General features: G+C 45.3%; 1 protein-coding gene across 2 annotated transcripts; it reads left to right on the top strand.

Moving 5' to 3' along the window:
• The first annotated feature begins 14224 nt into the window (after positions 1-14224).
• LOC311124362 (cytochrome P450 3A27-like) lies at positions 14225-40800 on the top strand. Of its 2 annotated transcripts, none has more exons than XM_084198525.1 (13): positions 14225-14499; positions 14697-14790; positions 21635-21687; positions 23724-23823; positions 24133-24246; positions 25021-25109; positions 26583-26731; positions 26871-26998; positions 32893-32971; positions 33270-33430; positions 33781-34007; positions 34497-34659; positions 39590-40800. In XM_084198525.1, exons 1-13 carry the CDS (start codon positions 14429-14431, stop codon positions 39713-39715), a joined length of 1554 nt encoding a protein of 517 aa, XP_084054651.1. In that variant the 5' UTR covers positions 14225-14428; the 3' UTR covers positions 39716-40800. The 2 variants fall into 2 exon arrangements, with proteins under 2 accessions (XP_084054651.1, XP_084054652.1); XM_084198526.1 differs by lacking the exon at positions 39590-40800 and adding an exon at positions 37159-37227 and having other exon boundaries at positions 14246-14499.
• The last annotated feature ends 31289 nt before the right edge of the window (positions 40801-72089 follow it).

Here is a 72089-nt window from a genome sequence, read left to right as displayed (position 1 = left end):
AATATAATATGACAATAAGACTGCATTCATGATAAATGTAGCATATGTTGGCTCAACCGGAAATTACCTTTAAATGGTGCATAGCTCACAAAGAGCTGGGATTGAATCCTGGTCTCAGTTTGAGTAGGGCTCAGAAACACATTTTCACCAGATAAAAGAAAGATAGTAATACTATGGATGCATTAGGGGTACATGTCTTGTTAAAGTCAGACACCAGGGCAATCCATGGCAGATGTCATGTGTGGATCCTGCACACTACTGGCTGGAGGCTAGGATTCTCCTAGAATTTAGAACTCTAACTGGTGTTCTCTAGAACTCTACTCTCATTTTGTTCCTCTGGGTGTTCTGCTGTGCAGTCTTTCCAAAATAGAATCTTTACCGTCTGTTGAAATGATCGCTGCAGCTGCTTTGTTTTAAACTTTAATAATCACAAATCAATAAAAATCATTCCACTAAAGAACAAGGTCGTCTGTGTATTTATTAACCTTCATAAATCAAAACATAAGACACAAACACATAATCATGAGAACAATCAATATATATATTGGTTGATTGATGTTATTTATCAATAAATATGTCTAATTTCACTCAGCTAGGCCTAATTGTAGTGTTTTGACTTGGTCATCCACACATTTTCTTTTCCGAACCCAATACTGCCGCCGTGTGGCCGTTGGATGTAAATACACAGCCCTGGTAGCTCGCCTGGTTCCATTCCAAACTACATTTTACATACATTTTAAATTTTAGTCATTTAGCAGACGCTCTTATCCAGAGCGACTTACAGTTAGTGAGTGCATACATTTTCTTTTTTCATACTGGACCCCTCGGTCTCTCTCTCTCTCTCTCTCTCTCTCTCTCACACGGAGGTCTATCACTTAAAGACGAGAATAAAAAAAAACAGGACAAGGCTGAGATATGAGTCTGAAATGAGTTTACTTCGGAGGACACCTGTTTTGTGGAAGCCCCATGTCTGGGACGGGAGGGTTTTTGAGAGGTTTTGATAAGTGGTGTGAGGTAAGAGCCTAGCGCCTCCAGGCTGTCTGTTAATGCCTTACTGAGCGGCAGAAGGGGAGCAACAGAGGTCACAGTGTCACGATCGTCAAAAGGAGGAGACCAAAGCGCAGCGTGTTGAGCGAACATCGTAGACTTTATTATAAAGAAACCACGATCAAAACAACAAACCAAATATGACGAAAGTGAAGTTCAATACTGATAATGACTAACAGCATCAAGGAAACAAAAACCCACAAACCAAGGTGAAACCACACAGTATAAATATGGCTCCCAATCAGAGATAACGAGCCGACAGCTGACACTCGTTACCTCCGATTGGGAGTCATATGACTAATCAACATAAAACCCAAACATAGAAATGAAACAACTAGATCCCACATAGAAATACACCCAAAAGAAAATGACAACCCTGGCTCACAACTAAGAGTCCCGGAGCCAGAACGTCACAGTACCCCCCCCTAAAGGCGCGGACTGCGACCGCGCCTCACAACCCCACAATAGGGGAGGGCTGGGTGGGTGTTGCTCCCCGGAGGCGGTTCCGGCTCCGGGCTTGACCACCACCCCACTATAGTTACTACCCGCTTTCTTAACCTCCTCCCAATGACCACCCTCCACTTAAACCCACCTGGATTAATGGGCAGCACCGGACTAAGAGGCAGCACCAGGCTAAGGGACAGCACCGGACTAAGGGGCAGCACTGGACTAAGGGGCAGCACTGGACTAAGGGGCAGCACCTGACTAAATGGCGGATCCTGGCTGGCTGGCTCTGGCGGATCCTGGCTGGACGGCTCTGGCGGATCCTGGCTGGACGGCTCTGGCGGATACTGGCTGGACGGCTCATGGCTGGCTGACGGATCTGGCTGCTCATGGCTGGCTGACGGATCTGGCTGCTCATGGCTGGCTGACGGATCTGGCCACTCATGGCTGGCGGAAGGCTCTGGCTGATCCCGTCTGGCGGAAGGCTCTGGCTGCTCCTGTCTGGCGGAAGGCTCTGGCTGATCCGGTCTGACGGAAGGCTCTGGCTGCTCCTGTCTGGCGGAAGGCACTGGCTGATCCTGTCTGGCGGAAGGCTCTGGCTGATCCTGTCTGGCGGAAGGCTCTGGCTGATCCTGTCTGGCGGAAGGCTCTGGCTGATCCTGTCTGGCGGAAGGCTCTGGCTGATCCTGTCTGGCGGAAGGCTCTGGCTGATCCTGTCTGGCGGAGAGCTCTAGCGGCTCCGGTCTGGCGGACGGCTCTGAAGGCTCATGGCAGACGGGCGGCTTTGCAGGCTCAGTACAGACGGGCAGTTCAGACGGCGTTGGGCAGACGGACAGTTCAGACGGCGTTGGGCAGACGGGCAGTTCAGACGGCGTTGGGCAGACGGGCAGTTCAGGCGCCGTTGGGCAGACGGGCAGTTCAGACGGCGTTGGGCAGACGGGCAGTTCAGACGCCGTTGGGCAGACGGGCAGTTCAGGCGCCGTTGGGCAGACGGGCAGTTCAGACGGCGTTGGGCAGACGGGCAGTTCAGACGGCGTTGGGCAGACGGACAGTTCAGGCCCCGTTGGGCAGACGGCAGACTCTGGCCGTCTGAGGCGCACCGTAGGCCTGGTGCGTGGTGCCGGAACTGGAGGTACCGGGCTGAGGACACGCATCTCAGGGCTAGTGCGGGGAGAAGCAACAGGGCATGCTTGGCCCTGGGGACGCACCGTAGGCCTGATGCGTGGTGCCGGAACTGGAGGTACCGGGCTGAGGACACGCATCTCAGGGCTAGTGCGGGAAGTAGCAACAGGGCATGCTTGGCCCTGGGGACGCACATAAGGCCTAGTGCGGAGAGCAGCAACAGGGCATGCTGGACCCTGGGGACGCACATAAGGCCTAGTGCGGAGAGCAGGAACAGGCCGGGCTGGGTTGGCGACGCGCACCGTATCCCTGGTGCGAGAGGCCGGAACAGGCCGGGCCGGGCTGGCGAAGCGCACCGTATCCCTGGTGCGTGGAGTAGGAACAGGCCGGGCTGGGCTGGCGACGCGCACCGTATCCCTGGTGCGAGTGGCCGGAACAGGCCGGGCCGGGCTGGCGAAGCGCACCGTATCCCTGGTGCGTGGAGTAGGAACAGGCCGGGCTGAGCTGGCGACGCGCACCGTATCCCTGGTGCGAGTGGCCGGAACAGGCCGGGCCGGGCTGGCGAAGCGCACCCTATCCCTGGTGCGTGGAGCAGGAACAAGCCGGGCTGGGCTGGCGACGCGCACCGCATCCCTGGTGCGAGTGGCCGGAACAGGCCGGGTCGGGCTGGTGTAGCACACCGTGGACCTGGTGCTTGGAGTAGGAACAGGCCGGTCCGTACCGGGAACACACACCACTGGCCTCAACCGAGGATCAGGAACGGGCCGGACCGGACTGGCAACACACATCAGTCCTTCACGCCGTGCCACAAACACTTCCCTCCCTCTACTCGCCAATGGCTCCCGTACTCCGTTAGCCTTCTCTCCTTTTCTCCCTGTGGCAGCCTCCTGCTGCCCAGCCGCCCAAGCCATGTGCCCCCCCCAAAAAACTTTTTGGGGTTGCCTCCCGTCCTTCCGACGATGGCCCTGCCGATGCCGTTGCTCCTCTCCTGCCAGGTTCTCCCCCTTCATCGCCCTCCGGTACCGGACGGCCTCCTCCTGGGTAATATGTCCCCAGCCGAGGAGGACATCCACCAACGTTCTCTCCTGACCCGGCGCCTCCTCCCATGTCCAGACCCTTTGCTCCTGGACGCGCTGCTTGGTCCTTTTGTGGTGGGTTTTTCTGTCACGATCGTCAAAAGGAGGAGACCAAAGCGCAGCGTGTTGAGCGAACATCGTAGACTTTATTATAAAGAAACCACGATCAAAACAACAAACCAAATATGACGAAAGTGAAGTTCAATACTGATAAAGACTAACAGCATCAAGGAAACAAAAACCCACAAACCAAGGTGAAACCACACAGTATAAATATGGCTCCCAATCAGAGATAACGAGCCGACAGCTGACACTCGTTACCTCCGATTGGGAGTCATATGACTAATCAACATAAAACCCAAACATAGAAATGAAACAACTAGATCCCACATAGAAATACACCCAAAAGAAAATGACAACCCTGGCTCACAACTAAGAGTCCCGGAGCCAGAACGTCACACACAGGCTCTTCAAAGGCTGGGGTCGCCACCCCTCTCACGTTCCACGCATTCCAATGTACTGTGTTAAGGTTGGGCAGCAAGGGGGTTGTTCTCAAGAGGCCCCCAAACACACACACACATCGACCGCTCGGTGCGCTGCTTGGGGGGACAGAGGACAGATTTCCAGTGCAGGGATAAGGGACACACACACACACACAGGGAGCTCCAGACAATCCTAGTTATACTGCACCTGTCCACCTTTACCCCCTCCAACACTAGATTACATGAGGAGCAGGTGAGGCTGCAGTGAGGCCCCTCTCTCAAAGGACTCAATTGTACCCTTTAAAAGTAACTTGTCATACATGCAAGTCCTTGTCATAAAACATGAATAGCCGTGTGTGTGTGTACATGGTTTACTCTCTCTATTAAACTAACATCTGGATATCCAGGTGGCTTGCTTTTCTAAGCAGTTGCTATATTGCCTGCCTCGTACGAATTTTCAGATTTCCTTCAAATGGTTTTGGGATACTGGCACAATTTCTCTCCTCTCTGTCTTGTCTGACCCATTCGACAAGTGCCTCTCCTCACCTCTCGCCTCCAAACCCCCCGATTTCCCACCTGAATCCAGATGATTGGATAATGACAGGTGTCGAGTGTCTTGTTTTGTACGCTTTGTACAAAATAATAAAATGCAGGACGACAGGATATTTATAAACGTAGCTCTTTATTAACTAGCTATAACGTGCATGTCCATGTGTCTCTGGCCATGATCATCTTAGAATGACCTCTCCACCTGGGTGGTCTTAACCAATCATAGCACAGTATGATATGACAGTATAATGCATCCAATTACAATTCAATATGCTGACACATATGAATATTACATCCCCCTTCTTTTAAAAAAAAAGAAAAAATATGTAGAACAATAAAGCGTTTCTTTTGAATATATGCTCTGTAGTTTGAACTCGAGGTAAGTAACCATTTAAACTGCACCAACTGCATCAACATAACAGACAAACAATGATTCAGCATACTGTTACTTTTAGAACAAATATTTCTCAGCAACTCAGCTTTTCACTGTAGCAATGACATCTCAACATATCAAACAAATACCATACCAAAGCATTTCAAGTTAACTTTCAATAACAAGTTTACAGTCTGGAACTCTTTTAGGGCAGCGATCCGCCTACACCCTTTGACATTTCACAGGTCTAGGACAGCTCTAGGCTTGACCTCTCTTCCTGACCTTGTGTGATATGAAGCTGAGCATGCTTCTGTGTCAGTCAACAGTTCTTGTGGTGTTGCAGGTAAGTATGGTGTATGTTGTGTTGTGTCTGTGTTTAGTCCACCCCGTTCTCTTTCAGGGGAACAGTTCATCTCGTCAGTGTGTTGTTCTTTTGTGTTCAGTAGGTGACGACGATTGCGGCGGTACACCGCTCCTTCTGCGGTGCGAACGAGATATGAACGTTCAGTGTCAGCTGGTTGGATGACGACTGCTGGCTTCCAGTAGCCATGCTCCTGGATTCTAACTGACTCTCCGTCGTTCAGTGGTGGCAGTGGTCTGGCTGACCTGTCGTAGTATCGCTTTTGCTGTTGTTGTCTCTGTGCACGTTTTGCATGCACTTCCTTGTAGCTGACGACCTCAGGTTGCAGCTGCTGGTTGGTGCTGGGAAGGATTGAGCGAAGTCTGCGGCTCATCAACAGCTGGGCTGGTGATTTGAAGTTGTCAACTGGAGTGTTGCGGTATTCAAGGAGACTGAGGTAGGGGTCTCTCTTGTCTGCTTTTGCTTTGTCCATGAGTGATTTAGCGATCTGCACAGATTTTTCAGCAAGGCCATTACTTTGAGGGTAATGTGGGCTTGTGGTGACGTGTGTGAATTCCCATGCTTTTGTGAAGGATTCAAACTCATTTGATTTGTAACAGGGCCCATTGTCAGATATTAAAGTCTCTACAATGCCATGCCTGGCAAAGGCTGCTTTCAGCTTGTGTATCACAGCTGCAGATGTGGTGCTGTGAAGCTTGTCGAGTTCGAAGTATCTGCTGTAGTAGTCCACTGTTATAATGTAGTCCTCGTTGTTCCACGTGAACAGATCGGTTGCCACGACCTGCCAGGGTCGGTCTGGGATACGGTGAGGTAACATTGGCTCTTTGGTGTTCGAGGGGCGTCGTTCAAGACAGGTGGGGCATTTACCAACCATGTCCTCTATTTGTTTGCACATTCCGGGCCAAAACAAAATGTCCCGTGCTCTCTGTTTGCACTTTTCCATGCCCATGTGTCCAGCATGGATCTTTGTCAAAATCTCTTCTCTGAGACTGGTAGGAATGATGATTTTCTCTCCTTTGAAAATGATTCCGTTGATCTGTGATAGTTCGTCACGATGGTTCCAGAACTCTGAGACGCTCTGAGGGCATTTTCTCCTCTCCTCAGGCCATCCTGACTGTATGACTTTCCTCAGCTGTGTGAGTTGTGTGTCTTTTTCTGTTTCTGCTCGGATCTCCTTCAGTTTTGTGTCACTAACTGGTAAGTTGCTGTACACAGTGTGCACCTGCATGTCCATGCCTTCACTGAGGCTGCTGTCCTTGTAGGTAAGAAACTTCCTGGAGAGTGTGTCTGCGACAGGGATGTCTTTGCCTGGACGGTGAGTGATTGTGAAGTCGTATTTTTGTAGTTGAAGGATCATTCTCTGTAGCCTTGGCGGGGCTGCGGCTAACGGTTTCCTCATGATTGACTCGAGGGGCTTGTGGTCTGATTCCACAATGACTTGTCGTCCATAGACATACTGATGGAAACGCTTACATCCGAACAGAATGGCGTACAGCTCCTTTTCGATTTGAGCGTAGTTGATTTCACAGTCTGTGAGAGATTTGGAAGCGTAGCCGATGGGTTTTCCTTCTTGCAGTAGCACTGCCCCTAGTCCATACTTTGACGCGTCCACCTGGAGTCTGAGCTCTTTGTTGGGGTCGTAGTAGGCAAGGATTGGTCCTGGTTCTCTCGTGATCAAGTCTTTCACTTTCTGGAAAGCGATGTCGTGTTGGTTGTCCCAGAGGAACTCACTGGACTGCTTTAGCAGCTGACGCAGGGGTGCATTAGCATTGGAGAGGCTGGGTGCGAACTTGGCTAAGTAGTTGACCATGCCAAGCACTGTTTCCAGCTCTGCGCGGTTCTTTGGTGGCTCCATTTCCTTTATGGCTGAGATCTTCTGCGGATCTGGCTTGATTCCATTCGCTGTGAGAAGATGCCCGAAGTAGCTGACCTCTGTAGCGCCGACTGTGCTCTTCTCGGGGTTGAGCCGGACTCCTCTCTCGCGGGACCTTTGCAGCATCGCGTTGAGGTTTCTGTCGTGTTCCTCTTTGGTTCGACCATAGACAAGGATGTCGTCCACAATTGCCACGACTCCGTCGAGGCCTTCGTACACCTCGTCGATCTTTCGCTGAAACTCGTCTTGGGCTGAGATAATCCCAAAAGGCAGGCGACGGAACCTGTAGCGTCCAAACGGTGTGTTGAACGTTGTGAGCTTAGATGACTCTTCTGTGAGCTTGATAGCCCAGTAGCCTGATCTGGCGTCCATGACACTGAAGTAGCGTGCACCCGCTAGCTTGTGTGTGATGCCATCTAGCGTCGGTAAGGGGTAATGGGGGCGTTTGATAGCCTTGTTCAAGTCTCTTGGGTCGAGACATACTCTGAGCTTGCCTGTGCGTGGTTTCTCCACCACCACTAACGCGTTGACCCAATCCGTCGGTTCTGTAACCTTGTTGACGATGTCAGATTGCTCCATGCTCTCCAACTCTTTCTTCAGACGGGCGCGGAGAGCAAGTGGAATCTTTCTCGTGGGTAGACCACAGGGGTTGCGTCTGGGTCAAGGTGAATGGTACATTCTCCTGGGAATAGTCCTATTCCTGTAAAAACATCAGCAAACTCCTCCATGACATTCTCTATCTCTACTGGTGCTGTCACTGATAAAACTAGCTTGATAAGGTCCATGTCTAAACATGCTTTAAGACCTAGCACTGCAGGTGCTCGAGTGTCAACAACGTAAAAGTCCAACATCATGTCCCTTTCCTTGTATTTGCATTTGAGAGTGCATGTGCCTTTTACTGGGAGCTGTTCACCACCATAACCAGTCAGTCTGCGCGTGGTGGGCTGTAGCTCACACTCAGATGTCAAGCTTCTGTACTTACTCAGAGGAATAATGTTTACTTGTGCACCAGTGTCTAGTTTGAATTTCAGCTCTGTGCCTTGTCTTCCTATCTCAATGTCAGCAAAGGCTTGCTCTGTCTCTGATATCTGACTTTTCTGTGTCACTGAATCAATAAACAGTTCATCAGCATTTGACTCTTTGATTGACATTTCATCTTCACTCACTGTATGTACTGTTTTTCCACGGTAAACTCTGCACACTTTTGCAAAGTGATTCCATTTTCCACATTTAGTACACTGTTTGCCTTTAGCTGGGCAATTCCCCTGTTCGCCATGCACTTTGTATCCACAATATCCACATGTTTTGGGGCGTTTGGAGTCTGTGTCGCTCTGTTTTGGAGTTCTGTCTGTCTCCGCTCTGAAACATGCTCTCTGGGCACTGGAGGTGTGCTTTGATGTCTGCCTGACTGCGTGCACTGCTTGTTCACGTGATGCGCTCATGCTGCCGCCTGAAATGGTTTTCATCTGAACCTGTGCTAGCTCGTGAGATCTGGCTATGTCGATAGCTTTGTCCAGCGTTAACTCTGATCCAACATTCAAAAGTTTCTCTCTCACTCGCGGTGATTGTATTCCAAATACAATACGGTCCCTGACCATCTCATCCTTGTTTGCATAATCACAGTCTTTCACAAGCAGACGCAGCTCAGTGACAAACTGTTCAAACGATTCACTAGCGCCTTGTACTTTCTCATGGAATTTGTACCTAGCGAAAATTGTATTGGTCTTTGGCAAAACATATGCTTCAAAACGATCGTAGTATGTTTTCAGTACCTTTGATTCAGCCTCGGTAAGTGTCCATGTGTTGTAAATGTCTCTCCCTTTTTCACCGATCCAGAGGAGCAGGTAGCTGCACTTTTCCTCTTCTCCTCTTTCCTTCAGAGGACCCGTGAACATCAGCTCCACATGCTGTTTGAACTTACGCCATGCATCGGGTAGATTTGTAGACCCCCAATCCATTCGAGGTGAAGGAACTCCAGCAAAATCCATCTTTTAGTCCTTTTACTCTGACACCATGTCTTGTTTTGTACGCTTTGTACAAAATAATAAAATGCAGGACGACAGGATATTTATAAACGTAGCTCTTTATTAACTAGCTATAACGTGCATGTCCATGTGTCTCTGGCCATGATCATCTTAGAATGACCTCTCCACCTGGGTGGTCTTAACCAATCATAGCACAGTATGATATGACAGTATAATGCATCCAATTACAATTCAATATGCTGACACATATGAATATTACATCGAGTGTCTTAATGGCCTTTTAGAGCTGGTAGATCTGATAACCTGTGAAGAGGCCCTTCCTGTGATCCTCCTCCATTGTCTCTGTGTGGTTGTTTGAATCATCTTAACTGACTAATACATAGGCTGTTAGGGAGGTGAACAGTGGAACAGGGTCAGGAACTCAAATGTGTTGGGGACTACCTAAAAAAGCACACCACTTCGATACAGCTACGAACTGAAGTTAGTTTTTATCCTCTGATGTTTGTTGTGTAGCAAATATTGATTTATGTTTTTTTTTCCCTGTGAAGCGCGTTCCATTGCGTTCATGTCTGAAATGTGCTATATATATATAAAGCTTGGTTTGATTAGATTTAGCCAAAATGCTCTCCTAACCTGCTACGTAAATTAAAGTATAACAAAAACCCTTTTCCAAACCTTAACCTAATTCTCTTAACCTGCTACGTTAATTATCCTAAACTGCTGCATAAGTTCTCCTAACCTGCTACGAAAACGTAACTTCTGGTCATAGCTGTATAGAAGTGGTTTGTTTTTTAGGGAATCTCCAAGGTGTTGATGGAAGGGAAATGGACTGGCAATAAAAAAAAAATTGATTACTCAACCGCGACTGACACTAGGGCTTCAAAACACAAAGCTGGATTTGTAGAATGTGACCGTATATTTGTTTCACAGGTAATGTGCTGACGGATGTCTAAAAGAGATGTTCTAACAAGATAATAAAACAATGTACTTCCATGTTGCCACTGAAGCTCTCAATAGTTTCAAAAACTTGCTCTCAACAGGAAATATGGGCACTGCAACAGACTCTTTGTGAGTCTTTGGAGAACAAGTCTCAACATGTTCAGAGAATTGCAGGACTGCAGGCTAGTTGCTGTTACCTTGCAGGTGTTGGCGGAGTTAATTCAAGATCCCCAGACTAGTTTCCTGTTTGTCCAAATTGATCAAAGTAAACAGTGTATTTATTCCTCTGTAGCTCAGCTGGTAGAGCACGGCGCTTGTAACTCCAAGGTAGTGGGTTTGATCCCCGGGACCACCCATACACAAAAAAAATGTATGCACGCATGACTGTAAGTCGCTTTGGATAAAAGCGTCTGCTAAATGGCATATTATTATTTATTTATTTTCTGCACAAGGCATTATTTGAATAAGAAAAGCCGAGCTAGCTACCTGCCAGGGCAGGTTTTGTTTACCGGATAGCTGGATAAGCCTGTGCAAAGCTTCCCTCTTACCTCGGAAGTGACAGAAATACAAATAAGTCTCAAAGCTGTCTCTTTTAACAATGTGTATTCACCTCCAACCATGTTATTTATTAGTTTGTTCATCTGTGACTTTGTATTTGTTAGTTTTGGACCCAAACCAGCAGTTTACAGTTGTTTATTTCCCCTCGCCAGCAGTATCATTTGCATGTGACTACTGATCCACTCTCCACACTTTCCAGTTCTCTTGTATTTCTGCGTTTATAAACACAGTGTAGAGAATCTCTGGTCATGAAGTTCCCCTCCTTCACGCAGAGAACAGTTCACCTTCATTTCGCAATACAAAACAAACAGTCAGGGATAGCAGCGACCAAACAAGTGATCAGATCAAATTTAAAAAACTTTCTCAATCTGGCCCGGGAAACCAATGCCATAAGTCAAGCACTTGTTGTCTGTTCCTGGAACCGAGTACTAACCCTCTCCCTTACAAGGGCATACTCTGTTTAGGCAATGCAAATAGTCCAGGTAGCCACGATTAGCTGTTCAGGAGTCTTATGGCTTGGGGGTAGAAGCTGTTAAGAAGCCTTTTGGACCTAGACTTGGCGCTCCGGTACCGCTTGCATTGCGGAAGCAGAGAGAACAGTCTATGACTAGGGTGGCTGGAGTCTTTGACAATTTTTAGGGCCTTCCACTGACACCGCCTGGTATAGAGGTCCTGGATGGCAGGAAGCTTGGCCCCAACGATGTACTGGGCCGTACGCACTACCCTCTGTAGCGCCTTGCGGTCTGAGGCCGAGCAGTTGCCATACCAGGCGGTGATGCAGTCAGGCCTCTTTTTTTTTCCTGCAGTCCAAAATCATCTTCTTTGTCTTGATCACGTTGAGGGAGAGGTTGTTATCCTGGCACCACACGGCCAGGTCTCTGACCTCCTCCCTATAGGCTGCCTCATTGTTGTCAGTGATCAGGCCTACCACTGTTGTGTCGTCGGCAAACTTAATGATGGTGTTGGAGTCACGCCTGGCCATGCAGTCATGGGTGAACAGGGAGTACAGGAGGGGACTGAGCACGCACCCCTGAGGGGCCCCTGTGTTGAGGATCAGCATGGCAGATGTGTTGTTACCTACCCTTACCACCTGGGGGTGGCCCGTCAGGAAGTCCAGGATCCAGTTGCAGATTGAGGTGTTTAGTCCCAGGATCCTTAGCTTAGTGATGAGCTTTGAGGGCACTATGGTGTTGAATGCTGAGCTTTAGTCAATGAATAGCATTCTCACGTAGGTGTTCCTCTTGTCCAGGTGGGAAAGGGCAGTGTGGAGTGCAATAGAGATTGCATCATCTGTGGATCTGTTGGGGCAGTATGCAAATTGGAGTGGGTCTAGGGTTTCTGGGATAATGGTGTTGATGTGAGCCATGACCAGCCTTTCAAAGCACTTCATAGCTACAGACGTCAGTGCTACGGGTCGGTAGTCATTTAGGCAGGTTATCTTAGTGTCCTTGGGCACGGGGACTATGGTGGTCTGCTTGAAACATGTTGGTATTACAGACTCAGTCAGGGACATGTTGAAAATGTCAGTGAAGACACTTGCCAGTTGGTCAGCACATGCTCAGAGTACACGTCCTAGTAATCCGTCTGGCCCTGCGGCCTTGTGAATGTTGACCTGCTTAAAAGTCTTACTCACATCGGCTACGGAGAGCGTGATCACATAGTCATCCGGAACAGCTGGTGCTCTCATGCATGCTTCAGTGTTGCTTGCCTCGAAGCGAGCATAGAAGTGGTTTAGCTCGTCTGGTAGGCTTGTGTCACTGGGAAGCTCGCGGCTGTGCTTCCCTTTGTAGTCTGTAATAGTTTTCAAGCCCTGCCACATCCGACGAGCGTCAGAGCCGGTGTAGTACGATTCAATCTTAGTCCTGTATTGACTCTTTGCCTGTTTGATGGTTCGTCGGAGGGCATAGCGGGATTTCTTATAAGCGTCCGGGTTAGAGTCCCGCTCCTTGAAAGCGGCAGCTCTACCCTTTAGCTCAGTGCTGATGTTTCCTGTAATCCATGGCTTCTGGTTGGGGTATGTACGTACAGTCACTGTGGGGACGACATCATCGATGCACTTATTGATGAAGCCAGTGACTGATGTGGTGTACTCCTCAATGCTATCTGAAGAATCCCGGAACATGTTCCAGTCTGTGCCAGCAAAACAGTCCTGTAGCTTAGCATCTGCGTCATCTGACCACTTTTTTATTAACAGAGTCACTAGTGCTTCCTGCTTCAGAGGTGTAGGGAGGGTGAAGTCTGTGAATCCCCAAAATAGTAATTATACAGATGATTAACAAAACATGCACACTACAGTATTCATATCTTGTTTTTTGTTTAAATGTGAATGAAACAAAAAACTGTTTTGATAATGGTTTTCATACACATACCTTGTCCATAATGTAGAGGCTTATGGGATACTCCTTGATGAGGTTAGGGAGGAGGATGGTACATGTGATCGGTACCAACACACCAATACCAATTGAACCCCTCATTTTTTTTTAAATGTAAAGGCTACAACTGCAAAGTTTTTTTTAGGACATAAAATGTGCTGTTAGATTAATACATGATACTAGCAGTGGATGTTATATTTAGTGTTAGCGATCTAGCTAATGTTTTTTTCAGTTTTCTCTTCCTCATGTGGTGAATTAGCCCCAAAGTCAATTTGCCTATGATATTAGTGCACATAGATGTTGACAAGATCATCTCAATCAGGTGATTTCTCACAGTTAAAGTCCTGCAGGAAGAGCTACGACGCTAATATTAGTGTAAATTCTTCACATTTCATGGACCCAAGATCCAGAGGTAACACTGTACAGTGCAATAGAAGTTTGCCCCAATGTCACGATCGTCGGGAACAGAGGACCAAGGCGCAGCGTGGAAGGTGAACATATTTTTATTATATGAGTAATCACACGAACAAAACAACAAACGAGACGTCCTCGGTTTAAACACAAACCTAATTGAAACAAGATCCCACACCCCACTGTGTCAAACAGACTGAATAAATATGGTTCCCAATCAGAGACAACCAGCAACAGCTGACACTAGTTGCCTCTGATTGAGAACCACTTTGGCCAACCTAGAAACACAACAACTAGAATCGACAAAGGAAACTCACACCCTGGCTCAACATACAAGTGTCCCCAGAGCCAGGGCGTGACACCCAATGCAATTCTGAAGTCTAATACAGCCACATTGCGACTTCAACTATTATTTTTGGGAGTGTCAAATTAACTACTTATTGTCTTTTGTTTAATTAATATAACAACATTCCAACCTTGTTCAGCGTTACCTAGTCCAAATATGGCATTATTCCACTATTTGTATCCGTTTGCATCAGTTTCAATATGGGACTCTTATTCTGAAGGCGAACCGCAAATTCCATTGTGGCTCATCCTTATTGTGGCTAGATTCACACAGGTGCTTTTCCGACGGGATAAAACAATCATCTTCAACGTGTACTGTCTCAAACAGAATACCGAGAAGAGCAACAGTCGGTAGTCGAACCACACTAGAACCGGACAGAAAAAAACAACTAAAAACCTGTCAGACCATTGGACAAGTGAACTCGAACCGAGCCTGAGAGAAAACGGGACCTTTGTTTTTAGAAGCAGCAGCGAACCGAACCGGAGGAAAGATGAGTTTTCTGCCCTACTTCTCTGCTGAGACCTGGACACTCCTGGCCCTCCTCATCACCCTCATAGTGGTGTAAGGACTTCAAATGAAATTGTATTACATCAAATCAAATGTTATATGCCACATGCATGGTAGTTAACCGGTGTAGACTAACAGTGAAATGCTTACTCAGGGGTCATTTTCCAACAATGCAGAGTTAAAGATATGTTTTTATTTTTTGTAAATACTTCTCTAGAATATATTACTAGTTAATGTGTGTGTGTGTATAGGTATGGATACTGGCCCTATGGTGTATTCACTAAGATGGGGATCCCTGGACCCAAACCCCTACCTTACCTTGGCACTATGATGGAGTATAAAAAGGTTTGTAATAATAATATGCCATTTAGCAGACGCTTTTATCCAAAGCCACTTACAGTCATGCGTGCATACATTATTTTGTGTATGGGTGGTCCCGGGGATCGAACCCACTACCTTGGCGTTACAAGCGCCGTGCTCTACCAGCTGAGCTACAGAGGACCACGTTGTACACATTCATAGTAAACATCTCTTACATGTTTTACACAATAGTGTTTTTTTCCCCCCCATGTAAAATAATACATTGAGAAGGACAAAAATGACTAGCAGGTTGTTTAAACAATAGATAAAAGGTCATATGAGACATGATGAGTCTAGAAGTTGTGTTGCTTCCCCCTGGGGAAAGAACAGAACAAACCCTCCTCAACCCTGACCTGTTTCAGGTGTTCAACCCTGACCTGTTTCAGGTGTTCAAACCTGACCTGTTTCACCTGTTTCAGGTGTGTTCTCTGATCAGCTGTAGGACACACCTACATAAACTAGGGCATGCCCAGGCATGAATCAGCTGTTTTTCTCTCTCTCTCTTTCTCTCTTTCTCTCTTTTCAATTTAAGGGCTTTATTGGCATGGGAAACGTGTGTTAACATTGCCAAAGCAAGGGAAGTAGATAGTAAACAAAAGTGAAATAAATATTAACAGTAAACATTACACTCAGATGTTTCAAAAGAATAAAGACATTTCAAATGTCATATTATGTATATATACAGTGTTGTAACAATGTGCAAATAGTTAAAGTACAAATGGGAAAATAAATAAACATATGTGTTGTATTTACGATGGTGTTTGTTCTTCACTGGTTGCCCTTTTCTTGTGGCAACAGGTCACAAATCTTGCAACTGTGATGGCACACTGTGGTTTTTCACCCAGTAGATAAGGGAGTTTATCAAAATTGGGTTTGTTTTCGAATTCTTTGTGGATCGCTGTAATCTGAGGGAAATATGTGTCTCTAATATGGTCATACATTTGGCAGGAGGTTAGGAAGTGCAGCTCAGTTTCCACCTCATTTTTTGGGCAGTGTGCACATAGCCTGTCTTCTCTTGAGAGCCAGGTCTGCCTACGGCGGCCTTTCTCAATAGCAAGGCTATGGTCACTGAGTCTGTACATAGTCAAAGCTTTCCTTAAGTTTGGGTCAGTCACAGTGGTCAGGTATTCTGCCACTGTGTACTCTCTGTTTAGGGCCAAATAGCATTCTAGTTTGCTCTGTTTTTTTGTTCTTTCCAATGTGTCAAGTAATTCTCTTTTTGTTTTCTCATGATTTGGTTGGGTCTAATTGTGTTGTTGTTGTCCTGGGGCTGTGTGGGGTCTGTTTGTGAACAGAGGCCCAGGACAAGCTTACTTAGGGGACTCTTCTCCAAGTTCATTTCTCTGTAGGTGATGGCTTTGTTATGGAAGGTTTGGGAATCGCTTCCTTTTAAGTGGTTATAGAATTTAACGGCTCTTTTCTGGATTTTGATAATTAGCAGGTATTGGCCTAATTCTGCTCTGCATGCATTATTTGGTGTTTTACGTTGTACACGGATGTTTTTGCAGAATTCTGCATGCAGTCTCAATTTGGTGTTTGTCCCATTTTGTGAATTCTTGGTTGGTGAGCGGACCCCAGACCTCAGAACCATAAAGGGCAATGGGTTCTATAACTGATTCAAGTATTTTTAGCCAGATCCTAATTGGTATGTCAAATTTTATGTTCCTTTTGATGGCATAGAAGGCCCTTCTTGCCTTGTCTCTCAGATCGTTCACAGCTTTGTGGAAGTTACCTGTGGCGCTGATGTTTAGGCCGAGGTATGTATAGTTATTTGTGTGCTCTAGGGCAACGGTGTCAAGATGGAATTTGTATTTGTGGTCCTGGCAACTGGACCTTTTTTGGAACACCATTATTTTTGTCTTACTGAGATTTACTGTCAGGGCCCAGGTCTGACAGAATCTGTGCAGAAGATCTAGGTGCTGCTGTAGGCCCTCCTTGGTTGGTGACAGAAGCACCAGATCATCAGCAAACAGAAGACATTTGACTTCAGATTCTAGTAGGGTGAGGCCGGGTGCTGCAGACTGTTCTAGTGCCCTCGCCAATTCATTGATATATATGTTGAAGAGGGTGGGGCTTAAACTGCATCCCTGTCTCACCCCACGGCCCTGTGGAAAGAAATGTGTGATTTTTGCCAATTTTAACCGCACACTTGTTGTTTGTGTACATGGATTTTATAATGTCGTATGTTTTTCCCCCAACCCCACTTTCCATCAATTTGTATAGCAGACCCTCATGCCAAATTGAGTCAAAAGCTTTTTTGAAATCAACAAAGCATGAGAAGACTTTGTTTTGGTTTGTTTGTTTGTCAATTAGGGTGTGCAGGGTGAATACGTGGTCTGTCGTACGGTGATTTGGTAAAAAGCCAATTTGACATTTGCTCAGTACATTGTTTTCACTGAGGAAATGAACTAGTCTGTTGTTAATGATAATGCAGAGGATTTTCCCAAGGTTGCTGTTGACGCATATCCCACGGTAGTTATTGGGGTCAAATTTGTCTCCACTTTTGTGGATTGGGGTGATCAGTCCTTGGTTCCAAATATTGGGGAAGATGCCAGAGCTAAGGATGATGTTAAAGAGTTTAAGTATAGCTAATTGAAATTTGTGGTATGTATATTTTATCATTTCATTGAGGATACCATCAACACCACAGGACTTTTTGGGTTGGAGGGTTTGTATTTTGTCCTGTAGTTCATTCAATGTAATTGGAGAATCCAGTGGGTTCTGGTAGTCTTTAATAGTTGATTCTAAGATTTGCATTTGATCATGTATATTTTTTTGCTGTTTGTTCTCTGTTATAGGGCCAAAAAGATTGGAGAAGTGGTTTACCCATACATCTCCGTTTTGGATAGATAGCTCTTTGTGTTGTTGTTTGTTTAGTGTTTTCCAATTTTCCCAGAAGTGGTTAGAGTCTATGGATTCTTCAATTACATTGAGCTGATTTCTGACATGCTGTTCCTTCTTTTTCCGTAGTGTATTTCTGTATTGTTTTAGTGATTCACCATAGTGAAGGCGTAGGCTCAGGTTTTCTGGGTCTCTATGTTTTTGGTTGGATAGGTTTCTCAATTTCTTTCTTAGGTTTTTGCATTCTTCATCAAACCATTTATCACTGTTATTACTTTTCTTTGGTTTTCTGTTAGAGATTTTTAGATTTGATAGGGAAGCTGAGAGGTCAAATATACTGTTTAGGTTTTCTACTGCCAAGTTTACAACTTCACTATTACAGTGGAACGTTTTGTCCAGGAAGTTGTCTAGAATGGTTTGAATTTGTTGTTTCCTAATTGTTTTTTGGTAGGTTTCAACACTACTTTCCTTCCATCTATAGCATTTCTTAATATTTTTCAGTTCATTTGGCTTTGATGCCTCATGATTGAGTATTGCTCTGTTCAAGTAGACTGTGATTTTGCTGTGGTCTGATAGGGGTGTCAGTGGGCTGACTGTGAACGCTCTGAGAGACTCTGGGTTGAGGTCAGTGATAAAGTAGTCTACAGTACTACTGCCAAGAGATGAGCTATAGGTGTACCTACCATAGGAGTCCCCTCGAAGCCTACCATTGACTATGTACATACCCAGTGTGCGACAGAGCTGCAGGAGTCGTGACCCGTTTTTGTTGGTTATGTTGTCGTAGTTGTGCCTAGGGGGGCATATGGGGGAGGGAATGCTGTCACCTCCAGGTAGGTGTTTGTCCCCCTGTGTGCTGAGGGTGTCAGGTTCTTGTCCAGTTCTGGCATTTAGGTCGCCACAGACTAGTACATGTCCCTGGGTCTGGAAATGATTGATTTTCCCCCTCCAGGATGGAGAAACTGTCTTCATTAAAGTGTGGGGATTCTAGTGGGGGGATATAGGTAGCACACAGGAGGACATTTTTCTCAGTTGAGATAATTTCCTTTTGAATTTCTAACCAAATGTCAAATGTTCCTGTTTTGATTAATTTAATAGAGTGAGTTAGGTCTGCTCTATACCAAATTAGCATACCCCCTGAGTCCCTTCCCTGTTTCACACCTGGTAGTTTGGTGGATGGGACTACCAGCTCTCTGTAACCTAGAGGGCAACCAGTGGGTCCGTCTCCTCTATACCATGTTTCTTGTAGGATGACAATGTCTGTATTTCCGATTTCTTTGAAGTCCAGATTCCTGCTCTTTAGGCCAAAGGCAGATGACCTCAGGCCTTGGATATTCCAGGATGAAATAGTGAAGGCTTTGTGTTCCATAAAGTGTCTAATGTTGTTGGTTGTGTGGTTTGGCCTCAGGCCAGTAATTGTGAGCAGAGCCTGCTGAGCATCTGGTACATACCATTGGCTTGGGCTAGTGTAAGAGTGGTTGTTGGGCCTGTTTGCCTGCTCACGGCCTGGGCGTATGTGTGGCTTTCATGTTGAGGCCCTCTTTGTGGGGGGCTTGGGGTGGGTAGGAGGGGCATAGGTCTGATCTGAGGGGGCCTAAATGGGGTGTGGGCATGGTTGACTTGGGGGGGAGTTAATTGGTGGGGGTGGGGGTGTAGATGTGGTTGATGGTGCTGTGGTCTGGATGTAGGTCCTCTCTGCGGGGGTCCTCTCTGTGTAGGTCCTGGGGGGGGGGGGTCCCGCAGGTCTGGGAGGGTGTCTCGCTGGTCTGGGCGGGGTGTCTGTTGATCTGTTGCTCCTGTGTGAGGTGTTGTGTCTGCGGTTGAGGGCGATATCCTTTAGGGTCCGGGCGAAGGTGGGCACTGCTGCCTTGTATAGGTGGACCTGGTCATAAAGGCTGTTCACATCCAGGGTGAAGTGGTGGGCCAGGTAGACATTTGGTTTTGATGCACAGTCACGGGAAATACTTGCGTTTACCCGCTGTATGGTAGCAGGGTGGAAGTCTTTTCGTGGTAACAGGGTTGAGATAACCACTTGTGCGTTGGGGAAAGTAGAAGAAGCTTTTTCTATCACTCCCTTGAGTGATGTGGCCACCCTTTCCTGTTGTGTTCTCAGGTCGTTTGTGCCTGTGTGTATTATTATGTGGCTGGGTGATCCTAGTCGGTCCTCAGACAGAAGGTCTAGGGCGTGCTGGGTGTTTGGACACCAGAGTTTTGGAAAAAGTTTATTTTCTTGTATGTATTTCCCGTTTGAGTCCATAAGGAGTACAATCTGTGGCTTGTGTATGTCCTCAGTGGGTGTGGGGGGGGTTGTCAGGAGGGCTATCAGGGTGTCTGACTGGGGGGTTGCTCAGAGGGGTTGGGATCCCCTGGGCTTGGAGTTCTTCATTTGTTTGTCTGTGTGTGATGTCGAGGCTATGGTCAGGGTCTAGGGTGGACTGTTCTGCTGCGGTGTCGAGACTTTGGCCAGGATCTGAGGTGGGCTGTTCTGCTGGCTTCTCTGCGGGGGTGGCCAGCTCTCTAATGGGTTGTTCTATGTCACCCGTCATCGTTCTCACCTTCTCCTCTCCTCTAGTGCTCTGTTCTTCTCCTGCTCCTGCTCTTTCTCCTGTTGATGTTGTCTTACCACAGTCCAGAGTGCAGACATGTCTCTCTCTACCTGCAGCTCTCCAGGTCTAGTTAAGGGGGTGTTGTGCTGGACTGTTGTCTGGGTCTGTGCTGACTGGAGTGTGTTCACCTGCTGTTCCAGCTCCACCTGCCTTACCTCCAGCTGGGTGAATTTATCCTTCATTTCAATGAGGGAGTAGTACTCTGTGCTGGGAAGTTGACTTTCTGCTTGGGGTTGCTCTGTGGGGTTATTTAATGAAGAGGTCTGGTCTGACCCGCTCGGGGTAGGGGTATCTTTCTCAAGGGAGAGCTTCCCCTGCTGAGCAATTTCTTTGATTAGGTGAAAGTCCAGCTGGAACTGTTTGGTGTTGCCTTGAACCAAAACGGTTCCAGATTTATAGAGATTAATATTAGACGACTCAGAGTCCTCGTTGTCCAGTATCCTGAGTTTCCACCCGTCGCTAACACCCCCCCTCTTAACAGAGGGGTAGTGTGCTAGTATAGCACTGTGCCATGCCAGGGGATGGTCTGTGTGGAAGATAAGGTTGCTTATGTTCCCATTTTTATACAAATCAGCAAAAAGTGTCTCCTGCTTCCCCAAAAGAAGTTTCAATTTGTACTCTTTTCGTGTCTTGTCGTTTTTTACATTCAGAGGGTACTGTATTTTAATGACCTATGAACAGTGGGGGGGGGGTTCTAAACAAAACGGAAAACATCCACGAAGCATAGACAAAGTGGCCACAAAATAACAACACACAAAAACCCTAGAGCAAAACAAGGAACTTATAAGACACGTAATCAACACCCAAACAGACACAGGTGTGACAGACAGACAAAAGCAATCAACTACAGAAACATAGAGCGGTGGCAGCTAGTACTCCGGGGACGGCGAACGCCGAAGCCTGCCCGAACCAGGAGGAGGAGCAGTCTCGGCTGAAACCGTGACAGTCAGTGCTAATTGTAATTGTATCTCTTTGTCAAGTAAGCTTAAGCTTTGTAGCCTTAGCATTCAGTCCTTATAAAATAAAATATATCATTGTAATGTATTTTTCTTCTTGGTTTTTGAAAGTGAAAAATAGCTTCATACTAAACATTACTCACTCAGTTCCAGGTTGGATGGTGTTTTCAGGTTTCTGTTTGTTTGCCAGAGCATTTGCTGTATAGTTTGAGAATAGTAATCCTTGGTAGTAGAAAACTTTCCAGGTAATTCCGTCCAAAATCAGGTTGTAGGTTTGGAGTTTTGGTTTGGAATGAAGGTTATGTTGTGGAGGGTAGCATCCTGTATATGTCCCTGCCAAAAAATCCTACTTTATCTAACTCTAAATCTATATATTTTGTTAAAAATGCAGGAGCAATGTATTTGAGCTCTCTCTCTCTCTCTCTCCAGGGTTTCACTAACTTTGACACAGAGTGCTTTCAGAAGTACGGGAGAATCTGGGGGTGAGTTCAGTTGGCTGTACCTTACTAGGATGACTCACAACTGTACTATGCTCAATTCTTCATCTGCTCAAGCTATCATGTGACCATGAATAATAATAGTAATATCAACAGTAACAACAAGAATAATGTTTTATATGAGGTGGTTTAAGCCAGGTGTGTGTGTGTTTCTCCTCTGTGAAGGATCTATGATGGGAGGCAGTCTGTTCTGTGTACCATGTACAGTGAGGGAAAAAAGTATTTGATCTCCTGCTGATTTTGTAAATTTGCCCACTGACAAAGAAATGATCAGTCTATAATTTTAATGGTACGTTTATTTGAACAGTGAGAGACAGAATAACAACAAAAAAATCCAGAAAAACACATGTCAAAAATGTTATAAATTGATTTGCATTATAACGAGGGAAATAAGTATTTGACCCCTCTGCAAAACATGACTTAGTACTTGGTGGCAAAACCCTTGTTGGCAATCACAGAGGTCAGACGTTTCTTGTAGTTGGCCACCAGGATTGCACACATCTCAGGAGGGATTTTGTTCCACTCCTCTTTGCAGATCTTCTATAAGTCATTAAGGTTTTGAGGCTGACGTTTGGCGAACCTTCAGCTCCCTCCACATATTTTCTATGGTATTAAGGTCTGGAGACTGGCTAGGCCACTCCAGGACCTTAATGTGCTTCGTCTTGAGCCACTCCATTGTTGCCTTGGCCGTGTGTTTTGGGTCATTGTCATGCTGGAATACCCATCCACGACCCATTTTCAATGCCCTGGCTGAGGGAAGGAGGTTCTCACCCAAGATTTGACGATACATGGCCCCGTCCATCGTCCCTTTGATGCGGTGAAGTTGTCCTGTCCCCTTAGCAGAAAAACACCCCCAAAGCATAATGTTTCCACCTCCATGTTTGACGGTGGGGATGGTGTTCTTGGGGTCATAGGCAGTATTTCTCCTCCTCCAAACACGACAAGTAGAGTTGATGCCAAAGAGCTCGATTTTGGTCTCCTCTGACCACAACACTTCCACCCAGTTCTCCTCTGAATCATTCAGATGTTCATTGGCAAACTTCAGATGGGCCTGTATATGTGCTTTCTTGAGCAGGGGGACCTTGAGGGCGCTGCAGGATTTCAGTCCTTCACGGCGTAGTGTGTTACCAATAGTTTTCTTGGTGACTATGGTCCCAGCTGCCTTGAGGTCATTGACAAGATCCTCCCGCGTAGTTCTGGGCTGATTCCTCACCGTTCTCATGATCATTGCAACTCCACGAGGTGAGATCTTGCATGGAGCCCCAGGCCAAGGGAGATTGACAGTTCTTTTGTGTTTCTTCCATTTGCGAATAATCGCATCAACTGTTGTCACCTTCTCACCAAGCTGCTTGGCGATGGTCTTGTAGCCCATTCCAGCGTTGTGTAGGTCTACAATCTTGTCCCTGACATCCTTGGAGAGCTCTTTGGTCTTGGCCATGGTGGAGAGTTTGGAATCTGATTGATTGCTTCTGTGGACAGGTGTCTTTTATACAGGTAACAAACTGAGATTAGGAGCACTCCCTTTAAGAGTGTGCTCCTAATCTCAGCTCGTTACCTGTATAAAAGACACCTGGGAGCCAGAAATCTTTCTGATTGAGAGGGGGTCAAATACTTATTTCCCTCATTAAAATGCAAATCAATTTATAACATTTTTGACATGCGTTTTTCTGGATTTTTTTGTTGTTATTCTGTCTCTCACTGTTCAAATAAACCTACCATTAAAATTATAGACTGATTAATTTCTTTGTCAGTGGGCAAACGTACAAAATCAGCAGGGGATCAAATACTTTTTTCCCTCACTGTAGGTGTATATGAGGTGGTTTAATCCAGGTGTGTGTGTGTGTGTTTCTCCTCTGTGAAGGATCTATGATGGGAGGCAGCCTGTTCTGTGTACCATGTAGGTGTATAAGCCAGGTGTCTGTGTGTTTCTCCTCTGTGAAGGATATATGATGGGAGGCAGCCTGTTCTGTGTACCATGTAGGTGTATAATCCAGGTGTCTGTGTGTTTCTCCTCTGTGAAGGATCTATGATGGGAGGCAGTCTGTTCTGTGTATCATGGACAAAAGCATGATCAAGACCATCCTGATTAAAGAGTGTTACAACATCTTCACCAACCGCAGGGTGAGACACACACACACACACACACACACACACACACACATATCCCCCTAATAATAATCTTAATAATAATAATCCTAACAGCATTATTTATATTATTAATACATTATCTGTGGAATTCATTTAAATATGAAAGACTTCCATCTGAAAGGTGAGCTGTTTGATAATTATTACAACTGTCCTCCATGTTTTAGAACTTCCATCTGAACGGCGAGCTGTTTGATAATTATAACAACTGTCCTCCATGTTTTAGAACTTCCATCTGAACGGAGAGCTGTTTGATAATTATTACAACTGTCCTCCATGTTTTAGAACTTCCGTCTGAACGGAGAGCTGTTTGATGCGTTGTCCGTTGCCGAGGACGATACATGGAGACGGATCCGCAGTGTCCTCTCTCCTTCCTTTACCTCTGGACGACTAAAAGAGGTAGAACCATCCCTCCATCTCCCTCATCCTTTTATCATCTGTCATTTCTACTCCTGTTTTATCAATTTATTATAAACTCATTATAGCTCGTTATAAACTCTTTATAGCTCGTTATAAACTCTTTATAGCTTGTTATAAACTCTTTATAAACCCATTTTGAAGAAGTTATAAACTTATAAATGTTATAAACTTGTCTCCCGAGTGGCGCAGTGGTCTAAGGCACTGCATAGCAGTACTAGCTGTGCCACTAGAGATCCTGGTTTGAATCCAGGTTCTGTCGGGCGGCGCATAATTGGCTCAGCGTTGTCCAGGGTAGGAGAGGGAATGGCCGGCAGGGATGTAGCTCAGTTGGTAGAGCATAGCGTTTGCAACGCCAAGGTTGTGGGTTCAATTCCCACGGGGGGCCAGTATGAAAAATAAAATAATGTATGCACTCACTAACTGTAAGTCGCTCTGGATAAGAGCGTCTGCTAAATGACTAAAATGTAAATGTTATAAACCTATTATCAACGAGTTTAAACTCCTCTCTCTCCTCTAGATGTATGGTGTCATGAAGCAGCAGTCTGCTAACCTGCTGCCCTCTCTCTCTCTCTCTCTCTCTCATTCTCATTCTCTGTCTCTCTCTCTCCCTGTCTCTCTCTCTCTCTCTCTCTCTCTCTCTCTCTCTCTCTCTCTCTCTCTGTCTCTGTCTCTCTCTCTGTCTCTCTCTCTGTCTCTCTCTCTGTCTCTCTCTCTGTCTCTCTCTCTCTCTCTCTCTCTCTCTCTCTCCTCTAGATGTTTGGTATCATGAAGCAGCACTCCTCTACCCTGCTGAATGGAATGAAGAAGCAGGCAGATAAAGACCAGGCCATCGAACTGAAGGAGTGAGTCCTGACCTCTGACCCCTAACCTCTGACTTTTCACTTTAACCTTTAAAAAAATAGATTCTCCTTTGGCAGCGATTACAGCTGTGTGTCTTTGCACACCTGGATTGTACAATATTTGCACATTATTATTTTTATTATGTTGTGGAAAATGGTCTTTGTCCTCCGTCAAACACAAAGTACTTTCAGAGTTTTTTGTAGAATTCAGATAGACTTTATTACAATCAATATAGCCGAGGTGGTCTGCAGAGCATCTAACTTTCCACCTCTCAGCTCTCAGTTTATACAGTCAATTTACATACATTTTAGCTTAATCCCTCGCTCTTTGGTTCCTCCACCACTGTCTCCAGTTTTCACCTCTTGACCGCTCCGCCCACTTCCTTAATGGCGGTATCTGACTTCCCTCCCTTCTAGTTCCGTGTCTGGAAACAATAGTGGTGGGACCAAGGCCTGTCATGTAAAAATAACAGCCCTGTCATGCAAAAATAACAGCCCTGTCATGCAAAAATAACAGAGCCCTTTCCTGGCTCCGTTCTGACCCCCAAACCTATCAATCGATACTTAAACATGGTAGGTCCATAATCAATTTCTCAAACATATACCAGCCTCCTCCCTCTCTACTACCCAGTCCAAAACGCCCCCGTCATGTTGTGATCAACCATGTTTAGTCTGAACTCTGTTCAACCCCTGGCTCCGTTCCAGGACTATGCCTAAGGAGAGAGGCAAAGGGCAACAGTCTGGTTTCAGTCACTGATAAGGCTTAGAGTGGATTAGAGAGGAAGAGAGGAGCTTGAAGAGAGAAGAAACAGTTTACTGAGTCTGAAAAGATCCACACTATAGTTGTGTGGATGTGGTCAGTAGTTGTGGTCAGTCGTTGTGTGGATGTGTTCAGTAGTTGTGGTCAATAGTTGTGGTCAGTAGTTGTGTGGATGTGGTCAGTTGTTGTGGTCAGTAGTTGTGTGGATGTGGTCAGTCGTTGTGGTCAGTCGTTGTGGTCAGTAGTTGTGTGGTTGTGGTCAGTAGTTGTGGTCAGTAGTTGTGTGGTTGTGGTCAGTAGTTGTGTGTATGTGGTCAGTCGTTGTGGTCAGTCGTTGTGTGGATGTGGTCAGTAGTTGTGTGGATGTGGTTGTGGTCAGTGGATGTGGTCAGTAGTTGTGTGGTTGTGGTCAGTAGTTGTGGTCAGTGGTTGTGGTCAGTCGTTGTGTGGTTGTGGTCAGTAGTTGTGGTTGTGGTCAGTCGTTGTGGTCAGTCGTTGTGGTCAGTAGTTGTGTGGTTGTGGTCAGTAGTTGTGGTCAGTAGTTGTGTGGTTGTGGTCAGTAGTTGTGGTCAGTAGTTGTGGTCAGTAGTTGTGTGGTTGTGGTCAGTATTTGTGGTCAGTCGTTGTGTGGATGTGGTCAGTCGTTGTGGTCAGTCGTTGTGGTCAGTAGTTGTGTGGATGTGGTCAGTCGTTGTGTAATTGTGGTTGTGTTGCAGGTTCTTTGGGCCCTACAGTATGGACGTGGTCACCAGCACAGCCTTCGGTGTGGACATTGACTCTCTGAACAACCCTTCAGACCCCTTCGTCTCCAACGTCAAGAAGATGCTCAAGTTTGACATGTTAAACCCACTGTTCCTCCTAATCGGTGAGACCACACACACACACACACACACACACACACACACACACACACACACACGGAAGCAAAGTTGTACTTTTTAATCACATAAAGTGATATAACTTTTAATGAAAGGTTTCTCTTCTCCTCTCTCCTCCTCCTCCAGCGTTGTTCCCCTTCACGAGTCCTATCTTGGAGAAGATGAAGTTTTCTTTCTTCCCGACTCCGGTGACAGACTTCTTTTACGCCTCGCTGGCTAAGATAAAATCTGGACGCGGCACTGGGAACACAACTGTAAACGTTTTATAATTGTATTGAAATATTCTGAATTTATATATTGAACAAAAATATAAACGCAACATGCAAAAATGTCAACGATTTTACTGAGTTACAGTTCATATAAGGAAATCAGTCAATTGAATCTATTGATTTCACATGACTGGGCAGGGGCGCAGCTATGGGTGGGCCTGGGAGGGCGCAGCTATGGGTGGGCCTGGGAGGGCATAGGCCCACCCACTGGGGAGCCAGGCCCAGCCAATGAGAACGAGTTTTTCCCCACAAAAGGGCTTTATTACAGACAGAAATACTCCTCAGTTTCATCAGCTGTCCGGGTGGCTGGTCTCAGACGATCCCGCAGGTGGAGATTCTGGGCTGGTGTGGTTACACGTGGTCTGCGGTTGTAAGGCCAGTTGGACGTATTGTCAATTTCTCTAAAACAACGTTGGAGGCGGTTTATGGTAGAGAAATTAACATTAAATTCTCTGGCAACAGCTCTGGTGGACATTCCTGCATGCCAATGGCACGCTCCCTCAAAACGTAAGACATCTGTGGTATTGTGTGACAAAACTGCACATTTTAGAGTGGCCTTTTATTGTCCACAGCACAAGCTGCACCTGTGTAATGATCATGCTGTTTAATCAGCTTCTTGATATGCCACACCTGTCATGTGGATGGATTATATTGGCAAAGGAGAAATGCTCACTAACAAGGATGTAAACAGTATTGTGTACAAAACTTTTGAGAAATCAGCTTTTTGTGAGTATGGAACATTTCTGGGATCTTTTATTTCAGCTCATGAAACATGGGAACAATTTTACATGTTGCATTTATATCTTTGTTCAGTATATATTATGTTTAGGAAACCTATGTTTGTCAACGTCTGGGTGAGGTGGTGAAACGGAATCAGGCGCAGGACACAGAACTGAGAAATGAATTGATTTACTAAAACAAAAGTAAACCATAACAAACCCTCCACGCAGGGAAGAGCAGTACAACAGCTCAACCAAAACCACGTAAAACAATGGACAATCACGCAAAAGCCCAGGAGGGAAAACAGAGGTCATTATAGGGAAACAAATAAGCATAATGGGTAACAGGTGTGAATAATAAAGACAAGACTAGTGTAACACCGAAACATCGATCGGTGGCAACTAGTACTCCGGTGACGACGAACGTCAAAGCCTGCCCGAGCAAGGAGGAGGGGCAGCCTCGGCTGTATTCGTGACAGTAACAGCTCCAGCCGTGCGTCGACACCGGCCTCGGGGACGGCCAGGAGGACGCGGAGCAGGGCGAGTCGGATGACGACGATGGAAATCCCTTAACAAGGAGGGGTCGAGGATGTCCCTCCTGGGAACCCAGCTCTGTTCCTCCGGACCGTACCCCTCCCACTCCACGAGATACTGCAGGCCTCCCACCCGACGCCTCAAATCCAGAATGGAACGGACCGAGTACGCCGGTGCTCCCTCGATGTCCAACGGGGACGGAGGAACCTCCCGCACCTCAGACTCCTGGAGCGGACCAGCTACCACCAGCCTGAGGAGAGACACATGGAACGAGGGGTTAATACGGTAATCAGGAGGGAGTTGTAACGTATAACAAAACCTCGTTCAACCTCCTCGGGACTTTAAAGGGCCCCACAAACCGCCGACCCAGCTTCCGGCAGGGCAGGCGAAGGGGCAGGTTTCGGGTCGAGAGCCAGACCCGGTCCCCCGGTGCATACACCGGAGCCTCACTGCGGTGGCGGTCGGCACTCGCCTTCTGTCTCCTGATATCCCGTTGCAGGCTACATGGGAAGCGTACCATGTCTCCTCTGAGCGCCGAAACCATTCATCCACCGCAGGTGCCTCGATCTGGCTTTGATGCCAGGACCGGCTGGTAACCTAGTACACACTGAAAGGGAGAGACAGGTCAGTGGAGGAGTGGCGGAGGGAATTTTGTGCCATCTCTGCCCAGGGGATGTAAACTGACCAATCTCCCTGCCGGTCCTGGCAATATGACCTCAGAAGCCTACCCACATCCTGGTTTGCTCTCTCCACCTGCCCATTACTCTCAGGGTGAAACCCTGAGTTCAGGCTGACCGAGACCCCCAGATGGTCCATGAACGCCTTCCAGACCCTTGATGTAAACTGGGGACCCCGATCAGACACTATATCCTCAGGTACCCCATAGTGCCGGAAGACGTGTGTAAACCGGGCCTCCGCGGTCTGTAGGGCAGTAGGGAAACCGGGCAAAGGAATGAGATAACAGGTCTTAGAAAACCGATCCACAACAACCAGGATCGTGGTGTTAGCTTGTGACGGAGGAAGATCCGTATCAAAGTCCACCGATAGGTGTGACCACGGCCGTTGTGGAACGGGGAGGGGTTGTAATTTCCCTCTGGGCAGGTGTCTAGGTGCCTTGCACTGGGCGCACACCGAACAGGAAGAAACATAAACCCTCACGTCCTGAGCTAAGGTAGGCCACCAGTACATCCCACTAAGACAGCGCACTGTCCGACCGATGCCAGGATGCCCAGAGGAGGGTGACGTGTGAGCCCAATAGATCAAACAATCGCGAACCTCAGACGGAACGTACAAACGACCCACTGGACACTGGGGGGGAGTGGGCTCCGTGTGTAACGCCCGCTCGATGTCCGCGTCAACCTCCCATACCACCGGTGCCACCAGACAAGAAGCCGGAAGTATGGGAGTGGGCTCCCTCGTCCGCTCCACTGAGTCATACAGCCGGGACAGAGTGTCTGCCTTAGCATTCTGGAAACCTGGTCTGTACGATAGGGTGAACACAAAACGCGTGAAAAACATGGCCCACCTTGCCTGACGAGGGTTCAGTCTCCTCGCTGCCCGTATGTACCCCAGATTGCGGTGGTCAGTCAAAATGAGAAAAGGGTGTTTTGCCCCCTCAAGCCAATGTCTCCACACCTTAAGAGCTTTCACAACAGCTAACAGCTCCCGGTCCCCCACATCATAGTTTTGCTCCGCCGGGCTGAGCTTCTTCAAAAATAAAGCACAAGGGCGGAGTTTGGGAGGTGTACCCGAGCGATGAGACAGTACAGCTCCAATCCCAGCCTCTGACGCATCCACCTCGACTGTGAATTGCAAGGAAGGATCCGGATGAGCCAGCACGGGAGCCAAGGTGAACAGCGCCTTCAGCTGACCAAAAGCCCTTCCGCCTCAGCTGACCACTGCAGGCGCACCGGTCTGCCCTTCAGTAAAGAGGTTATGGGAGCTGCTACATGGCCAAAGCCCCGGATAAATCTCCGGAAGTAGTTGGCAAACCCCAAAAATCGCTGCACCTCCTTTACCGTGGTAGGAGTCGGCCAATTACGCACGGCTGAAATGCGGTCACTCTCCATCTCGACCCCTGACTCTGACAGGCGGTATCCTAAGAAAGAGAAGGACTGTTTGAAGAACAAACATTTCTCAGCCTTTAACGTACAGGTCATGCTCCAACAGTCTACCAAGCACCTTGCACACCAGGGACACATGCGTGTAGCCGAGTATATGAGAATATAATCTATATACACCACTACACCCTGTCCGTGCAGATCCCTGATAATCTCATCGACAAAGGATTGAAAGAATGAGGGAGCATTCATCGACCCGTACGGCAAGACGAGGTACTCATAGTGATCAGAGGTGGTACTAAATGCCGTCTTCCACTCGTCCCCCTCCCAGATACGGACCAGATTGTACGCGCTCCTGAGGTCCAATTTTGTGAAGAAGTGCGCCCCATGCAATGACTCTGTCATACTAGCTATGAGAGGTAGAGGATAGCTGTATTTTACGGTTATCTGATTTAGACCTCGATAGTCAATGCACGGGCGTAAACCTCCAACCTTCTTCTTCACAAAAAATAAACTTGAGGAGGCAGGGGAAGTGGAGGGCCGACTGTATCCCTGTCCCAGAGATTCTGTGACATATTTCTCCATAGCCACCGTCTCCTCCTGTGACAGAGGATACACGTGACTCCTGGGAAGTGCAGCACCCTCCCGGAGATCTATCGCACAATCCCCTCGTCGATGGGGTGGTAATTGAGTCGCCTTCTTCTTACAGAAGGCGAGAGCCAAATCGGCATATTCTGAGAGAATGTGCATTGTGGAGACATGGTTTGGACTCTCCACCGTAGTTGCCCCTACGGAAACACCTACACACCTTCCCGAGCACTGAGGTGACCATCCCTTAAGAGCCCTCTGTTGCCATGAAATCCTGGGGTCATGGGTGGCTAGCCAGGGAAGCCCCAGCACCACGGGAAACACAGGAGAATCAATAAGGAAGAGACACATTTTTTCCTCATGACCCCCCTGCGTCTCCATACGGAGTGGAACTGTGACCTCCCTAACCATACCCGACCCTACATGGCGACTATCTAGGGCACGTATGGGGAAGGGCACATCTACAGGCAATATAGGAATCCCTAATTTATGCGCAACCAGCCTATCCATAAAATTCCCAGCTGTACCGGAATCTACGAGCGCCTTATACTGCGAATGTGGGGAAAACCCAGGGAAATTTACATTGACCATCATGTGAGCAACAGGGAGCTCTGGGTGAGTTGGGTGCCTACTCACCTGGGATGGCCCACCAGGTCCCTGCCTGCTGCTCTCTCCTGCAACGGCCCGCAGTGTGTCCTCTGCGGCCACAGTTGGTGCAGGAGACCACCCCCTTGCAGAGTCTCTCCACATCAGCACCTCCAAGCTCCATAGGAGTGGAGTCGGAAGTGCTGGGGGATGGACTGGACGGACCCTGATCCGGATGTCCGCGGGTGGCCAACAGGTTATTTTGCCGGATCGATAAATCTACCAGATGGTCCAGGTTTAGATTCGTGTCCCTGCAGGCCAGCTCTCTACGAGCGTCCTCCCGTAGACTGCATCAGTAGTGGTCAATCAGGGCCCTCTTATTCCATCCCGCGCTGGCTGCCAGTGTCCTGAAATCCAGGGCGAAGTCCTGTGCGCTCCTCCTTCCCTGTCTGAGGTGAAACATACGCTCCCCTGCTGCTCTCCCCTCCGGCGGATGATCGAAATACTGCCCGGAAACGGCGGGTAAAATCCTCGTAACGTACGGACTCAGCATCTTTTCCACCCCACTCCGCGTTGGCCCATTCCAGCGCTCTGCCCTAGAGACAGGAGATGAGGGCGGACACGCTCTCGTATCCCGAGGGAGCCGGGTGGATGGTTGCCAGGTAGAGCTCCACCTGGAGCAGGAAACCCTTACACCCGGCAGCTGTCCCATCGGGAGCGAGAGCCGAATTCCACTGGATCTAGGGTTTGATGGTCTTTGATGGGGAAGAAATCGGAGGAGGAGGAAGTGTAGGAAAACCACCTCTCTCCCATCGATCCATGGTGTTCACCACTCGATCCACAGCCAGACCTAGAGTCTGCAGCACGGTCGAGTTGCTGCTGGATGCGTTCCTCCACCGAGGCGCTGGGATCGGACGTGCCTGCTGACTCCATAGATGTGCGTGATTCTGTCAACGTCTGGGTGAAGTGGTGAAACAGAATCAGGCGCAGGACACAGAACTGAGAAATGGATTTACTAAAACAAAAGTAAACCATAACAAACCCTCCACGCAGGGAAGAGCAGTACAACAGCTCACCAAAACGACGTAAAACAATGGACAAACACGCACAAACCCAGGAGGAAAAACAGAGGTCATTATAGGGAAACAAATAAGCAAAATGGGTAACATGTGTGAATAATAAAGACAAGACTAGTGTAACACAGAAACATCGATCGGTGGCAGCTAGTACTCCGGTGACAACGAACGTCAAAGCCTGCCCGAACAAGGAGGGGAGGCAGCCTCGGAGGAAGTCGTGACAGTTTGTGTTGGTTGTGATTGGACCAGATCCAGTAGAATCTGTTTGTGTTGGTTGTGATTGGATGGATTTTTACATCATTTATTTCTGCTTCCAGAGTCGGGTGGATTTCTTACAGCTGATGATCGACTCTCAGAAAGGCAGCGACACAAAGACAGGAGAGGAACAGACTAAAGGTACCTGCCGAACACACACCTGTAAACTACTGTTACAAACACACACCTGGAAACTACTGTTACAAACACACACCTGTAAACTACTGTTACAAACACACACCTGGAAACTACTGTTACAAACACACACCTGGAAACTACTGTTACAAACACACACCTGGAAACTACTGTTACAAACACACACCTGGAAACTACTGTTACAAACACACACCTGGAAACTAATAATACAAACACACACCTGGAAACTACTGTTACAAACACACACCTGTTAACAATTCCCCCCCCCCCCCCCCCCACACAGGACTGACCGATCATGAGATCTTGTCTCAGGCCATGATCTTTATCTTTGCCGGCTACGAGACCAGCAGCAGTACTCTGAGTTTCCTGGCCTATAACCTGGCTACCAACCCACATGTCATGACCAAACTGCAGGAGGAGATAGATACTGTGTTCCCCAACAAGGTAACCCCCACACCATGACCAAACTGCAGGAGGAAATAGATACTGTGTTCCCCAACAAGGTAACCCCCACACCATGACCAAACTGCAGGAGGAGATAGATACTGTGTTCCCCAACAAGGTAACCCCCACACCATGAGCAAACTGCAGGAGGAGATAGATACTGTGTTCCCCAACAAGGTAACCCCCACACCATGACCAAACTGCAGGAGGAGATAGATACTGTGTTCCCCAACAAGGTAACCCCCACACCATGACCAAACTGCAGGAGGAGATAGATACTGTGTTCCCCAACAAGGTAACCCCGGTGCCAGATGTGGTGAGGTACTGACGTGTTTCTAAACCCGGTTCAGGCTCCTATCCAGTACGAAGCTCTGATGCAGATGGACTATCTGGACAGTGTGTTGAACGAGTCTCTGAGACTGTACCCAGTCGTCCCCCGACTAGAGAGGGTCGCCAAGAAGACGGTGGAGATCAACAGCATCGTCATCCCCAAAGACTGCGTTGTCATGGTTCCCACGTGGACCCTCCACCGCGACCCAGAGATCTGGTCCGACCCTGAGGAGTTCAAACCAGAGAGGTACTGGACCGCACCGTAACCACGGCACAACCATATCACAACCACAGCACAGCCACAACACAAGCACTACTTTACCACAACACAAGGATAAACACACTGCTGCAATGTAACCACAAATACAGTGCATCATTATACTGCAATGCAATGTGTTGTGTCTGAACCACAACCACAAATCAACTACAATACAATGTGTAATGTGATTGAACCACAACCACAAATCAACTACAATACAATGTGTAATGTGACTGAACTACAACCACAAATCAACTACAATCCAATGTGTAATGTTACTGAACCACACCCACAAATCAACTACAATACAATGTGTAATGTGTCTGAACCACAACCACAAATCAACTCCAATCCAATGTGTAATGTGTCTGAACCACAACCACAAATCAACTCCAATCCAATGTGTAATGTGTCTGAACCACAACCACAAATCAACTCCAATCCAATGTGTAATGTGTCTGCCCTCTCCCTGTCCAGGTTCAGTAAGGAGAACAAGGAGTCTATTGACCCGTACACGTACATGCCGTTCGGGGCGGGGCCCAGGAACTGTATCGGGATGCGTTTCGCCCTGATCATGATCAAACTGGCCATGGTCGAGATCCTCCAGAGTTTCACATTCTCCGTCTGCGACGAGACCGAGGTGAGACGCTCACCTGAGCAGACGGAATATGACATCATCAAATATCAGTATCATTCAAAACCTCTTGTTTTAACATGGTCACCACCTATTTTAACATGGTCACCACCAGTTTTAGCATGGTCATTACTTGTTTAACACGGTCACCACCTGTTTTAACATGGACCTGTTTTAACATGGACCTGTTTTAACATGGACACCACCTGTTTTAACATGGCCACCGCCTGTTTTAACATGGTCACCGCCTGTTTTAACATGGTCCCCACCTGTTTTAACATGGTCACCACCAGTTTTAGCATGGTCATGACTTGTTTAACACGGTCACCACCTGTTTTAACATGGACCTGTTTTAACATGGCCACCGCCTGTTTTAACATGGTCACCGCCTGTTTTAACATGGTCACCACCTGTTTTAACATGGTCACCACCTGTTTTAACATGGACCTGTTTTAACATGTTCACCACCTGTTTTAGCATGGTCACCACCTGTTTTAGCATGGTCACCACCTGTTTTAACATGGTCAATGCCATCGTTGCAAATATAGAAGAATAAGGAAGAATCTGAATTGTCTTTCCTTGATTCCTCATGTTCTCTATCCTCACCTCCTCCTCAAAACCCATTGGATGAGAAGGAATACGAGGAATCAAGGAAATGCAATTGAGATTCTCCCTTGTCCTGTATTCAACTCTGAAACCTGTTTTAACATGGACCTGTTTTAACATGGTCACCACCTGTTTTAACATGGACCTGTTTTAACATGGTCACCGCCTGTTTTAACGTGAACCTGTTTTAACATGGTCAACACCTGCTTTAAAATGGTCACCACCTGTTTTAGCATGGTCACCACCTGTTTTAACACGGACCTGTTTTGGCATGGTCACCACCTGTTTTAACATGGTCACAACCAGTTTTAACATGGTCACCACCTGTTTTAGCATGGTCAACACCTGTTTTAGCATGGTCACCACCTGTTTTAACATGGACCTGTTTTAGCATGGTCACCACCTGTTTTAACATGGACCTGTTTTAGCATGGTCACCACCTGTTTTAACATGGACCTGTTTTAACATGGTCACCACCTGTTTTAGCATGGACCTGTTTTAAAATGGTCACCACCTGTTTTAGCATGGACCTGTTTTAACATGGTCACCACCTGTTTTAACATGGACCTGTTTTGGCATGGTCACCACCTGTTTTAACATGGTCACCACCTGTTTTAACATTGTCACCACCTGTTTTAGCATGGTCACCACCTGTTTTAGCATGGACCTGTTTTAACATGGTCACCACCTGTTTTAACATGGTCACCACCTATTTTAACATGGACCTGTTTCAGCATGGTCACCACCTGTTTTAAAATGTCACCACCTGTTTGAACATGGTCACCACCTATTTTAGCATGGACCTGTTTAAACATGGTCACCACCTGTTTTAGCATGGTCACCACCTGTTTTAACATGGACCTGTTTTGGCATGGTCACCACCTGTTTTAACATGGTCACCACCTGTTTTAACATGGTCACCACCTGTTTTAACATGGTCAGTGCCATCGTTGCAAATATAGAAGAATAAGGAAGAATCTCAATTGTCTTTCCTTGATTCCTCGCGGTTCTCTATCCCCGCCTCCTCCTCAAAACCCATTGGATGAGAAAGAATGCAAGGAATCAAGGAAATGAAATTGAGATTCTCCCTAGTCCTCTATTCAACTCTATGTTGACACTTCACACATAAAGACACTGGGGGGCGCTCTAGATCTGTGGTTAGGTTACTGTCTAATGGTTCAGGTCAGGACTATTCTTAGATCAGTGGTTAGATTAGTGTGTAATGGTTCAGGTTAGTACTGGGTCAGGGGAATCTGGTCCTAGATCTGTGGTTAGGTTAGTGTGTAATGGTTCAGGTTAGTACTGGGTCAGGGGAATCTGGTCCTAGATCAGTGGTTAGGTTAGTGTGTAATGGTTCAGGTTAGGACTGGGTCAGGGGAATCTGGTCCTAGATCAGTGGTTAGGTTAGTACCTAATGGTTAATCTAATCACACACACACACAACTGAGCATATGGATGTTGGAGATGGACAACCAGGGTTATATTCTGTTCTGTTATTCTCTATATATCCTGTTGGAGATGGACAACCAGGGTTATGTTCTGTTCTGTTATTCTCTATAGATCCTGTTGGAGATGGACAACCAAGGTTATGTTCTGTTCTGTTCTGTTATTCTCTATAGATCCTGTTGGAGATGGACAACCAGGGTTATGTTCTGTTCTGTTCTGTTATTCTCTATAGATCCTGTTGGAGATGGACAACCAGGGTTATGTTCTGTTCGGTTATTCTCTATAGATCCTGTTGGAGATGGACAACCAGGGTTATATTCTGTTCTGTTATTCTCTATAGATCCTGTTGGATATAGAGAACCAGGGTTATGTTCTGTTCTGTTATTCTCTATAGATCCTGTTGGATATAGACAACCAGGGTTATGTTCTGTTCTGTTCTGTTATTCTCTATAGATCCCGTTGGAGATGGACAACCAGGGTTATGTTCTGTTCTGTTATTCTCTATAGATCCTGTTGGATATAGACAACCAGGGTTCTGTTCTGTTCTGTTATTCTCTATAGATCCTGTTGGATATAGACAACCAGGGTTATGTTCTGTTCTGTTCTGTTATTCTCTATAGATCCTGTTGGAGATGGACAACCAGGGTTATGTTCTGTTCTGTTCTGTTATTCTCTATAGATCCTGTTGGAGATGGACAACCAGGGTTATGTTCTGTTCTGTTATTCTCTATAGATCCTGTTGGAGATGGACAACCAGGGTTATGTTCTGTTCTGTTATTCTCTATAGATCCTGTTGGAGATGGACAACCAGGGTTATGTTCTGTTCTGTTATTCTCTATAGATCCTGTTGGAGATGGACAACCAGGGTTATGTTATGTTCTGTTCTGTTATTCTCTATAGATCCTGTTGGAGATGGACAACCAGGGTTATGTTCTGTTCTGTTATTCTCTATAGATCCTTTTGGAGATGGACAACCAGGGTTATGTTCTGTTCTGTTATTCTCTATAGATCCTGTTGGAGATAGACAACCAGGGTTATGTTCTGTTCTGTTATTCTCTATAGATCCTGTTGGAGATGGACAACCAGGGTTCTGTTCTGTTCTGTTATTCTCTATAGATCCTGTTGGAGATGGACAACCAGGGTTATGTTCTGTTCTGTTCTGTTATTCTCTATAGATCCTGTTGGATATGGACAACCAGGGTTATGTTCTGTTCTGTTCTGTTATTCTCTATAGATCCTGTTGGAGATGGACAACCAGGGTTCTGTTCTGTTCTGTTATTCTCTATAGATCCTGTTGGAGATGGACAACCAGGGTTCTGTTCTGTTCTGTTATTCTCTATAGATCCTGTTGGAGATGGACAACCAGGGTTCTGTTCTGTTCTGTTATTCTCTATAGATCCTGTTGGAGATGGACAACCAGGGTTCTGTTCTGTTCCGTTATTCTCTATAGATCCTGTTGGAGATGGACAACCAGGGTTCTGTTCTGTTCCGTTATTCTCTATAGATCCTGTTGGAGATGGACAACCAGGGTTATGTTCTGTTCTGTTATTCTCTATAGATCCTGTTGGAGATGGACAACCAGGGTTATGTTCTGTTCTGTTATTCTCTATAGATCCTGTTGGAGATGGACAACCAGGGTTATATTCTGTTCTGTTATTCTCTATAGATCCTGTTGGATATAGAGAACCAGGGTTATGTTCTGTTCTGTTATTCTCTATAGATCCTGTTGGATATAGACAACCAGGGTTATGTTCTGTTCTGTTCTGTTATTCTCTATAGATCCCGTTGGAGATGGACAACCAGGGTTATGTTCTGTTCTGTTATTCTCTATAGATCCTGTTGGATATAGACAACCAGGGTTCTGTTCTGTTCTGTTATTCTCTATAGATCCTGTTGGATATAGACAACCAGGGTTATGTTCTGTTCTGTTCTGTTATTCTCTATAGATCCTGTTGGAGATGGACAACCAGGGTTATGTTCTGTTCTGTTCTGTTATTCTCTATAGATCCTGTTGGAGATGGACAACCAGGGTTATGTTCTGTTCTGTTATTCTCTATAGATCCTGTTGGAGATGGACAACCAGGGTTATGTTCTGTTCTGTTATTCTCTATAGATCCTGTTGGAGATGGACAACCAGGGTTATGTTCTGTTCTGTTATTCTCTATAGATCCTGTTGGAGATGGACAACCAGGGTTATGTTATGTTCTGTTCTGTTATTCTCTATAGATCCTGTTGGAGATGGACAACCAGGGTTATGTTCTGTTCTGTTATTCTCTATAGATCCTTTTGGAGATGGACAACCAGGGTTATGTTCTGTTCTGTTATTCTCTATAGATCCTGTTGGAGATAGACAACCAGGGTTATGTTCTGTTCTGTTATTCTCTATAGATCCTGTTGGAGATGGACAACCAGGGTTCTGTTCTGTTCTGTTATTCTCTATAGATCCTGTTGGAGATGGACAACCAGGGTTATGTTCTGTTCTGTTCTGTTATTCTCTATAGATCCTGTTGGATATGGACAACCAGGGTTATGTTCTGTTCTGTTCTGTTATTCTCTATAGATCCTGTTGGAGATGGACAACCAGGGTTCTGTTCTGTTCTGTTATTCTCTATAGATCCTGTTGGAGATGGACAACCAGGGTTCTGTTCTGTTCTGTTATTCTCTATAGATCCTGTTGGAGATGGACAACCAGGGTTCTGTTCTGTTCCGTTATTCTCTATAGATCCTGTTGGAGATGGACAACCAGGGTTATGTTCTGTTCTGTTATTCTCTATAGATCCTGTTGGAGATGGACAACCAGGGTTATGTTCTGTTCTGTTATTCTCTATAGATCCTGTTGGAGATGGACAACCATGGTTATGTTCTGTTCTGTTATTCTCTATAGATTCCGTTTGAGATGGACAGCCAGTTTCTGCTGATGCCTAAACGACCAATCAAACTGAGGCTGGCGCCCCGTAGCAACACCCCTAGCAACACCACCACCACCTCTCTGAAGAGTCCAAACACATGACCAAATGCAGGAGTACCTTACCCTACCATCTATCTATCTAACATATGAGTCTATCACTCTATCACTCTATCACTCTATCACTCTATCAATCTATCAATCTATCACTCTATCACTACCTACCTACCTGTCACACTATCTATCTATACTGAACTAAAATAGAAACGCAACATGCAACAATTTCAAAACTGTTGCTGTGTTGCAGTTCATATAAGGAAATCAATCAATGGAAATAAATTCATTAGGCCCTAATCTATTGATTTCACATGACTGGGCAGAGGTGGCATTGCGTTGTGTGACAAAACTGCACATTTTAGAGTGGCCTTTTATTGTCCCCAGCACAAGGTGCACCTGTGTAATGATCATGCTGTTTAATCAGCTTCTTGATTTGCCACACCTGTCAGGTGGATGGACTATCTTGACGAAGGATAAAATGCTCACTAACAGGGATGTAAACCAATTTGTGCAAAACATTTGAGAGAAATAAGCTTTTTGTGCGTATGGAACATTTCTGGGATCTTTTTTTTCAGCTCATGAAACCTTTTTGTTAAGTATCTATCTATCTATCAATCTATCATTGAATATTCAGTCCTTACCCTAACCCTGCTATATTCAATAGGTTTCCGAATATAATATGACAATGAGACTGCATTCATGATAAATGTAGCATTTGTCGGCTCAACTGGAAATGACCTTTAAATGGCGCATAGCTGACAAAGCGCTGGTATTGAATCCTGGTCTCAGTTTGATTAGGGCTCAGAAACACATTTTCACCAGATAAAAGAAAGATAGTAATACTATGGATGCATTAGGGGTACATGTCTTGTTAAAGTCAGACACCAGGGGTATTCAATCCATGGCAGATGTCATGTGTGGATCCTGCACACTACTGGCTGGAGGCTAGGATTCTCCTAGAATTTAGAACTCTAACTGGTGTTCTCTAGAACTCTACTCTCATTTTGTTCCTCTGGGTGTTCTGCTGTGCAGTCTTTCCAAAATAGAATCTTTACCGTCTGTTGAAATGATCGCTGCAGCTGCTTTGATTTAAACTTTAATAATCACAAACCAATAAAAATCATCCCACTAAAGAACAAGGTCGTCTGTGTATTTGTTAGCGTTCATAAATCAAAACATTATAGACGATAGTCTACTATAGGTATATTGGTATATCAGTGTTAAATTAATTTACCATCATATCTAACCCAATATGACACCAATCTCAATGAAAATTCGCAAATCAACTTGATTGGAGATAAACAACACACTCCCCGCCTCTTCATAAGCCGTCCGTCCATTACCGAGAACCACACATCGGAATTTTAACAGGGTCGTTAGCATTAGGGTTGTTGGACAATTTTTTGCCCAGAACTAGCTCAATATCTAGGCGTCGGATAAAAACGAGACTACAGTGTCCATAAAGTGACCATTAGACTACAGTGTCCATAAAGTCACCATTAGACTACAGTGTCCATAAAGTCACCATTAGACTACAGTGTCCATAAAGTCACCATTAGACTACAGTGTCCATAAAGTCACCATTAGACTACAGTGTCCATAAAGTCACCATTAGACTACAGTGTCCATAAAGTCACCATTAGACTACAGTGTCCATAAAGTGACCATTAGGCTACAGTGTCCATAAAGTCACCATTAGACTACAGTGTCCATAAAGTGACCATTAGACTACAGTATCCATAAAGTGACCATTAGACTTGCCACCTTTTGGACTGAACACGTTTGTAGGGGCTCGGACTGGGCGGTATATACCGTATTTTACTATATACCGGAATTGATGCACGGACCGGTTTGGGTTTTTACTTTACCTTCTATAACGGTATTTGAATGTTTGGTTTGTTAAATGTGATGAGTGGTGGAAAAAGTACCCAAAAAGTAAAGATACCTTAATAGAAAATGACTCAAGTAAAAGTGAAAGTCACCCAGTAAAATACTACTTGAGTAAAAGTCTAAAAGTATTTGGTTTTAAATATACTTAAGTATCAAAAGTAAATGTAATTGCTCAAATATACTTAAGTATCAAAAGTCAAGTAAAAGTATTAATCATTTCAAATTCCTTAAATTAAGCAAACCAGACAGCACCATTTTTTATTTTTTATTTACGGATAGCCAGGGGCACACTCCAACACTCAGACATCCTTTACAAACGAAGCATGTGTTTAGTGAGTCCTCCAGATCAGAGGCAGTAGGGATGACCAGGGATGTTCTCTTGATAAGTGTGTGAATTAGAATATTTTCCTGTCCTGCTAAGCATTCAAAATGTAACGAGTACTTTTGGGTGTCAGGGAAATGTATGGAGTAAAAAGTACATCATTTTCTTTAGGAATGTAGTGAAGTAAAAGTAAAAGTTGTCAAAAATATAAATAGTAAAGTAAAGTACAGATACCCCCAAAAAAACTACTTAAGTAGTACTTTCAAGTATTTTTACTTAAGTACTTTACGCCACTGAATATGATAAACTGTGTGTAACGTCAATTTTAATAGTTTACCCCAGTACTTGAGTCATCTCTCTCCGCGCCATCTCTCTCGATGCCGCTTTCCACACAGACCTAAACCCGCCCCGTCACCCAAGGAGCGAATTTTGTTGTTCCTCGACCAGGAGACACTCGCGTTCAGTCTGCATGGTCAATGCAGCACATGCAACAATGTTGATGACTATGATGCTGTTTCCACTTTGCTTCTTAATATGAAAACACAAGCGTTCTATAATTACACTATTAGTTTGTGTTTTCTTACATCTGCAAACAGCTAGTTTGTCTTTTCTTAGCAAGTTGTGGCTAAGTCGTGTTAGCCGCTGATGCTAATCGCTAGCTAGCTAATAAATGTACTGAGTCAGACCAAACGTAGCTAGCTAATACAGCCTGGTACCAGTGATGGTGTAGGCCAAGATCAGCATGTTGTTTGTGCAACAGGAACTTCTAAATCAGAGGAATAGGCGAAGCAATAATTTGTTAGCTACATGAAGTAGCTAAGAGTAAAAAATTGTACATAGCCACAGTTTATAGGGTCCCCTAGGAAACACTGACCAACACTTTGGTTCCTACCCTGTCATGTCAAACAACACTGTATTCAAGTGGCCACTATTATCTTTTAACTATAGAATTAGAATAATCATTATTTTTTCCATGATTCCAACAGTTCACCCAAGTATTTTGATCTAAATCGCAAGTCAAATCACAATTGCAACATTTGGTTAAATTTGGGGGGCGGCGCACAATTGGCTCAGCGTCGTCCAGGGTAGGGGAGGGAATGGCCGGCAGGGATGTAGCTCAGTTGGTAGAGCATGGCGTTTGCAACGCCAGGGTTGTGGGTTCGATTCCCATGGGGGGCCAGTATGAAAGAAAATATATAAAAAATAATGTAGGTACTCACTAACTGTAAGTCGCTCTGGATAAGAGCGTCTGCTAAATGACTAAACTGTAAATGTAAAATGTTAAAAGTAAGGCAGAGATGTTTTACCCATATTGTGCGGGACTACGTGGCAGTGTGGAAATGATCTCAAATGAGTGCAGGAAATGCAGAAATTTATGAAAATGCAGAAAATTATTTTGGGTTGAAGTTGAATTGAACACTATAAAACAATCAGAATGGAGAAAGATCCCACTGAAAATCACTTAGAATGTATGTGTTGTTGCCACCCTAGGGTCACACACTACTCATAAAGCAAATGTAGAACTTTTATTATTCAAAAACATAAAATACCGTCAAAAAGCACCATAAATTTGAAAAATATGTGATCATAAATTTGTGATATGATATTTTGGCCAAATCGCCCAACCCTAGTAGGGGTAACAGTTTTGATTTCATTTATAATTTATCTCTCTCACGTGCTCATTCGTCCGTTAAGAACGAATGACGTGCTACCGTTTTGTAGCATTTCTGACAATGCTAACATCTTTTACAGCCGAATCTCAGCGTTCTAACACCGGTTAGGTTGGAACGGTGACAACACAGCTGCTTGCACCATGCTGCCAGTCATGAGAAGTGTATGCGAACAAACTTAGGCTACTGTATATAGCTAGCTATAAGGTGGTATTCAAGTTGAGGTTAATCAATAAATGCAAGCAGATATTTTGATTAGCTAGGTGGCTAACTAGCTAACATTACCTAGCTAACATTAGCTTGCTTGTACAAAGTCCAGCAGCTAGCCTCTGTAGCTAGCTAACACCAGTCAGCTGAAAGCTAGCTAGCTAATGAACAGACAAAATAAAGGTAGCTAGCCAATAACTGTGCTATTGTTTTGATTAGCTTGTTAGCTAACATAAGGTTATACCTGTCAGATGACCGCTAACGTTGGCTAGGTAACTAATAAAAAATATGAAATAGAACATTGTCCAGGCTTGATGTAGATTCAGGTGAATACTTTCGGAAACACTGAGCCATTAATGGCAGCGTGCGAGTGTGTTTCTTTTGACAATGAAGCACTGGACTACAGCCATATTGTTTTGAACCTAGAAGGAGACCTATAGACGGGAGTAGGCAAGAAGGAGTTGTAAAGTCTGTTTTTTTTCAGAGAAGTGTGGTTAAGTCACTAACAGTGGAGGCTGCTGAGGGGAGAACGGCTCATAATAATGGCCGGAATGGAGCACAGGGAACGGCGAACACCTGGGAACCTTGCGTTTGATGTATTTTGGTACCATTCCACTGATTCCGCTCCAGTCATTACCACCAGCCCCATTCTCCCCGATTAAGGTGCCACCAACCTCCTGTGGTCACAGAGTGAGTGTCTTTGATAAGTGCCTAGTTGGTTAGCTAGCTAGCTAGATCATGAACTAACTGCAAGTATCATAAAACAATTATTATCTAACTAGCTACAGTAGCTAAATATCTGTGAGATGTAAAGTAAGCAGGATTGTAGCATGTCAGAAACAATGCATGTTGGCTAGCTAGCTCACGTTAACTAGATCACGCTAGTTAGCTAGCGAGCTAATGCCTACAGATGTAACTCTGAGGTGAAGCCTACTTTCTGAATTAAGCAATAGAGTCGATTCTTCTAGAATTAATAGGGTTATCATTTAGCTAGCTAGCCACCTAGGCTAATCACCATATTTGAAGCAGTTTCGCTGCAAAATTAGCCCGGCCTCAATCACAGGTTTCATCTGGCTAAGCTAGCAGCTAACTAAAGTCAATCAATCAATCACATTTATTTACAGAAACCCAGCCTAAAACCCCAAACAGCAAGCAATGCAGATGTAGAAGCACGGTGGCTAGGAAAAACTCCCTAGAAAGGCAGAAACCTAGGAAGAAACCTAGAGAGGAACCAGGCTCTGAGGGGTGGCCAGTCCCCTTCTGGCTGTACCGGGTGGAGATTATAACAGTACATGGCCATTAAGGCCAGATTTTTCTCCAACATGTTCAAACGTTCATAGATGACCAGCAGGGTCAAATAATAATCACAGTGGTTGCAACAGGTCAGTACATCAGGAGTAAATGTCACTTGGCTTTTCATAGCCAGGCATTTAGAGGTTGAAATAGCAGGTGCGGTAGAGAGAGAGAGTTGAAAACAGCAAGTCTGGGACAAGGTAGCACATCCGGTGAACAGGTCAGGGTTCCATAGCCGCAGGCAGAACAGTTGAAACTGGAGCAGCAGCACAACCAGGTGGACTGGGGACAGCCAGGAGTCATCAGGCCAGGTAGTCCTGAGGCATGGTCCTAGGGCTCAGGTCCTCCGGGAGGGGAAGGAGAGAGGGAGAGAGAGAGAATTAGAGGGAGCATACTTAATTTCACACAGGACACCGGATAAGACAGGAGAATAACACCAGATATAACAGACTGACCCTAGCCCCCAGGCACATGGACTATTGCAGCATAGATATTGGAGGCTGAGACAGGAGGGGTCGGAAGATACTGTGGCCCCGTCCGACGATACCCCCAGACAGGGCCAACCAGGCAGGATATAACCCCACCCACTTTGCCAAAGCACAGTCCCCACACCACCAGAGGGATATCAACAGACCACCAACCTACTACCCTGAGACAAGGATGAGTATAGCCCACGAAGATTTCCTCCACTGCACCAGCCCGAGGGAGCAACAAACCGGACAGGAAGATAACGTCAGTGACTCAACCCACTCAAGTGACACACCCCTCCTAGGGGTGGCATGGAAAGCACCAGTAAGCCAGTGACTCAGCCCCCGTAATAGGGTCAGAGGCAGAGAATCCCAATGGAGAGACGGGAACCGGCCAGGCAGAGACAGCAAGGGCGGTTTGTCGCTCCAGTGCCTTTAAGTTCACCTTCGCACCCCTGGGCCAGACTACACTCAATCATAGGACCTACTGAAGAGATTAGTCTTCAGTAAAGACTTAAAGGTCGAGGCCGAGTCTGCGTCTCTCACATGGATAGGCAGACCATTCCATAAAAATGGAGCTCTATAGGAGAAAGCCCTGCCTCCAGCTGTTTGCTTAGAAATTCTAGGGACAATAAGGAGGCATGCGTCTTGTGACCGTAGCGTATGTGTAGGTATGTACGGCAGGACCAAATCGGAGAGATGGGTAGGAGCAAGCCCATGTAATGCTTTGTAGGTTAGCAGTAAAACCTTGAAATCAGCCCTCGCCTTAACAGGAAGCCAGTGTAGAGAGGCTAGCACTGGAGTAATATGATCAAATCTGTTGGTTCTAGTTAAGATTCTAGCAGCCGCATTTAGCACTAACTGAAGTTTATTTAGTGCTTTATCCAGAGAGTAGAGCATTGCAGTAGTCTAATGTAGAAGTGACAAAAGCATGGATTAGCTTTTCTGCATCATTATTGGACAAAAAGTATCTGATTCTTGCAATGTTACGAAGATGGAAAAAAGCTGTCCTTTAAATATTTTTGGATATGTTCATCAAAAGAGAGAGACAATTACTGGATGCCGGCACATCTTTCTAGCTAATTTAACGCTGAAGCTATGTTGCCCTTGGTGACCTCTGACTGTTTTATCCTAACATCGTTGGTGCCGACGTGGATAACAATATCCCTATACTCTCGCCAGTTTTTGCCTCAGCCAGCACCATCTTCAGATTAGCCTTTACGTCGGTAGCCCTGCCCCCTGGTAAACAGTGTATGATCGGTGGATGATTATTTTTAAGTCTAATATTGCGGGTACTGGAGTCGCCAATGACTAGGGTTTTCAATTTGTCATAACTAATAGTGGGAGGCTTCGGTGGCTCAGACCCCATAACGGGTGGAGGAGAGACCTGAGAAGGCTCGGCCTCTGTCTCCGACTCGTTGCTTAATGGGGAGAACCGGTTGAAAGTCATGCCGACAGCATTTCTTTCCAGAAGCCTTGAGAAAATTGTCCGGCTGCGAGGACTGTGCGAGGGGATTTATACTACTATCTGTTCTTACTGGTGGCACAGACACTGTTCCATCCTTTCCTACACTTACATTGCCATTGCCTAATGACTGCATCTGAAGCTGGGCTTGCAGCACGGCTATCCTCACCATAAGGCGATAGTTTTATAGATAGATAGATAGTTTTAAATTATGAGTACAGAACAAAACACAGAACAAAGAGTCTCACTTTATGCTGTGAAGAGAGTAGTACACGGCGTTGTACGAGATCTTCAGTTTCTTGCATAGACTAGCCTTCATTTCTCAGAAGAAAGTTATTTGTTTCTGGGCATTTTGAGCCTGTAATCGAACCCACAATTGCTGATGCTCCAGATACTCAACTAGTCTCAAGAAGGCCAGTTTTATTGCTTCTTTAATCAGCACAACATTTTTCAGCTGTCATGAAGTCCCTCTTTGCCATGAAAATGAACTTAATCCCCCCCAAAAAACATTTCCACTACATTTCAGCCCTGCCACAAAAGGACCAGCTGCCATCATGTCAGTGATTCTCTCATTAACACAGGTGAGAGTGTTGACGAGGACAAGGCTGGAGCTTTAAAAGGAGGGTGGTGCTTGAAATCATTGTTCTTCCTCTGTTAACCATGGTTGCCTGCAAGGAAACACGTGCCATCATCATTGCTTTGCACAAAAAGGGCTTCACAGGCAAGGATATTGCTGCTAGTAAGATTGCACCTAAATCAACCATTTATCGGATCATCAAGAACTTCAAGGAGAGAGGTTCAATTGTTGTGAAGAAGGTGTCAGGGCGCCCAAGAAAGTCCAGCAAGCGCCAGGACCGTCTCCTAAAGTTGATTCAGCTGCGGGATCGGGGCACCACCAGTGCAGAGCTTGCTCAGGAATGGCAGCAGGCAGGTGTGAGTGCATCTGCACGCACAGTGAGGCAAAGACTTTTGGAGGATGTCCTGGTGTCAAGAAGGGCAGCAAAGAAGGAACTTCTCTCCAGGAAAAACATCAGGGACAGACTGATATTCTGCAAAAGGTGCAGGGATTGGACTGCTGAGGACTGGGGTAAAGTCATTTTCTCTGATGAATCCCCTTTCTGATTGTTTGGGGCATCCGGAAAACACCTTGTCCGGAGAAGACAAGGTGAGCGCTACCATCAGTCCTCTGTCATGCCAACAGTAAAGCATCCTGAGACCATTCATGTGTGGGATTGCTTCTCAGCCAAGGGAGTGGGCTCACTCCCAATTTTGCCTAAGAACACAGCCATGAATAAAGAATGGTACCAACACATCCTCAGAGAGCAACTTCTCCCAACCATCCAAGAACAGTTTGGTGACGACCAATGCCTTTTCCAGCATGATGGAGCACCTTGCCATAAGGCAAAAGTGATAACTAAGTGACTCGGGGAACAAAACATCAACGTTTTGGGTCCATGGCCAGGAAACTCCCCAGACCTTAATCCCATTGAGAACTTGTGGTCAATCTTCAAGAGGCGGGTGGACAAACAAAAACCCACAAATTCTGACAAACTCCAAGCATTGATTATGCAAGAATGGGCTGCCATCAGTCAGGATGTGGCCCAGAAGTTAATTGACAGCATGCCATTGCAGAGGTCTTGAAATAGATCAACTTAATGTAATTGTCAATAAAAGCCTTTGACACTTATGGAATGCTTGTAATTATACTTCAGTATACCATAGTAACATCTGACAAAAATATCTCATAACACTGAAGCAGCGAACTTTGTGAAGACGAATACTTGTGTCATTCTCAAAACTTTTGACCACACTGTATTTCTGATCAATTTGATGTTATTTTAAATGGACAAAAACATTGCTTTTCTGTCGAAAACAACAACATTTCTAAGTGACCCCAAACTTTTTAACGGTAGTGTATATATATTTTTTGCTAAACAGTTGGGGCTCAAAACAGCTGGGGCTCTGGAACTCTAGAGCAACACATCAACAATGAGTCTGCTGGGTTATGGAACTCTAGAGCAACACATCAACAATGAGTCTGCTGGGTAATGGAACTCTAGAGCAACACATCAACAATGAGTCTGCTGGGTAATGGAACTCTAGAGCAACGCATCAACAATGAGTCTGCTGGGTTATGGGAACTCTAGAGCAACACATCAACAATGAGTCTGCTGGGTTATGGAACTCTAGAGCCACGCATCAACAATGAGTCTGCTGGGTTATGCAACTCTAGAGCAACACATCAACAATGAGTGTGCTGGGTTATGGAACTCTAGAGCAACACATCAACAATGAGTCTGCTGGGTTATGGAACTCTAGAGCAACACATCAACAATGAGTCTGCTGGGTAATGGAACTCTAGAGCAACGCATCAACAATGAGTCTGCTGGGTTATGGGAACTCTAGAGCAACACATCAACAATGAGTCTGCTGGGTTATGGAACTCTAGAGCCACGCATCAACAATGAGTCTGCTGGGTTATGGAACTCTAGAGCAACACATCAACAATGAGTCTGCTGGGTTATGGAACTCTAGAGCAACACATCAACAATGAGTCTGCTGGGTTATGGAACTCTAGAGCAACACATCAACAATGAGTCTGCTGGGTTATGGAACTCTAGAGCAACACATCAACAATGAGTCTGCTGGGTTCTGGAACTCTAGAGCAACACATCAACAATGAGTCTGCTGGGTTCTGGAACTCTAGAGAAACACATCAACAATGAGTCTGCTGGGTTATGGAACTCTAGAGCAACACATCAACAATGAGTCTGCTAGGTTATGGAACTCTAGAGCAACACATCAACAATGAGTCTGCTGGGTTATGGAACTCTAGAGCAACACATCAACAATGAGTCTGCTGGGTTATGGAACTCTAGAGCAACACATCAACAATGAGTCTGCTGGGTTATGGAACTCTAGATCAACACATCAACAATGAGTCTGCTGGGTTATGGAACTCTAGAGCAACACATCAACAATGAGTCTGCTGGGTTATGGAACTCTAGAGCAACACATCAACAATGAGTCTGCTGGGTTATGGAACTCTAGAGCAACACATCAACAATGAGTCTGCTGGGTTATGGAACTCTAGAGCAACACATCAACAATGAGTCTGCTGGGTTATGGAACTCTAGAGCAACACATCAACAATGAGTCTGCTGGGTTATGGGAACTCTAGAGCAACACATCAACAATGAGTCTGCTGGGTTATGGAACTCTAGAGCAACACATCAACAATGAGTCTGCTGGGTAATGGAACTCTAGAGCAACACATCAACAATGAGTCTGCTGGGTTATGGAACTCTAGAGCAACACATCAACAATGAGTCTGCTGGGTTATGGAACTCTAGAGCAACACATCAACAATGAGTCTGCTGGGTTATGGAACTCTAGAGCAACACATCAACAATGAGTCTGCTGGGTTATGGAACTCTAGAGCAACACATCAACAATGAGTCTGCTGGGTTATGGAACTCTAGAGCAACACATCAACAATGAGTCTGCTGGGTTCTGGAACTCTAGAGCAACACATCAACAATGAGTCTGCTGGGTTATGGAACTCTAGAGCAACACATCAACAATGAGTCTGCTGGGTTATGGAACTCTAGATCAACACATCAACAATGAGTCTGCTGGGTTATGGAACTCTAGAGCAACACATCAACAATGAGTCTGCTGGGTTATGGAACTCTAGAGCAACACATCAACAATGAGTCTGCTGGGTTATGGAACTCTAGAGCAACACATCAACAATGAGTCTGCTGGGTTATGGAACTCTAGAGCAACACATCAACAATGAGTCTGCTGGGTTATGGAACTCTAGAGCAACACATCAACAATGAGTCTGCTGGGTTATGGAACTCTAGAGCAACACATCAACAATGAGTCTGCTGGGTTATGGAACTCTAGAGCAACACATCAACAATGAGTCTGCTGGGTTATGGGAACTCTAGAGCAACACATCAACAATGAGTCTGCTGGGTTCTGGAACTCTAGATCAACACATCAACAATGAGTCTGCTGGGTTATGGAACTCTAGAGCAACACATCAACAATGAGTCTGCTGGGTTATGGAACTCTAGAGCAACACATCAACAATGAGTCTGCTGGGTTCTGGAACTCTAGAGCAACACATCAACAATGAGTCTGCTGGGTTATGGAACTCTAGAGCAACACATCAACAATGAGTCTGCTGGGTAATGGAACTCTAGAGCAACACATCAACAATGAGTCTGCTGGGTTCTGGAACTCTAGAGCAACACATCAACAATGAGTCTGCTGGGTTCTGGAACTCTAGAGCAACACATCAACAATGAGTCTGCTGGGTAATGGAACTCTAGAGCAACACATCAACAATGAGTCTGCTGGGTTATGGAACTCTAGAGCAACACATCAACAATGAGTCTGCTGGGTTATGGAACTCTAGAGCAACACATCAACAATGAGTCTGCTGGGTTCTGGAACTCTAGAGCAACACATCAACAATGAGTCTGCTGGGTTATGGAACTCTAGAGCAACACATCAACAATGAGTCTGCTGGGTAATGGAACTCTAGAGCAACACATCAACAATGAGTCTGCTGGGTTCTGGAACTCTAGAGCAACACATCAACAATGAGTCTGCTGGGTTCTGGAACTCTAGAGCAACACATCAACAATGAGTCTGCTGGGTAATGGAACTCTAGAGCAACACATCAACAATGAGTCTGCTGGGTTATGGAACTCTAGAGCAACACATCAACAATGAGTCTGCTGGGTTATGGAACTCTAGAGCAACACATCAACAATGAGTCTGCTGGGTTATGGAACTCTAGAGCAACACATCAACAATGAGTCTGCTGGGTAATGGAACTCTAGAGCAACACATCAACAATGAGTCTGCTGGGTTCTGGAACTCTAGAGCAACACATCAACAATGAGTCTGCTGGGTTATGGAACTCTAGAGCAACACATCAACAATGAGTCTGCTGGGTTCTGGAACTCTAGAGCAACACATCAACAATGAGTCTGCTGGGTTATGGAACTCTAGAGCAACACATCAACAATGAGTCTGCTGGGTTCTGGAACTCTAGAGCAACACATCAACAATGAGTCTGCTGGGTTATGGAACTCTAGAGCAACACATCAACAATGAGTCTGCTGGGTTATGGAACTCTAGAGCAACACATCAACAATGAGTCTGCTGGGTTATGGAACTCTAGAGCAACACATCAACAATGAGTCTGCTGGGTTCTGGAACTCTAGAGCAACACATCAACAATGAGTCTGCTGGGTAATGGAACTCTAGAGCAACACATCAACAATGAGTCTGCTGGGTTATGGAACTCTAGAGCAACACATCAACAATGAGTCTGCTGGGTTATGGAACTCTAGAGCAACACATCAACAATGAGTCTGCTGGGTAATGGAACTCTAGAGCAATACATCAACAATGAGTCTGCTGGGTTATGGAACTCTAGAGCAACACATCAACAATGAGTCTGCTGGGTTATGGAACTCTAGAGCAACACATCAACAATGAGTCTGCTGGGTTATGGAACTCTAGAGCAACACATCAACAATGAGTCTGCTGGGTTATGGAACTCTAGAGCAACACATCAACAATGAGTCTGCTGGGTTATGGAACTCTAGAGCCACGCATCAACAATGAGTCTGCTGGGTTATGGAACTCTAGAGCAACACATCAACAATGAGTCTGCTGGGTTATGGAACTCTAGAGCAACACATCAACAATGAGTCTGCTGGGTTATGGAACTCTAGAGCAACACATCAACAATGAGTCTGCTGGGTTATGGAACTCTAGAGCAACACATCAACAATGAGTCTGCTGGGTTATGGAACTCTAGAGCAACACATCAACAATGAGTCTGCTGGGTTCTGGAACTCTAGAGCAACACATCAACAATGAGTCTGCTGGGTTATGGAACTCTAGAGCAACACATCAACAATGAGTCTGCTGGGTTCTGGAACTCTAGAGCAACACATCAACAATGAGTCTGCTGGGTAATGGAACTCTAGAGCAACACATCAACAATGAGTCTGCTGGGTTCTGGAACTCTAGAGCAACACATCAACAATGAGTCTGCTGGGTTATGGAACTCTAGAGCAACACATCAACAATGAGTCTGCTGGGTTATGGAACTCTAGAGCAACACATCAACAATGAGTCTGCTGGGTTATGGAACTCTAGAGCAACACATCAACAATGAGTCTGCTGGGTTCTGGAACTCTAGAGCAACACATCAACAATGAGTCTGCTGGGTTATGGAACTCTAGAGCAACACATCAACAATGAGTCTGCTGGGTTCTGGAACTCTAGAGCAACGCATCAACAATGAGTCTGCTGGGTTCTGGAACTCTAGAGCAACACATCAACAATGAGTCTGCTGGGTTCTGGAACTCTAGAGCAACACATCAACAATGAGTCTGCTGGGTTATGGAACTCTAGAGCAACACATCAACAATGAGTCTGCTGGGTTCTGGAACTCTAGAGCAACGCATCAACAATGAGTCTGCTGGGTTCTGGAACTCTAGAGCAACACATCAACAATGAGTCTGCTGGGTTCTGGAACTCTAGAGCAACACATCAACAATGAGTCTGCTGGGTTATGGAACTCTAGAGCAACACATCAACAATGAGTCTGCTGGGTTCTGGAACTCTAGAGCAACACATCAACAATGAGTCTGCTGGGTTATGGGAACTCTAGAGCAACACATCAACAATGAGTCTGCTGGGTTATGGAACTCTAGAGCAACACATCAACAATGAGTCTGCTGGGTTATGGAACTCTAGAGCAACACATCAACAATGAGTCTGCTGGGTTATGGAACTCTAGAGCAACACATCAACAATGAGTCTGCTGGGTTATGGAACTCTAGAGCAACACATCAACAATGAGTCTGCTGGGTTATGGAACTCTAGAGCAACACATCAACAATGAGTCTGCTGGGTTATGGAACTCTAGAGCAACACATCAACAATGAGTCTGCTGGGTTATGGAACTCTAGAGCAACACATCAACAATGAGTCTGCTGGGTTTTGGAACTCTAGAGCAACACATCAACAATGAGTCTGCTGGGTTCTGGAACTCTAGAGCAACGCATCAACAATGAGTCTGCTGGGTTATGGAACTCTAGAGCAACACATCAACAATGAGTCTGCTGGGTAATGGAACTCTAGAGCAACACATCAACAATGAGTCTGCTGGGTTATGGAACTCTAGAGCAACACATCAACAATGAGTCTGCTGGGTTTTGGAACTCTAGAGCAACACATCAACAATGAGTCTGCTGGGTTATGGAACTCTAGAGCAACACATCAACAATGAGTCTGCTGGGTTTTGGAACTCTAGAGCAACACATCAACAATGAGTCTGCTGGGTTATGGAACTCTAGAGCAACACATCAACAATGAGTCTGCTGGGTTATGGAACTCTAGAGCAACACATCAACAATGAGTCTGCTGGGTTTTGGAACTCTAGAGCAACACATCAACAATGAGTCTGCTGGGTTATGGAACTCTAGAGCAACACATCAACAATGAGTCTGCTGGGTTATGGAACTCTAGAGCAACACATCAACAATGAGTCTGCTGGGTTATGGAACTCTAGAGCAACACATCAACAATGAGTCTGCTGGGTTATGGAACTCTAGAGCAACGCATCAACAATGAGTCTGCTGGGTTATGGGAACTCTAGAGCAACACATCAACAATGAGTCTGCTGGGTTATGGAACTCTAGAGCAACACATCAACAATGAGTCTGCTGGGTTATGGAACTCTAGAGCAACACATCAACAATGAGTCTGCTGGGTTATGGAACTCTAGAGCAACACATCAACAATGAGTCTGCTGGGTTCTGGAACTCTAGAGCAACACATCAACAATGAGTCTGCTGGGTTCTGGAACTCTAGAGCAACACATCAACAATGAGTCTGCTGGGTAATGGAACTCTAGAGCAACACATCAACAATGAGTCTGCTGGGTTATGGAACTCTAGAGCAACACATCAACAATGAGTCTGCTGGGTTCTGGAACTCTAGAGCAACACATCAACAATGAGTCTGCTGGGTTATGGGAACTCTAGAGCAACACATCAACAATGAGTCTGCTGGGTTCTGGAACTCTAGAGCAACACATCAACAATGAGTCTGCTGGGTTCTGGAACTCTAGAGCAACACATCAACAATGAGTCTGCTGGGTTCTGGAACTCTAGAGCAACACATCAACAATGAGTCTGCTGGGTTCTGGAACTCTAGAGCAACACATCAACAATGAGTCTGCTGGGTTATGGAACTCTAGAGCAACACATCAACAGACCCTGCCACCTTGTCGGCAGCTATCCGCAGACCTTCAATGGCCACATTTTGGGGATAACTGTTTGATTAATTTGGATTTTAAGAATAATGACTAAAGGATTTCACCCCAAATACAGTATAAATGTTAGAATTATCATGTAGTGTCAAACCACTAACAGAGGGGGCGGTACTAAACATTCAAGGGTGAAGGGGAAGGCGGAAACTGTTTAGAAAAGCCAACTAAAGGTGGGAGGAGTCAAGTTCAGGAAGTATAAAATCGTATGTTTGTGTTTTTGGCGTCAGAGCTCTCCATGAATAAACATACAGATAATACTTGTGGGTTGTGGACCTTGAATCATTGATGATTAAAACCAGAGCCTTACAACCTCTGGTAATGATTCAAGCTTAGGTTGAATTAGAGATAGAAATTCACATGACAGATTGGTCCTTTGAGCGGAGCTTAAATACGTCTTTATCGTTCTAAGGACACCGAATCCGTGCACGGGCGGGTGATAGCATCCGTGGAGAATAGTCCTGGCCTTCGACGTTAAGGTTATAAACAGGCCGGTGATTACTCTTATGAACGATAAAGACGTTAACGAGTTTGAAAAAGCATTTAAATCCAAACTGCATGGAAAAGGTCAGTAATTTTTATTCATGGATTTTGGTGAAATGATTTGAACTTGTATGAGAATAGTAATTCTTGTGGAGGGCAGAGAAAAGTTACCAAAATCTCAAAGGAAGTAATAATTATTACGAAACGGGGAGGGTACGCAATTGACCCTAGGTAAATAGCTATTTCCAGAATAATCTAGTCCGAAATGACAAGGGGTGAAAGGCCATCATCAATGTAAACTGATGGAATAGACTACAATTATAACATCAGAAAAAGGACACAATATAATTCGTAATAGTTATTATAATTATTATTGATAGTTATTGCAGTTATTAGCTCCTGAGTGGCGCAGTGGTCTAAGGCACTGCATCGCAGTGCTAACTGTGCCACTAGAGATCCTGGTTCGAATCCAGGCTCTGTCGCAGCCGGCCGCGACCGGGAGACTCATGGGCGGCGCACAATTGGCCCAGCGTCGTCCAGGGTAGGGGGGAAAATGGCCGGCAGGGATGTAGCTCAGTTGATAGAGCATGGTGTTTGCAACGCCAGGGTTGTGGGTTCGATTCCCACGGGGGGGCCAGTATAAAAAAAAAAAAAATAAATATGTATTCACTAACTGTAGGTCGCTCTGGATAGGAGCGTCTGCTGGGTGACTAGAATGTAAATGTATTATCATTGATTCAGTAATGATAGAAGGGTGGAGAGGAAATAGGCAGGTTAAGGGTAGAGTTAGATAGAGAGAAAGAGGTAGTAAGAGCTATAGAGGGTGTAGTGCACCCTAAGACAGGAACAGAGGGGTTCAGGAGGGATTTGGAGAGTCTAGCAGCAAGCTTTAAGCTAAACACAGGGGAAATTGAGAGGGCAGTCAGAAACCTAGTTGGGAAAGATTGGGCAGCTGTTCGGGGGCAGTGGGTTTCAGGGGATGCCAATGGAGCAGTCCTACCATGGGCAAATGATGGGCAATATGTTGGGAAAATAACTGAGTTGTGTAATAATTTAAAGGGAACCTTACCATCGACATGCTGACTTCTCCAAAGTACATGAATGTAAACAGGAAGACAGTGAGACCATCAGCCAAGTGGCATACCTGAGCCTCCCCAGGGACAGGGAAATGATACTCCGTACCATCAGCAGCTAAAAAATAGCATTCCTTAGTGGAATGAGACCAGAAATAAGCAGGAATATTAAGAGGACTTTAGTGGGATGGGGAACTACTTCGTTAGCCGAGGTCAAGAGATATGCAATCCATCATGAGCGGAATAGTAGACAGGATAGAGTTAGAAAAATAACATACGGGAGCTGAGTATTTAATGGCCAATAGGGGAAATAGCTGGTAGAGGTAGAACTCCAGAATAGAAGGGGAGAGAGATTCTACTAGGGGGTGGATCAAATAATTGATAATGGATCATTTGAATGAGATCACATGTAGCAGATTTAGAGTAATCAATTAAATAATAATTAAATAATCATTGTATACTCGAAGAATTTTGAGTGGTTTTATGGATTAGTTATAAGGAATTAGATTGATACAAACATTATTGATGGGTTAGGACTGGGGATATCTGTATCATGTTTTGTGTGTACTACCATCTTTAGATTACGGATGGTAATTGAAGGTTAACAAAATGTATAACCAGGAGAAAGAGATTAGCTTATCTCATTGGAATATTGCTCAGGGCAAGGAGGAGCAGTAGTGAAGTTAGGCAGTATTTAGGTCATAAGAGGGAGCTACCAAATTAAGTTGAGCCTAACTATCTTTGATTGTTATTTTTAATTGGGTTTTTCAAATATAAAAAAACACACCCAGCATGATGTTTATAAAGGGTTGTTATGTTGAATTTAGGGGATTTTCAACAGTTCATAGGTGGTGTTTACTATGCTGTGGGATGGAACGGTTTATTGGGTGATATTTGAAACTAAATTAATGCAATGAGCTGCAGTAATCAGAGGAAGGTACAATTTAAGGCGAAACAGCTATTGCCTAGATCATTGATTTAGCAATAAGATCAGGAAGATAGGGACTAGGGAAAAAAAAATAGATGAAGAATTATGAGCTTTTTGGTAATGATAGACTGCTGTAAAGCTTGGGTACTTCATTATGTACTGTATACTGGTAAATTAAGTGATCTTATCTATGAGAAGGCAATGGCAGCCCATGGTAAAATCATTTGGAACTCTGAGGAGGAAGAACAGTTTATGTTGTTGCTCTCTTCCCAAACAGTCTTAACTTTTCATACATATTTACATTTACATTTTAGTCATTTAGCAGACGCTCTTATCCAGAGCGACTTACAGGGATGTTACCCAAATGGTAGAGAGTAAAGAGGGATATGACATTGGTCGTGATTTAAAGATGATGGGTTTTTTTTGGTGGGCTATTAGAGATAACTGGGTTAATCACGAACATAGAGGTTTTTATTCTTTGTTGCTAGGCAGAAGACTTAGGTGACCTAAATATGGACTTGTCATGTTCAACAATCAGTCTTCAGGTCAAGCCCGGGAGAGCCGGGGTAGAACAGAGGTTGAACTAAACATAAGTGTTTTTACAAGATAAGAGATTGATTGATTGGATTACTAATTGATTCTGAACTGAATGAAAGTCGAATTTAGCCGCCATAAAGACAAAGGAAGTGGGAGGAGCAATAAAGAAGCAAAAGACAATCTCAAAAATGAAAGGCATGGCAATTGGTTGATAAATTACCTAAGGGAATGTTTGTGTCAAGAGGGGGGAAGAGGCTAATTGTAGGATTAAATAATATACGAAGGAGAGGACAAAATACTTTTAAAAAAAAACCATTTTTTTAGATACAGTCTAAAAAGAGAATGCAGTCAGAAATTGTTAGATTAATCTGAACATGTGTGAAGATAGTTTATTAACCACACCCGTATGTCAGAGGTTTTGTGCCCCACAGGTGAACTAAAGGAGAAGGTGACCCACTATCTAACCAGGTGACTGGTGAGCATCCAGTCACTAGAAGGAAAACTGGAAGCAGGCCTGTTGGGAAGGGCCCTATCAGGTTATGTTGGTCACCGCCTTGGCCATTAGAATAGCAGAGAGAGGAACCTGGGTCCATGTTACCCACTGCAAGAAGGTAAGACCACATACAAGCACCACTTAGCACACGCAGAGTTGGCGAGCAGAACTGGGCCACAGGGTCCGGGGGTCACCTCTGTCAACGAAGATCTCCTACCCAGACCTATCATCACTGTAGTGTGTTCCTAGGGTGTGAGTATGGGGTGGTACCGAGCAGAAGGACTCAAGACAGGAGAGGGTTGGCGGTTTTTGGGAATATGGGTGACCCTGAGCTGCATCATAGTCTCGGCAATAGTCTTGGTATGTCAAGATCCACCACCACCTCGCACCAATTACGCTATGGCCTTACCATTATTAAGAAATAAAAGGGAAGCGACCCGACATACTGACCGTCAAGGACGAGTGATCTACAAAATAGGGGTCAGAGAAGGGTGGGGAGTAAGATTCAAAATTAGGATCAGGGATCTTATCAGGGCAGATAAGCAAGCAACGTGGGATTATAAAATCCCATTGTATTTATGTTCAGCTCCCTCTGCGGATTGTTCCTGGGCTCAGGTATTTAGACATACTGGGGGACGGAGATATGAGACGGGGGGGGGGGGGGGGGCTGGACGTCCAGATGGAGGATAAGAAGGTATAACGACATCCCCACGGAGATGGTAGTAACGATAGTAAAGGTCACTAAAGAGGACATGAAAAGAACTTACTGGGCTTGCGCGGATGTATACGGACGGGATACTTGTCTAAGATTATATTTGATGGAGTCAAAAGATATAGAGGGAGCAGGTACTGTCATTAATCCACTAACAGCAATAGACCGAGTAAATCAGTCAAGGGATGACGGAGTCAATTCGACTAACCCGTCCACTATGAAAGATTTTCTCCTCCAAGAATGGAACAAATGGGGAAGTGGAGGGGGTCCCTGATGAGAATCTCTGGTTAAAGTGGATGAAATACACTGCTAGGGCCTTGGGGGAGACCAATTGTTATGCATGCTCCATTGGGCGACCGACAATGTTGACCGCCCCAATGCCAAAGGCAATGTTTCCCTGTGTATTAGACCTGGGGTCCAATCAAAAAGAGCCAAATTGCACAGGGATTGGGCTGGCAAAATTGACATACTGGGCCAGCCCACCTAGATTCACTTTAACTCCTGGCGAATACCAGTGTTACAGACATAGAAATGGCACCCGTAACTTGGGTGATTTTTATGGCTGTAAGGAGATAATTAATGTGACTGATTTAGATAAGGAAGGAAGGAAAAAAAATTAGGAGCCTAACCATCCCTCTGACTGATGTGTGGTGGGCATGCACTAACAAAGGGAGCATTCGGCAGACATTACCAGAGGGATGGGTGGGTACTTGTGCACCAGTATTGTTGGTCCAACCTGTAAGAATTGGTAATCAAAGACCAGTGACAGGAAGAATAATTAGGAGAAAAAGAAATATAAGTCAGGAAGGAAATAGCCCAATTTGGATAGATGGTATAGGCATCCCCAGGGGTGTTCCAGACGAATACAAAGCTATGAATCAAATATGGGAGAGTTTTACTACAACATTTTTCTGGTGGGTGACAATAAACAAAAATATGGATTGGATAAATTATATCTATTACAACCAACAACGATTTATTGACCAGACTAGAGATGCAGTAAAGGGGATCTCTGAGCGATTATCCGCCATCCCGCTCATAACTTAGTAGAGGTTGGTTCTAGATCAGGCAGAAAGGGCCGGTGTCTATAGAAAGATAAGCCATTGTTGCACATTTATCCCTAACAACACCACACTGGATGGGACAGTCACCAGAGCTCTTACATAATTAACTGCACTAAGTGAAGGATGAACTGAACTCAGAAGTTAGTACATTGTGGATAGGGTGGTTTGATGAAATATTTGGTAAATGGAAAACCCTAGCAGCCACCATCTTAGGAGCGGTCAGTGTTTGTATGGGTATTCTTGTATTATGTGGTTGTTGTCTTGTTCCCTGTGTCCGAGGATTGGTGAGTCAGGCGTTGGTGAAATGCAGTATCTAAACAATGATGAGAGATGGACTGACTCCGGACTCTGACCAGGGGAATGTGAAAAACGATCCTCCAGGCTTGGTGGATGACGAGGATTTGGACCCTGAAAGACCGCAATTGGATGAAATGTTTATTAGTTCTGATGTGATCTCTGAGATTAATCATGCTTGTAAAATACATTTATCCTGAATGTGGGAATATTTAGTCAAAGGGGTGGATTGTTAGATTAATTTGGATTTTAAGAATAATGACTAAAGGATTTCACCCCAAATACAGTATAAATGTTAGAATTATCATGTAGTGTCAAACCACTAACAGAGGGGGCGGTACTAAACATTCAAGGGTGAAGGGGAAGGCGGAAACTGTTTAGAAAAGCCAACTAAAGGTGGGAGGAGTCAAGTTCAGGAGGTATAAAATCATATGTTTGTGTCTTTGCTCTCCATGAATAAACATACAAAAAATCCTTCTTCGTGGTTGTGGACCTTGAATCATTTATGATTAAAACCAGAGCCTTACAACCTCTGGTAATGATTCAAGCTTAGGTTGAATTAGAGATAGAAATTCACATGACAATAACCAAATGCAATAAAGTTTTGAAATAACAACTCATTTGAATTGTTTTTATTGTAAGATTACAAAACAATAACTTTTCCACAGCATGTTTGTCATGTTGGTCTTCATTTGTTTACTAACTCCTGTGAAAACATCAAGACAAATACACTTAGAGCTTTAAACAGTCTAAAATAAAGTCTCAAGTCCAGAGTGAATACATTTGTATTAATGTATATCATACAGGTGTCTCAACTAATATATATATCCCAGACAAGATTAAAGAATGGGACAAAGTGAATATAAGTCGGAGCTTGCGTCCGTAGAAGTTGAATTTGAGTGGTTACATACTGGCCCCCCGTGTTGCTCAGTTGGTAGAGCATGGCGCTTGCAACGCCAGGGTTGTGGGTTCGTTTCCCGCGGGGGGCCAGTATGAAAAAAGATATATATATATGCACTCACTAACTGTAAGTCGCTCTGGATAAGAGCGTCTGCTAAATGACTAAAATGTCAAATGTAATACATGTTGACATAACGGCTGCGAGACAGAGAGACTGTTGCCGTTACTCCCAGGTGAGGCCCTTGCTTCTGGAACCACCAACCCCAGTATTCAGTCAGGAAGCTTGACGGAGATGTCTGTCCCCATCCAGGCCCATGTCACAGCATGCAGTGCCCTGATGGGGAGATGACTATAAATACATGATGTACCTTTCATCACCAAAAGACATGTTCATTTGCACATGCTGCTGAACAATTCAAACCCTTTTTTTTTTTGTGTCATTGATATGGAAATTCACATACAAAAATTCAGTTCATAAGCGTTGACTGTGATTCCTCCAGGGCCCGTATTCACAAAACGTCTTCAGAGTAGGAACAGTGATCTAGGACCAGCTACCCCTTGTCAATGTAATCATATTCATTGTGATATAAAAGGTTAAACTGATCCTAAATCAGTACTGCTACTGTGAGTTGCTTGGTGAACACGGGGGCCTGCTCTGTCTGCCTGCTGCTTGTCTAGTGATCTAACTCCCCTCTCCATCTGAAATGAAACAACACCAAAACACGAATAAGAATTAGCCCTAGTCAGTCGCTCAGTTAACTAATGAAACATTCATGTCAAAATGTACACATGCCTATTCAGCGAAATTATAGCCCTGGTCAGTCGCTCAGTTAACTAATGAAACATTCATGTAAAAACATACACATTCAGCCAAATTATACCAAAACAACACAGCCTATTTGCAGTGAAATCAAGAGGGGCTTTTAAAGATGAAATCAGTAATTCTATCGCCATCTACAAGGGGAGTGTGTTCTATTTATATCGTAACTTGCAGAGTGGCCCTTTAACTAGCTAGCTAACGTTAGCCAACATGAGACTGTAACGTTAGCTAACGTGTATGGACAGTTCCTGCCCCACAATATAACATGCTTTCTTCCACAGAACATAGCTAGTTAACGTTAGTTATTGTAAAAAAAAAAAAAAAACTCTACCTAACTTCCCCTCGACAGTCCCTTCAGTTTCCCTTAAGTCCCGTTAGTTTGGCTGCTCAGCCTACCTTAGTTATCCCTCCCCCCGTCATAGCCCTGCCATTCCTAACCAATCAGAGCGCTTGGAAATCTTCACCCCGCCCCAACTCAGGTCAGAGTGTTATCGTCATCCGAAGGGAGAAGACGCATGTTTTCTGAGGGCTTTTTAATTGTCGACAGTAACACGAATGTCTGAATGTTGTGCATGCATCGACATTTTTGTCTTATAGAACCACAACAATAAGATTCCAAGTCGTTCAGAACCACAACCATATGAACATCTTCAAATGGAAACAGGTGTGTGTGTGTGTGTGTGTGTGTGTGTGTGTGTGTGTGTGTGTGTGTGTGTGTGTGTGGTGGTGGTGGTGACTATCAAGAGTAACAGTGATGGGGCTCAACATCATGTTCTAACCAGACAGCACTCAAGAGGACAGAACCAAACCAATCAGTTAGACGGGTGAGGGCATTCACAGCCGACCGTTCAGACGGGTGAGGTCATTCACAGCCGACCGTTCAGACGGGTGAGGTCATTCACAGCCGACCGTTCAGACGGGTGAGGGCATTCACAGCCGACCGCTCAGACGGGTGAGGGCATTCACAGCCGACCGCTCAGACGGGTGAGGGCATTCACAGCCGACCGCTCAGACGGGTGAGGGCATTCACAGCCGACCGCTCAGACGGGTGAGGGCATTCACAGCCGACCGCTCAGACGGGTGAGGGCATTCACAGCCGACCGCTCAGACGGGTGAGGGCATTCACAGCCGACCGCTCAGACGGGTGAGGGCATTCACAGCCGACCGTTCAGACGGGTGAGGGCATTCACAGCCGACCGCTCAGACGGGTGAGGGCATTCACAGCCGACCGCTCAGACGGGTGAGGTCATTCACAGCCGACCGTTCAGACGGGTGAGGTCATTCACAGCCGACCATTTTAACATGGCCTGTCATTTCTCCGGATTTAGCGACCAATAGTTTGTACAGTTCTGTTACGTTTACAACCACCACACTTTGGGAAACTGCCACGCTGCTCACGTTCATTTGCATTGCACAGACCAAGTCACGGTAAAACGGGGTAACCAGATTTCAGACAGGAAAAACACTGCAGTTAGCTACGCTACATTTTGCTCGACTGAGAACAACCAAGACCACAACACAAACCATAGCCGAGATCAAATAGCTTTGTTAAGAAGCTGTAAGCTAGTTATGACCCGTATATAGCTATAGTCAATGGTTGAACCCCAAACTCACATGTAAACAGAGCCTCAGTTCAGTTGTGCACTGCAAGTGTGCAAATGCATGCTAGCATCAGACTTTTTTTTTTCTTTAAAAAAAATAATATATATATAGTGAGGGAAAAAAGTATTTGATCCCCTGCTGATTTTGTACGTTTGCCCACTGACAAAGAAATGATCAGTCTATAATTTTAATGGTAGGTTTATTTGAACAGTGAGAGACAGAATAACAACAACAAAAATCCAGATAAACGCATGTCAAAAATGTTATAAATTGATTTGCATTTTAATGAGGGAAATAAGTATTTGACCCCCTCTGCAAAAACATGACTTAGTACTTGGTGGCAAAACCCTTGTTGGCAATCACAGAGGTCAGACGTTTCTTGTAGTTGGCCACCAGGTGTGCACACATCTCAGGAGGGATTTTGTCCCACTCCTCTTTGCAGATCTTCTCCAAGTCATTAAGGTTTCGAGGCTGACGTTTTTTTTCTTCAAATAGCCTAATTGACAAATAACTTGCTGTGCATAGGTCTCCCCTGAAACGTGAATATTTTAGCCTTATATATATATAAAAACATCTCTACCATCTACCAGATAACGTCGGCTACTTCAAAGCAAGTTAACTAGACATGTTTTTATATATATATATAAGGCTCAAATATTCATGTTTCTGGGGAGACCTATGCACAGCAAGTTATTTGTCAATTAGGCTATTTGAATATATATATTTTTTAAATGTTGTCTTAATTACATGGCTACTGTTTAATAGAGGGGAATCCCAGCTTTCCAACGGTGCAGATTGATTTAGGCTCTACACATGTTCATCGTTGGTGTTTCAACCAGAACGCGGGAAAATGCCCTTTCTTTATTTTCGCACATGCGCAGTTGTACATCTCTCAGAGGACATAACTGTACCAGTGTAAGAACACAATTTATAACATATTAGTCTATATGTTAATAGAGGGGGAATCCCAGCTTTCCAACGGTGCAGATCTATTTAGGCTGTACAGTGCCGGTGGAAAGGCGACGACATTAATGCTCAGTTAGATAACTGCTACAAGTTATGTTTTGAATTGGCTACGCGGTTAGTCTTTTGTCTGTCATTATTTTATACCTGTTGCTGAAATGTCGCGGCTCTCTCCTCGGGCAACGGCACACACAGACGCAGCACTGAAGGGTCATTAAGATAATGAATTATATGTGTAGATGTTTAAGTGATTTATAATATTTCAAAGTGTGCCTTCGTGAATTACGTTGACAAACACGATTAAACTGATTTCCATTACTTTTTTTATGACATTACAAACCCTCATTTGACAACTTGGAACAGTGCGTCATGCGTTTTCAAGCTGGTGCATTTTTCAATCTGCGCCTACTGTCACGCACAGATTCACAGACTTCCGGCAAATCAACTTGAACAAAAAGTGGAATCAGGAAATGAATGACCCCACTCAATTGCTGTTCAATGCAGATCCCGCCATCATTCAGCTTCGATTAACCTTTAATGCGTGTCAATCTGGACCGGCTGTAGGCTACTTTGTTTTATAGAGGTGCTGCAAAATTAGAAGTGTCGGTAAAGCGCTCCGGACAGCTCCGGCCCAAGTCAAGCACTGTCCATATATGACGTTACGAGCGCTTATTTCAAAGAGCGCTCCGGAAGCCACGCCCCAGTGGGCAGAGATAGGCATGTTGCACTGGCACACATTTCAATATGGTGAAAAGCCTCTTATATTACAATGGGTCCGCCGTGTTTCTGTGCAGCCTAGTTATGCTAATATATTTGAGACTAGTGTATTGCTGTTAATTTCGTCTTTGACTTAAATACTGTTATCTTTCGGTAGTTAACAGGGAAGCACGAGTCCCAGACAGTTCGCAATAGAACACACCAGAGCGGAGCCTCATTTACTACCTCAGTTATTGGGATCATCTGGTTATCATCAGTGTTTTGGAAATACTTTGAGCTCGTTGACAAAACACAGACCATGGGACGCCTTTTTCTTGTGATCGCAGCGAAACGATTTATTTAGCTCAAATGGTGTATTATTTTAAAAGATGCGGCCTGGCTGAGAATAGAACATTCCGTTTTCTGCCTGAGTGTGGCGCTGTTTACCGCATTTTTTCTGCATTATCTCGTGACCAGATCAAAACGACTTATTTGACTTGTAATAAATAGTGTTTCTTTAAAAAGATGCGCCTGACCGACATGGACTGATTCCTAACCTTATTCTCCTTGTGGTTTCAATGGTTGTTGGTTATTTACCAGGTAACAACAAGTGAAAGCGAAACAAGATTGAAATAAACGGTGTTTCTTTGAAAAGATGCGCCTGGCCGACATGAACAATACATTAAGGGGAAAGGACATGGACATGAACAATACATTAAGGGGAAAGGATCCACAGACACAGAGGCTGATTACCTTTCTGCACAGCTCTTTATTTACAATGCTGGTTGCCATGGTTAACACAAACACAGGACATTGAAGGCTTCCTGAACTGACTCAGAAAATGAACATAAGCAGTCATACAGCATCACAGTGAGGTCAAACAGGTGTGTGTGTGTGTGTTAGTCAGATTACCCAGTGTCCACAGCAACACTATTGATTATTCTTTACCTCCAGTGTATGTGGTGTCCTATGGTCTCACTAGTCTCTACTCCCAGTGTATGTGGTGTCCTATGGTCTTAGTCTCACTAGTCTCTACTCCCAGTGTATGTGGTGTCCTATGGTCTCACTAGTCTCTACTCCCAGTGTATGTGGTGTCCTATGGTCTCACTAGTCTCTACCCCCAGTGTATGTGGTGTCCTATGGTCTCACTAGTCTCTACTCCCAGTGTATGTGGTGTCCTATGGTCTTAGTCTCACTAGTCTCTACTCCCAGTGTATGTGGTGTCCTATGGTCTCACTAGTCTCTACTCCCAGTGTATGTGGTGTCCTATGGTCTCACTAGTCTCTACTCCCAGTGTATGTGGTGTCCTATGGTCTTAGTCTCACTAGTCTCTACTCCCAGTGTATGTGGTGTCCTATGGTCTTAGTCTCACTAGTCTCTACTCCCAGTGTATGTGGTGTCCTATGGTCTCACTAGTCTCTACTCCCAGTGTATGTGGTGTCCTATGGTCTTAGTCTCACTAGTCCCTACTCCCAGTGTATGTGGTGTCCTATAGTCTCACTAGTCTCTACTCCCAGTGTATGTGGTGTCCTATGGTCTTAGTCTCACTAGTCTCTACTCCCAGTGTATGTGGTGTCCTATGGTCTTAGTCTCACTAGTCTCTACTCCCAGTGTATGTGGTGTCCTATGGTCTTAGTCTCACTAGTCTCTACTCCCAGTGTATGTGGTGTCCTATGGTCTTAGTCTCACTAGTCTCTACTCCCAGTGTATGTGGTGTCCTGTGGTCTCACTAGTCTCTACTCCCAGTGTATGTGGTGTCCTATAGTCTCACTAGTCTCTACTCCCAGTGTATGTGGTGTCCTATGGTCTTAGTCTCACTAGTCTCTACTCCCAGTGCATGTGGTGTCCTATGGTCTTGGTCTCACTAGTCTCTACTCCCAGTGTATGTGGTGTCCTATGGTCTCACTAGTCTCTACTCCCAGTGTATGTGGTGTCCTATGGTCTCACTAGTCTCTACTCCCAGTGTATGTGGTGTCCTATGGTCTTAGTCTCACTAGTCTCTACTCCCAGTGTATGTGGTGTCCTATGGTCTTAGTCTCACTAGTCTCTACTCCCAGTGTATGTGGTGTCCTAAGGTCTTAGTCTCACTAGTCTCTACTCCCAGTGTATGTGGTGTCCTATAGTCTCACTAGTCTCTACACCCAGTGTATGTGGTGTCCTATGGTCTTAGTCTCACTAGTCTCTACTCCCAGTGTATGTCGTGTCCTATGGTCTCACTAGTCTCTACCCCCAGTGTATGTGGTGTCCTATGGTCTTAGTCCCACTAGTCTCTACTCCCAGTGTATGTGGTGTCCTATGGTCTCACTAGTCTCTACTCCCAATGTATGTGGTGTCCTATGGTCTTAGTCTCACTAGTCTCTACTCCCAGTGTATGTGGTGTCCTATGGTCTCACTAGTCTCTACTCCCAGTGTATGTGGTGTCCTATGGTCTTAGTCTCACTAGTCCCTACTCCCAGTGTATGTGGTGTCCTATAGTCTCACTAGTCTCTACTCCCAGTGTATGTGGTGTCCTATGGTCTTAGTCTCACTAGTCTCTACTCCCAGTGTATGTGGTGTCCTATGGTCTCACTAGTCTCTACTCCCAGTGTATGTGGTGTCCTATGGTCTTAGTCTCACTAGTCTCTACTCCCAGTGTATGTGGTGTCCTATGGTCTTAGTCTCACTAGTCTCTACTCCCAGTGTATGTGGTGTCCTGTGGTCTCACTAGTCTCTACTCCCAGTGTATGTGGTGTCCTATGGTCTTAGTCTCACTAGTCTCTACTCCCAGTGCATGTGGTGTCCTATGGTCTCACTAGTCTCTACTCCCAGTGTATGTGGTGTCCTATGGTCTTAGTCTCACTAGTCTCTACTCCCAGTGTATGTGGTGTCCTATGGTCTTAGTCTCACTAGTCTCTACGCCCAGTGTATGTGGTGTCCTATGGTCTCACTAGTCTCTACTCCCAGTGTATGTGGTGTCCTATGGTCTCACTAGTCTCTACCCCCAGTGTATGTGGTGTCCTATGGTCTCACTAGTCTCTACTCCCAGTGTATGTGGTGTCCTATGGTCTTAGTCTCACTAGTCTCTACTCCCAGTGTATGTGGTGTCCTATGGTCTCACTAGTCTCTACTCCCAGTGTATGTGGTGTCCTATGGTCTCACTAGTCTCTACTCCCAGTGTATGTGGTGTCCTATGGTCTTAGTCTCACTAGTCTCTACTCCCAGTGTATGTGGTGTCCTATGGTCTTAGTCTCACTAGTCTCTACTCCCAGTGTATGTGGTGTCCTATGGTCTTAGTCTCACTAGTCTCTACTCCCAGTGTATGTGGTGTCCTGTGTTCTCACTAGTCTCTACTCCCAGTGTATGTGGTGTCCTATGGTCTTAGTCTCACTAGTCTCTACTCCCAGTGCATGTGGTGTCCTGTGGTCTCACTAGTCTCTACTCCCAGTGTATGTGGTGTCCTATAGTCTCACTAGTCTCTACTCCCAGTGTATGTGGTGTCCTATGGTCTTAGTCTCACTAGTCTCTACTCCCAGTGCATGTGGTGTCCTATGGTCTTGGTCTCACTAGTCTCTACTCCCAGTGTATGTGGTGTCCTATGGTCTCACTAGTCTCTACTCCCAGTGTATGTGGTGTCCTATGGTCTCACTAGTCTCTACTCCCAGTGTATGTGGTGTCCTATGGTCTTAGTCTCACTAGTCTCTACTCCCAGTGTATGTGGTGTCCTATGGTCTTAGTCTCACTAGTCTCTACTCCCAGTGTATGTGGTGTCCTAAGGTCTTAGTCTCACTAGTCTCTACTCCCAGTGTATGTGGTGTCCTATAGTCTCACTAGTCTCTACACCCAGTGTATGTGGTGTCCTATGGTCTTAGTCTCACTAGTCTCTACTCCCAGTGTATGTCGTGTCCTATGGTCTCACTAGTCTCTACCCCCAGTGTATGTGGTGTCCTATGGTCTTAGTCCCACTAGTCTCTACTCCCAGTGTATGTGGTGTCCTATGGTCTCACTAGTCTCTACTCCCAGTGTATGTGGTGTCCTATGGTCTTAGTCTCACTAGTCTCTACTCCCAGTGTATGTGGTGTCCTATGGTCTCACTAGTCTCTACTCCCAGTGTATGTGGTGTCCTATGGTCTTAGTCTCACTAGTTTCTACTCCCAGTGTATGTGGTGTCCTATGGTCTTAGTCTCACTAGTCTCTACTCCCAGTGTATGTGGTGTCCTGTGGTCTCACTAGTCTCTACTCCCAGTGTATGTGGTGTCCTATAGTCTCACTAGTCTCTACTCCCAGTGTATGTGGTGTCCTATGGTCTTAGTCTCACTAGTCTCTACTCCCAGTGTATGTGGTGTCCTATGGTCTCACTAGTCTCTACTCCCAGTGTATGTGGTGTCCTATGGTCTTAGTCTCACTAGTTTCTACTCCCAGTGTATGTGGTGTCCTATGGTCTTAGTCTCACTAGTCTCTACTCCCAGTGTATGTGGTGTCCTGTGGTCTCACTAGTCTCTACTCCCAGTGTATGTGGTGTCCTATGGTCTTAGTCTCACTAGTCTCTACTCCCAGTGCATGTGGTGTCCTATGGTCTCACTAGTCTCTACTCCCAGTGTATGTGGTGTCCTATGGTCTTAGTCTCACTAGTCTCTACTCCCAGTGTATGTGGTGTCCTATGGTCTTAGTCTCACTAGTCTCTACGCCCAGTGTATGTGGTGTCCTATGGTCTCACTAGTCTCTACTCCCAGTGTATGTGGTGTCCTATGGTCTCACTAGTCTCTACCCCCAGTGTATGTGGTGTCCTATGGTCTCACTAGTCTCTACTCCCAGTGTATGTGGTGTCCTATGGTCTTAGTCTCACTAGTCTCTACTCCCAGTGTATGTGGTGTCCTATGGTCTCACTAGTCTCTACTCCCAGTGTATGTGGTGTCCTATGGTCTTAGTCTCACTAGTCTCTACGCCCAGTGTATGTGGTGTCCTATGGTCTCACTAGTCTCTACTCCCAGTGTATGTGGTGTCCTATGGTCTTAGTCTCACTAGTCTCTACTCCCAGTGTATGTGGTGTCCTATGGTCTCACTAGTCTCTACTCCCAGTGTATGTGGTGTCCTATGGTCTTAGTCTCACTAGTCCCTACTCCCAGTGTATGTGGTGTCCTATAGTCTCACTAGTCTCTACTCCCAGTGTATGTGGTGTCCTATGGTCTTAGTCTCACTAGTCTCTACTCCCAGTGTATGTGGTGTCCTATGGTCTCACTAGTCTCTACTCCCAGTGTATGTGGTGTCCTATGGTCTTAGTCTCACTAGTTTCTACTCCCAGTGTATGTGGTGTCCTATGGTCTTAGTCTCACTAGTCTCTACTCCCAGTGTATGTGGTGTCCTGTGGTCTCACTAGTCTCTACTCCCAGTGTATGTGGTGTCCTATGGTCTTAGTCTCACTAGTCTCTACTCCCAGTGCATGTGGTGTCCTATGGTCTCACTAGTCTCTACTCCCAGTGTATGTGGTGTCCTATGGTCTTAGTCTCACTAGTCTCTACTCCCAGTGTATGTGGTGTCCTATGGTCTTAGTCTCACTAGTCTCTACGCCCAGTGTATGTGGTGTCCTATGGTCTCACTAGTCTCTACTCCCAGTGTATGTGGTGTCCTATGGTCTCACTAGTCTCTACCCCCAGTGTATGTGGTGTCCTATGGTCTCACTAGTCTCTACTCCCAGTGTATGTGGTGTCCTATGGTCTTAGTCTCACTAGTCTCTACTCCCAGTGTATGTGGTGTCCTATGGTCTCACTAGTCTCTACTCCCAGTGTATGTGGTGTCCTATGGTCTTAGTCTCACTAGTCTCTACGCCCAGTGTATGTGGTGTCCTATGGTCTCACTAGTCTCTACTCCCAGTGTATGTGGTGTCCTATGGTCTCACTAGTCTCTACCCCCAGTGTATGTGGTGTCCTATGGTCTCACTAGTCTCTACTCCCAGTGTATGTGGTGTCCTATGGTCTTAGTCTCACTAGTCTCTACTCCCAGTGTATGTGGTGTCCTATGGTCTCACTAGTCTCTACTCCCAGTGTATGTGGTGTCCTATGGTCTCACTAGTCTCTACTCCCAGTGTATGTGGTGTCCTATGGTCTTAGTCTCACTAGTCTCTACTCCCAGTGTATGTGGTGTCCTATGGTCTTAGTCTCACTAGTCTCTACTCCCAGTGTATGTGGTGTCCTATGGT

This window comes from Coregonus lavaretus (assembly GCF_964263955.1).
Source record: "Coregonus lavaretus genome assembly, contig: HAP1_SCAFFOLD_2352, whole genome shotgun sequence".
Lineage (NCBI taxonomy): Eukaryota > Metazoa > Chordata > Actinopteri > Salmoniformes > Salmonidae > Coregonus > Coregonus lavaretus.
The sequence above is the reverse complement of the archived record's forward strand: the minus strand, read 5'-3'. Positions and strand labels throughout refer to the sequence as shown.

Excerpts from the sequence above, each read along its gene's own strand:
- LOC311124362 (XM_084198525.1), top strand. The coding sequence starts at position 14,429 with ATGAGTTTTCTGCCCTACTTCTCTGCTGAGACCTGGACACTCCTGGCC. Across the intron at positions 23,824-24,132 it reads ACATCTTCACCAACCGCAGG|AACTTCCGTCTGAACGGAGA; the intron begins GTGAGACACACA and ends TCCATGTTTTAG. Across the intron at positions 34,008-34,496 it reads GAGGAGTTCAAACCAGAGAG|GTTCAGTAAGGAGAACAAGG; the intron begins GTACTGGACCGC and ends CTCCCTGTCCAG.